Source organism: Aedes aegypti, chromosome 2 (assembly GCF_002204515.2).
Source record: "Aedes aegypti strain LVP_AGWG chromosome 2, AaegL5.0 Primary Assembly, whole genome shotgun sequence".
NCBI classification, from domain to species: domain Eukaryota; kingdom Metazoa; phylum Arthropoda; class Insecta; order Diptera; family Culicidae; genus Aedes; species Aedes aegypti.
In genome coordinates this window covers 337,782,141-337,852,436 of record NC_035108.1, presented here as the reverse complement: position 1 = coordinate 337,852,436, position 70,296 = coordinate 337,782,141, and the positions used below count along the sequence as shown (strand labels likewise).

The window sequence follows — 70,296 nt, the reverse complement described above, 5'->3', positions numbered from 1 at the left end:
CATCGATAATCTCGTTCGACGGTGCGCTCATTACGGTGGGCTTGAGTGTCGATTGGTACTCGACGGTACTCTCCTCCTGAATGTTTTCGGTAGGCTGTGCTGGTTCACCCCCGACAAACCTCGCATCTCGACTGATGTAGACCTTCCGCGTTGTCTTATGCAGGAACCTGTACGCCTTATGTTCATGCGAATACCCAACAAAGATCATCTTCTTGAGCTTTGAGCTTGAGGATTGAGCTTCTTCCTCTTCTGCTTCGGTATGTGCACCCATGCACGGGAACCGAACACTTGCAGGTGACTAACATCCGGTTTTCGGTTGTGCCACAACTCGTACGGCGTGACTGCAACCGATCTTGATAGCGAAATGTTTTGCAGGTAAACTGCCGTGTTCAATGCTTCCGCCCAGTAGCACTGTTCCAGCTCGGCGTCGAATAGGAGGCACCTACTCACCTCGGTGAGGTAGCGGTTTCGTCGTTCTGCAACACCGCTTTGTTGCGGACTGTATTCCGCCGTGTATTGTACCTTGATGCCTTCTCGTCGGTAGAACGAATGGAGTCGCTCGCTGCTGTATTCTCCTCCTTGATCGGAGCGTACCACCTTCGGTTTACGGCTAAATTGGGTCTTGGCCGCTTCCACGAATTCGATGATCTTGTCCACCACTTCTGACTTCTCCTTCAGCAAGTACAGCACGCAGAACCTCCAAAAATCGTCGATAATGCTCAAGAAATATCGTTTTCCACCTACCGACGGTACTTCCACCGGACCACACACATTTGTGTGCACGAGATCCAGGGGCGCCTTCGAACGGAATTTTGATTCCTTGGGGAAAGGCGTACGGGTGCTTTTACCCTTACAGCAGCACTCGCAGATTTCGGTTGCTTCACATTTGCGAATACGCAAACCGTCGACCAGGTGCTTCTTCTCCATTTGAACGATGGTATTGGGGTCACGATGCCCGAACTTTCTATGCCATTCGTGCATGCAGCCCTTCGGATGATTCCCGGTCGCCAGGAGGATGGTTGCTTCAAGTAGTACAAACCTTGCTTGAACGTTGCTATGGCAGCGGTTCGGTTGCCATGCATCACCCGGCAACCGTTGACGTCGAAAATAACAGTTGCGTTTTTCTGCGCCAACGACGGAACTGACAAAAGGTTCATCGCCAACGTGGGTGTGTGCAACGCTTTGGACAGCTTCATTTCGGTTTGCTTACCCTTGTCGTCGTAGCACTGGATAACGCCGGGACCTTCTCCTTCCATAATCGCTTTCTTCCCGTCGGCCAACGTAACGTGTTTGCAGCTCCACGAAAAATTCTCGGCTCGCAACGGTGTGGCTTGTCGCGCCCGAGTCCACGATCCAAGGCTTGACTCCGTTTTCAGTTTCGCTTCCGCAGGCAACGCAAACGACACGGTGCTATCCTGTCTCAATGTAGGCTTCACTGGTTTACCTGGCTTCCTTTCCCTCTCGGTGTCCCGTAGAGTCTGACGGCATTTCTTCTGAATGTGGCCCACTCTCTTGCAGTAGTGGCAGACCAGAAGCTTCTTCTTCTTACCTTGTCCAATTTTCATCGCAGAATCCGAACCACAACCGTCTTTCTTCGTTCAAAAGTTTCCGCTTGTCAAGCTCCAAGATGAGTTTGTCGTCCGAACGGTTCTCGAGGGCGGTAGTCAGGGTGTCGAACGTGCTTGGCAGGCTTCTCAGGATCATCGCGACCATGAGATTTTTTTCCAGCTGCTGTCCGGCATTCGCAAGGCTACTGAACAGTTCCTCCATGCCGAAAATGTACTCCGCCATATCCTCTCCCTCCGAATAGCGCTCGTCGTAGATTCGCTTCAACATCGAGACCTTCGACGTTAGACAGACCTTCTGGTGGTGGTTTTGAAGCGCCGTCCAAGCTTCCTTCGCGGTTCTCGACGACCGGATTAATGCGTGTTGGTTGTCCTCGATCAGCAACCCGATGGTAGCTCTGGCTTTGGCATCTCCAGCGGCCCAAACCGCTTCTGCTTCTACTTCCGGTTTCTCACCTGGTGTCACGTAACGCCAAAGTTCTTCCCGGACCAGCAGAAGTTCCACCTTGAAGCGCCAGCTTGAATAATTGGCATTGTTCAGCTTTTGCAGGCTGAATAATATTCGGCTTGTGGAAAAAAAATACTCGCTCAAATCGATCAGCACTGCTATTTTGATATTTTTCACTTCTGGCACACTACCATGCATACTCGAGCGACCATATCCAGATTGATGTGCAAGCAATACAGGCAGCTAATTAGACAAGATAGTAACTTTCCAGACTAAGCCTAAATTAATGGGTCAAAAATGTGTGCAAAATACGACACATTAAAGACATAGCTGTTTAACCTCACTTGTCACCTTCATAGCTTAACATGGCAATGCCCTATAAAAGAAGTGCGTTTACTTGCGTCACACCATATTATCGTAGGTAAGCACAACAAAAACTGTCGCTATCTGATGTCCAGCACATCGAATATACGCACGCTATACAAAGCATGATAGGTACAGTCACCCAGTGTTGTGAAAAACTCAATTTCTCACAACTCACGCTTGATATTTTTCATGCGTGAGTTGTCAATTATGCAACTCAGCAGTCAAAAAATCATGGATGAGTTGGCTCACCTTTTTGACTCATTGTCTCGTATTTCCACAGTTTACTCACACACGGCAATAATTTCTTGTTAGTCTGGTAAAATTATAGTAATCCTTTCTAACGTTAACAACAACATTCGGATTTCACGAGTTTTTGCCGGGTTTTGCGACTGAATCATTTTTTACGGTTTGAGTTGATTGAGTTGATTTTGCATCAAAATCTCAAGCGTGAGATTTGCGAAGCAGATCTCTAATGAGTTTGCTCTCACGGGAGAGCGTATTGATTGAGATTTTGAGTGTGAGCCTATCAACACTGCAGTCACCCCACAATTATGATACAATCAAGGGTCGGTTTTTGAGAACAAAATATGATTAAAAATCAATGGTGGCACTGTACAAAACAAAATTTCCTCCTCTTAGTTTTTATGAAGAACTGTGTATTTTGAGACAGCTTTCAAATGGCTCTCCATCCCACACTAATGTGGAGCAGTGTGAGAAGAGGATCCTTATTATGAATCAAAGAGCCTCATATTATAGATCAGAACAACTACAAAATCAAGTCATCTGCTAGATAAAAGAAAAAAAGGATATTGACGTTTTTTTTTTCCTTGAATAATATCCGATTATTCAAATATAAGCTGTTAAGATTATTATTTCACGCAGGATTATTAGTTTTTTTGCATAATTGCAAATCTACTTGGTAAGAAAACAAGTGTTTAATCCAACATTGACTCATATTTTTGGGTTATCCATAACAGTTGGGCGACTGTACTCACTTATCACGCAAAAAACACAACATTTGTGACCGTAATGTGTGTTGATATGCATGGCTGTGACGTCGACTATAAATATATGTAAATACCGAATCGATCGACGACGAGGCGATGTCAAGCACGTGCTCAGGGCGCTTAGCACGCTACTAACACTAATCAACCGCTATCTATGAATCAACCACTTTGTGCCAATTCATCCAACAGCTGATAAGTGTGGTAAAATTTCTCAACCAAAATCTCAACATTACTCACCAGCAACGATGCCCCATGGCATTGGGATTTCGATTTCTTCCGTGGCTCGCTGCATTATGCCGTTGGATACTAAAAAAAAGGAAACAGTGTTATTCAGAATGCAATCATTCGCTACACTAACGCAATAAATCGCTCGAATGCGTTTTCTTCAATGCACACTAGAGCGTCCCAAAATTTCACTTTGTCAGGAAACCTGGGGCTGAATTTCCAAATGTTACAATCAAACTTTTGTATGAGGGAACTCTAAGAAATAACGTTTAGAGTTTGCCAAGTTGAGATTTTTTTAAGAAAGTCCGATCTTCGTGTCGTGTCTTATCTACCATTTGGAGGTTGAGCCCTCGTTTTCTGATAAAGTAAACTGTAGGGACACCCTAATATACACGCACCTGCTACAGAAGTCGGCGGAATGCTGATGCAGCAACCATTTCTTGCTCCGGTGGATTTATCCTCGCTGCTCATGTCTGCTGCCGAAACTAGAATCGATTCTTTGCTCCGCAAAAACCGTGGTAACGTAACTGGAAACAATTACGCAATTTGTGCGATAAATTTGCATACAAATCGATAGCCGCAGTTGACCTTTCTTCAATGGGTCCCGTCCGCAAACAAACCGAAAACAAGTCTGTTTCGTAAGTGGCCGCCCAAAAAGAAAAATGCGACTTTCAAACACCGTAGGAAATTAACAGCTCCGAGGGTCCATAGTATTGTTACAACGCCAATTTCCAAAAGCAGAATTCCACTACAACGACAGGGCACCCGCGAGCGACAAAACGTCCACCAGCTTCACCAGAATCGCACTGATTGCCCTTCCGAATGAAGGAAGAATGGACCTATGCACGAGTTCACTAATTTGACACTTGAGCGGTGCCGAATTCACTTGTTGCCAATGGTCACGTAAATAACACGGCACCGCTAAAACGTCAACGAGTGAAACGCGTGCATTGATCCATCGCGAATGACAGTTCGTTCCGCATCGCATCGGCAACGCAAAAGCTCACCAGCTGCTTGCTGTAAGAATGTGTGCGTGAATTTATGTGATGATTACTACACGAGGGGTTTTATGAATGGGTGCGTAAAAGCCGTTACCAACACACAGGATACCGTTATGTGTTTCCATCATTGATGACCGCCCACGGGTAACCGTTTGCCTCCTTGCTTTTGCACTGGAATAAAAACCTCTTTTATTTTGAATTTTATAAAACAAAGTGCACAGAAACTTAAATCGATGAAAATTTGGAAAACAAATTTTCATTTGTGCGATATGGTAAAAATATAAGACAGTCATTTGTCAAATGGTGTTGCGCAACAAACTTACACATGAGCTTTTCACTATACTCCTTTAATTGAAACAGTTTGGTGAACCGTTATATTAAGCACGCTTGAGAAAATATACTGGTTCGCGTCGGAATATGGGATTTTTGACACACTTCGCCACGTCGCGACTCCGCCGTTTGCATTGTGGCTGCGCTCTTCTGCAAACTTTTAGAAAATGTAATTTGAACAACTTAAGTTAACAAATTTGTCGAAAACTATTTTTGATCTAACTCTTCATTTTGAGCTAAGTACATTGATTCTGAAAGTTTTAACTTTGGGTGGACCCGAAAAATCAGTTACAGTCGCCTCTCTACATCTCGATATCGAAGGGACCATCGAGATAGGGAGAGATCGAGACGAAGAACAAATTTTTTAATGAATACTAGATTGGAAAACACTCCGTTACCAAGAAAATAATAAACAATCAGACGTCATTGCACGTTCCTAATTTGTTTTGAATCCCAAAAATTGGGTCTAGTAACCTTTGATATTGGTCATATCGACATACAGAGACAAAATTGGGAACGAAAATTTAACAGCAACACATCGAGATACGGGGATATCGAGATAAGGAGGATATCGAGATTTAGAGAGAGAAATTGTATGCAGACAATAGATATATTAGTAGTAGAACGCTAATGGCGCTGTTGTCAAAAAATTGATTTAACTAATTATTACCTTTAATTGTTATTTTTTATTAATTGATCGATCCCACGCAACAGAGAATGTTTTGTTTTGGCCTTTGACACTTTGAGGCCCGGTACTCACGCTGTCACATCGCAGCAAACTAGATGTTGGCCACACGAACAACAGCGACATTAGCATTCTTAGGTTAATGCTTCTACTATGCAGACTGAAGGGACCTAAGAAATCATCGACATACGGAGAGATATCGAGTTATAGAACATCAAGATGTGGAGAGTCGACTGTATTTCGATCTAACTTTTTTGTTTTCAGTTTCACGTGAATGTGGTTTTCAGAAGAGTTGTGGAAATAGAAATTCTTGTAATTTTGAAATTCTCACTAAATCGATTTTCTGTATCTCGATATTTCCCCCAACTCGATGAAATGCGCAGTCCCTTCAATATAGCATACTTTGATCCCTCTGTAAGTCGATACCGTAATTCGGGGTGTAGTTAATAAGTGGGGAAAAGATGATCATTTCCTCATGGAAAAACAAGTTTTTATGGAAGTGTTTAGTGAACTGTTGAAGGGTTCTTTTCCAAACAATCGATTATTACTAAGGCCACATGAAGACACCATTTGAATAAACTGTAGTATTCATTCCAGATATGTTTCCTTAACCCATTTTCAAATTTGAGTTGAGGACAAAATTTCATTTGCAGAGAAAAAAATGCTCTTTTCGTGAACAGATTGCCAATTTCAATGGAAATTGCCTACATTTAAACGTTTGATGTGGTTTATTCTGTAAATCACAAAATTAAATTGTAAAATTTACCGATTTATCAGCAAGTTGTAAGATTTTTGAGACTTGATTCAGATTCAGTGATCCCATGTTTAGTGAATACCATATCTTTTTAGTTTTGAAAACCTATCCCAGTAATTGATCAACTTCGCCCCGGAATAGAAAATTTCACTTTTTGAATTCTAAAAATTATGTATAAAAATGTCATAGGATTTTATCAAAATTTCCTTTACATAATTCGATAAAAGTCCAATCAGTACAACGGGGATTCACTGATTGGAACACGACTGCCTTCTATCTAGCGCATCCGACTCGTTAGTTGGAACGACCGACAGCTGGTGAAAATTCTCCAGACTAACGCATCTGGAGAGCAAATCGTCACAAAACGCAAATACACATTCACATTTGTTCTATATATGGAAACTTCAATGCGACGATACTCAGACGTCAAAGTCAGTTTGACATCTCCCGAATGCATTTTAGTTGGAATATTTTCCAACCAGCGAACATCCAACCATCGAGTCGTTCCATGTAGCGGACCTCCAACGAGCGAATCCCCATTGTACTGGTTTAAAAAATATCTGGATGATAAAAATAGCATCTCACCAGATTTTATTGAACAAAATCCCTCAAAAGTGATCAACTTCACCCCATTTTACGGTACCTCTCTAACTCGATGCGATCTGTTTCACTTTCCTATACAAGTTTATCTCTCTAACTCGATATTTTCATGAAAAGTTGCAACAGTTGTTTTACACGAAAATAAAATGTTCACAAAAAAATGTAAGGTACAAAAACAATACAAAATAATACAGTGTTCTGTTACATAATATTTAATTGTATCTACGATTGTATAACATTTTGCGGTACCCAACTAACATTCACTCATTTAACAAACACCATTATGGCAGTTTTATCCAGCATCATGTTTTATAACATTTTAATAATTTCCATGGCCAACCTTTGTTAAAGCATTGTTCACACAAATTTGGAGAAACTTTAAAGCATGTCGTTGAATACCAACTTTATTTTTTAGCTTTAAAAATGTTTTACAAGCATTTAGTTCAGCTTTTATACGGCTGGTCTAAAAATAATCATAGACTAATAAAAACAAAAACATATTTTTCTACGCACTTTACTTTATAAATGTAGTGTGCACTATTATTATGATAGTATAACAATCCTATTTAAAAATCGCCTGTATACTGGATTCGAACTCGAGACCTTCCAATCGTCAGCGGTATGCCTTGCCATCTGCGCCATCCTAGAATTGATGATTATACCGTCCAGTGCAAAATATAAACTTGTCATAGCTGAATATTGACCATGTTCGAGCTTCTATTCGACAACATCTAATCAACACATGGTATGCTAATCTACAACTGAACAAGCATATTATTCAGCTGCTGTTTAGTGCTGATCCAAGCTGAGTTCAGTCGGCTATTTTTAGCGCACAGTGAGAAAATTTATGTCGATGTTGGTCAAAATAATGTTTATTTACACAAAGTAAAAACAGTCTGAAATGATTAATCTAATTTCATAATAAGTTTTAGTTTGTTCAAAACTGATTAATTAACTTAAATAATTTAATAAATTATAGTTTGATTATTTTTTATTTGTATTTTACATAAACCTATTACATATGCATTGAAGTAAAAGTTCTCTGTGTGAATATATTTGAATCATTTGAAGGGTTAGTCCTCAGAACCCACCTGAATAGAAAAATATTCGAATATCTTGATGCGATTTTCATTTTCGGAAATGGCCAAGTAAATCATTTTTCTTAGAGCGCAGTATTTATTCAGTTGTGAAGAAATGTAATTTCAAATGTAGCTGGCTATAGAAATTTATTTAATCAATAGGGTCCTAAAGCCATGTCTCAATTTTATTACCAAACGCTTAAGTTTAGGGCAGAAACACATGTTTACTCAATTTTTAAATGATTTTCATTGGTTTAAGTACAAAAAACATTTTTTTTATGATTTTTAAGATTTTGTTACACCCCTTGGTTTAAACTCGAATTTTGGGTATATTTTGTTTTCCGTGTCCCTTCCGAAATGTCAGATAGGAACAACCCCAGTGTTAAAACTATATGCCCTGTGGCATTTTTGTCGAAAAAGTGAATGTCAGCAATAGAAAGTATAATATGGATAGCCAAAAGTGATATTAACTTGATAGATATATGATAAAATATCTGGAAATTATATCTAAAATAAACTACTAGAACAAAATTGGCATATCATGTTTAGATTCTGCAAGATTTTACCAATAGCTGCGAGCTATTCATTAGATCTGCGTACATCAAATTTTTCATAGGTTTAGTAGTTCCAGGAACAAAATTTCGATATTGTCTTCAGATATTTTATCTCTTATGTCAATCAAGTCAATATCACGCTTTGTTTGTCAGTACTTTGCTCCTACTCGGAATACTTAGCTTAAATGTTTATTTTTGTTTTTAACAATAATTCTGCATTTCTGGAGACTGACCATGTTTATTTTCTGAACAGCTATTTTAAAAGTTTTAAGATAGCATAATTTATGAGCTTTGAAATGCATTCGGTACTCAACACGAATTTCGGATATTTTGTCCATTTTATGAAATTTAGCTATAGTGTGATCGCTTTTACAAGGTTTATTTATTGCTGAACAATGTGATTGTTAAACGTCATTTTGGCCTCTATTGGATCAACTGTTCTTATAATATACTGAAGCTGAATTACGATTTTATAAGATATTTATTCAGCTCTTATTTATGCTTATGTTAAACATGTGGGAATAGCTGAAGTGCGACGCAAGTAAAACGTTAGTTCGTCTTCTGAATATCCTTTTATACATATACATTTGTTTAGTGGAATATTGGCTTTTTAATTGGGGGAAACATGTCTTGTTCAGCTCATTTGTAGAACAATCTTGACTAGTCGAATGAGCATCTTTGGAAACGTTTAATAAGTGGCGATTCAACTTTTGTTCATTGTAATGCATAACGTTGAACATTGATCTAAGTTTGTGTTAAAAAAGCATCTTCTCAGCTCTTTATAGAGCAAATTTTTTATTCAGCTGCCATTACCATTATTGAACAATAATTAAACATGCATGCTTGTTTGTGGCTCTGAATTGTTAGTTGGGTAATCCACTTCGTGGTGTATCATTTCGCGGTTTGTCATTTCGCGGTACGACATTTCGCGATTAGTACCATTTGGCGGCATGTCATTTAGCGGTCTGTACCATTCCGCAGTGTACCGTTACGCGGTTTGTACCAGATGTTTAATCTGTCTTAACAGTGCAATTTGAAGCAATGCAATATTATTAGTGATAATGTTAACAATTTTCAGTGCAACTCGTAGGAAAAACCACACCGCGAAATGATATAGACCGCGAAATGACATACACCCGATTCTGTTTTTGCACGGATTTTTTTACACGGCCGTCCAAAAAAGTTTCCATACATTTTCCTTCCTCAAAACCTTATTTTTGCATGAAACTTCGAGAAGTGGTGTTACTTTTTTTGCACGGTTCTTGAAATTTTGAACTGAAAACTTTGTTTGCACGGTACGCATTCTCCGTGCAAAAACAAAATCGGGTGTATTTCGAAATGGCACTAAACGCAAAACGGTAAACCACAATATTATACGAACCACGAAATGCATTGGTATGGTACGCCGCGAAATGTCGGACAACCATATCTACACAAGAATTAGGTTTGCTTCGACATTCAATAACAATATGCTGTATTTTATCCAATACGTTGTATTGTATGTAAATAGGTTATTCCATTCACTAACTGGTACATTTTTATTCGGGCACTCCCGCTAATTTGAACGGTTACCTCATGCAAACCATCGGGGTTCATTTTTAGTGTTGAACATCTAGTCACCCTAGAACCCGTACTTCTGGTTACCCCTTTGGCTGTTTTGTTTTGATTCTGCATTCCGTTCCACAGCGTTGCATTTCACCTTTACTCCGTTCCATGAGCTAAATGACGTTTGAACCATTTTTAATCTGAGCGATGTGCAAATTAGCGGGATAAAGTGTTCAGATTAAAAGTAGTCAAACCAACGGGGGACCCGGTACATACACGCTTCTATGAATGGATATCTCTCAAGCTGGTCCAACCAAATTCATTTACCCTACCGCCTTTCGACTGCTAAGCGTTTGTCCATTCCTTTGCTCGTGTGGGTAGAAAAAGTGACATATCGCGCTTGATGTCTTTCATGCGTTTGTTTGCCCACTGTTCGCGAGAGTGCAAAACGGAGCTTGATTTCAAACAACGAAGCAAATTGCATTTTGTGTTGCTTCCCAACAACAAAAAAAACGAATTAAATTTATAGTGTCCAGCTACGATGCGTTGCTGTTAGTGTGTTCTGAATTAAGTTTTATTTTGTTATCAACTGTACGTTATTTATTTTTGTTATTTGTGCGGTGGTTTCGATGGACAAAAATCCTATCCAATTGCTTGCCAGTATCGAAAACAATCCACAGGCCACGAACGCTTTCAGGTGAGAACCGTAATTATTGTAAGATAATTTGAATATTTCATTGAAACCCTTACAATCTTATCAACAACAGTTACAACATCGAAAACGATTTGCCGTTTATAATGTCCGCACTCGAGCAAAACTTAAACCTGAAGGAAGACCAAAAGGAGCAACGGTTCGATACGGAGAACGATGACTCGGATGATGAGGACGACGAATCTCCGAGCTGCAGTTCAACGCCAACCAGTCGGGCCCAGAGGCGAAGATCGCCGCGCACCAAATCTCTCGACAGCAAACTGCACAAAATCAAGCGGCGAACGATCGCCAAACCGGTCAAATTCCAGATTAATCTCAATGCGTCGGAGAACGAAATCCGCAACTATTACATGGTCAACAGCAAGAAGATGGATCTCAAACCAACCAACCTGGAGACCATTTTCGAGGAAGGATCTCCGGCGGTAGCCAAGGCGAAATTCTTCGGCCAGCGCAAAGTTCGCCGAAGTTTGAACTGTTCCGATGGATTCAATGTGACGAAAACGACGACTAAGGCGCGCAAGAATCGAGTCCGGAAGCTGCTCGGAGGCGGCCCCAAGCTCGAACGAATGACGATGGATTCGTTTCTGGAACGGCTCAAAGCCATGCAGCATGAAAGCGGAGAGGACGACGAGATATCGCTCGTTGATCCTAAGCTAAACCAGACCGTGTGACGACTGCTTCCGCTGGTTAGAAGTGGATAAACTGTCGACTGATATGACTTTGTATTGGTTTTTTTAGATTAGGTTTACATTTATACGCGTATTGGTAAGAATCTTCAACACGTTTAATAAACTTGTCCTTAGTACAAACTGAATCTTCGGAACGTATAGCTTCGAACGTATATGAATCTTCGTATAGCTTTGATATTATAATATTTGTTGAAAATTAATTCTTAATATAACTGGTGGTAGTTGGTCCCTAGTGATTTATCCTACCTCCGTTCTGGTCACGATCTTCAGATTATCGTGATTCGTCAACATTCGTATTGATAAAGTGGGGGGACATAGTTGAAATGGGGTTTGAAAGAAACGAATGTCAGAACAGGTATCCACCGGCGACGCTAAACGGACCAACGTAATGTGGTGTAATTTGGGATTTGTGGATTGAATACTGATATTTTTTGCCAAGCATCAATATGGGTGACTTTCGAGGATAGCGAAACGTAAGAGGGATTAGGACAAGATTGTGGATTTACTGGGTAAATCCATCACTTTGGGGTTATGACTCTGTGTCTTGTCAGGAATAGGGTCTGATTGGTATGGTAGTAGGTATGCAATAGAGTTCGGAATTGATAGACAGACTTTGAGGAAAGAAGTTTTGAACGTAAGGCAGCAGCACCTTGGATCTTGGAGGGCGCAGGTCTGGAGAGTTGGGCAGCTGTTCATGCTAGGTTACATTACGTAGAAAGTGGAATCTGTTTTGCCGTGCACAAATTATGGGAAGTATTTGAAAATGTTTTCCTGTTCAGATTGGGTAACGCAAGAGAGGATTTTTAGCTCTGCGTTATATTAGGAGGATATTATAGTGCAGGGTCTACTGATGACTGTGTATTTTAAAGGTGATCGAATGAAAGCTTTGTTGAGTAAAGTTACCGTTGAATTTTTGCAGTTCGTAATTGTTTTGAAATGTTTGTCGGACAATAAGAAAATTTTCTAAGGTATTTGTTTGGATGCTAATGCATTATATTGTTAAATCTAATTGTTCGTATCACACGCGAAGCATAGCATAACCCAATGTATAATTAAATTAGGTTCGAAGAAAGGATTAATATTTGATCACTTAAACTAAGTGTTTACATGTGCGGAGGCGTTGGTAGAGGTGCGCGATTGCGTCGAGTCGGGTCGGTGTTTTCAGCGGACTCATTTTGTTTTTTTATTTACAAAATGATTGTTAAAATACTTGCTATTCCATTCTGTCATAACGGGATCGAAAGCTTGATTTTACCTCAATGGCTTTGCATGATGTTTTTCTCCAAAGGTAGGAAATTTCTGGAATATTTATGACTCAATCCTTAACAGATTCAATTAACTTCCTGGCAAAATCATGGGATAGTCTTAGATGTTCCTTAGCAAACTTTTGACGGGATTGAAAAAATAAAAAACCAAAATTGTTGACTGGCCTTCCTTAGTCGAATGGTTAGAGTCCGTGGCTACAAAGCAAATCCATGCTGAAGGTGTCTGGGTTCGATTCCCGGTCGATCTAGGATATTTTCGTAATGGAAATTTCCTTGACTTCCCTGGGCATAGAGTATCATCGTACCTGCCACACAATATACGAATGCGAAAATGGCAAAGTTAGCCAAAGAAAGCTCTCATTTAATAACTGTGGAAGTGCTCATAGGAACACTAAGCTGAGAAGCAGGCTCTGTCCCAGTGAGGACGTTAATGCCAAGAAGAAGAAGACTGTTCCCAATCAAACCTTTGGTGGAATCTTCTCTTAGCTATTTTTTAAAGCTTTTTTATTAGATTTTTGACTGATATCTCTAGTTGTGATCCTTGAAAGATGTCAACAAAGATTATTGATGGATATCTGACAAAGTTTATTGAAGAGTTCCGGTGAAAAATCCATCGCCGTTTTGTGGTTCCTAAGAAGCTCATCAGCAAATGTCTTAAATTATTCAAAACAGTTGGCAGTGGACGTCTAACCTATCTTTAAAAAAAAAATGCAAAAATTTCACGGATCATGGTGGAACTTTTGAGGATACCAAAGAAGAACTTGAACATTGTTTGGAAACTTTCTTCACCTTCCTGGTAATATATTTGAGATGTTATAAACAGAGCTGTTAAATGTCATGAATATCACGTGACTTTGGCAATTGAATATTGCTAATATCATCCTTCCCTGTGGAAAAAGTCATCGGAAATTGTTTTTCCCGATGACCTTTTCTATATTACTATCGGTTGGTAATATTTGCTGATGCTATATTTCGCATGGAAGCATGCTATAAGCATTGGATTTTTTTCAAAACTTTGACATTGAACAGCACTGGTTATAAACTTGTTTTTCTTACAATGAATCTCAAAACTGATCTTCTCTAGTCAGATTTGTGAGTAGAACAATTTTAACCGTTATTAAAACTCCAATCGATAGTGCTTGAAATCTAACTACAAAAAATATTTTTTGTATGTGAATTATCGACTGCAGTCTTCCCAAACGAACACCGAAAACTTTGGTACAGGCGGTTTCGTACTCTCCTATGCTCTGTTCTCGTGTGCAACCCTAAACGTGCGAACCTGAACCCAAACCCAAACATGTGTAATAGACCTGTTCATATTTAAAAAAATGTTTGGAAATCTACCGGTCAAGCAGTATTCGGAATTCTCATGCTAAGAGCAATGTCTGGTCAAATTTTCAGCTTATTTGATAAAGATTTCAGCATGCTTCAAGTTGAAAATGTGGTTTTGGGCTTATTTCAAGGTTTGAAAAAGCATGTGAAAAATCAAAACCACTTTCTATTACCTTTATTTGATAGCTAATTCTATTCTGTTAAAGTTTGTCGAACACGCTAACAAGATTAAATTGAGTTTTAACATTGTTTGATCCAAATTTGTACTCCGCAGTACCCAGAAATTACAGTTTTCTCAATATACATGGTATATAAAACATGAATTGGTATTATTTTTTCAGGCCCTAGTCAACGGGAATCAAACATAATACATTTATGAATTCATTGACCATCAACAGATTACATGTTGCTAAAGGCAATAAATTACAATAAATGTCCAAAGATCGAGCACCGCATCGCAACCTGATGATAGTTAAATCATGCATGACACATGTACCGGAAACGAATGAATTGAACAAGTTAGCATTGCTTTTTCTTTCCGAGTGATGATTGTTTTGATCGCATTTCACTGATAATTTAGAGCGATTTCACGGTAAAAAATAAGCACCATACTATCAATAGTTCTGCACTTGGTTTCGCACTACTGTTAAATCTTGACAAAATCAAGGTAACAGCACTTGAATTAAACGTTGCATGTTTTGATTTGAAATAAAAAAAAAAGTTAAAATAAACATTTCCGCCTGACCCAGATTTGAACCACTAATCTTCGGAGTGCAAGTCTAGTGTCTTACCTCGACACCAACTCGCATCTGTTGAAAGGGGTTGAGTTGATCTCAATCAGTTTCTACAACGAGCTGTCAATGATTGCTTTCATACAAAAGACATGATGTTCAAAATCAACGACTTTTCACTTCAGAGTCTAGTTCTAGAGACAGTAGAGCAAATCCAAAGTTGAAACCCTTCAAATCATGGTGATTGTTGTTTTGAATTGAGTCAAGTGATCAATCTATTCAATCGAACGTGCTGATTTTTTACCGTGATTGAAAACAATCATCATCATCGACTGAGAAAAGGCAGTGCTAACGTGTTCATTTAGTGGATTTACAAATGTGCTTCATAATTACTCATTTTTTACAATTTATTTTCGTAAGATAAATGGTTACTTTGAACGGGATTGACTTTTAGATATGCATTGTCATCATGTCTGGAAATTAAATATCCGAAATTTTCATGCAGGCATGCTGTCCAGTGAACACAATTCCCGAAAAAAGATATTTTCAAGAACCTCGAGATACAAACCTCAACCAAACTATGTTAAAACTTGCTCCAATCATAAATGTGTCGCAAATTCGTAGAATTGATAACTACTGTGTAGAAGTTTTCGAAAATTTGATGTTTCGTCGGTAGTATGATTTTTAAAGCTTGAAATAGCCAAAACACATAATGATTGAAGCAAACTAAATTACTCTAAATTGAGTGAATTTTGGCAAATCATTTCGCAAAAATCAAATATTGGTTGACTGGAGTTCCAACATTTTGAGAATAGTCTAATGTGTAAAGTAAACATCGGTTCGAAAACCGGTCAAATTGTACCTCGATTGCAACCGCGGTTCAAATTTTGGCGCAAATTTTCGGTTGCATCCGAGGTTCAAAACGATGGCACAAAATGGACGCTTATCAATCAAAATCAATAAAATCAAAATCCACGCTTATCAATTTGTAACTATCGTATAATGTTATATGATACAGTGAAATCCTTGTTTTTTTTTTTTCATAAGTTTAGCGCTAAATGTACCTAGAGTACTGATCTTAGTTGAACTGCTTAAATAAAACATTTATTCAAGCCTCAAGGGTCTTGCGATTTGTACCAAGATATTTCATATAAGATCGTAGAAATTGATCCGCGTGGATTTCAACCGTTCTCTGTCTGTCTGCTTTGTGTCATTACCCGTGTTGTCGTGGTACACTGGTACAGAGACGAAGCGCGTTTGCGATTCAACACAAGTTGCAAGGTTCAAACCAAAGTTTGACATCGGTTCTGTTCATGGGAAGACTGATTGATCGACTGTATAGTTTAATCTTATTTTTCCAGAATCACTGGGCTGATTCCATCCAACCTTTTTAAGTTTAACGATTCTTATTTTTTAGCATGAACCAAAAAAACCTACACCAGTCGCTTATAGTTAGACAAAACAAAGGACGAAAAACGAAAACTGTATTGTAAGTTACAACGACTACCTATATTTTATAACACAAATAGTACCAAAATTACATTACAGTACCCCCTGATGAAGATCCGTGTCGAAACGTCGGGCAAATAAGCACCTCATTTTATCTTAATAAAGACTGCGTTGCCGGAAAATTAAGACAAAACATAAAAAAATCGAATAATGATAAAGAATAATTTGATAAAATAATAGTTAGAGAAATTCGATTTAAATAATTAGCGAGTACAAATATTTGCTTGAATTGAACACTAAAACAGCCTTGCTATGTTCTAGCTTCAACTTGTGGAATACGGGTCTAATATGAGAAGAATCTCAAACCCTCCGCGAGCCAAACAAAATGAAGTACGTTGGCCAGACCTATTCTGAATCTTTGAAGATATCCTATAGAAATCGATGGAAAAATCAATAATCTCACTTAGGACTTTCTTGATAGGTTTGTGAAAAAGCTTTGAGAGGAATTCATGAATAAACTTCTGGTGGAATCTCTTGAGTAATTTCTGGGATTATCCTTCGAAAATATCTCAAACAAAATTTTAAGAGAAATTCTTCAAAAACTCTGTAAAAGAATAAATCAATATGCCTTGAAAAAAAAAACATTGGGTAAATACAGCATGGGATTCAGTTTCTGATTAATTTCTGAAACAAATAACTGCGGGGCAAGTGGGTAAATGGGGTAAGTGAAAATAACTTGTATATTTCTGTGAAAACGTGAATTTACGTTTCAAGCTCATTTGAGGCCATTCAGAACATTACGACAGACAAGAAAATGTTGATATTTTTGGTGAAAAAAATGTCTTTACTAAGCCGCTCACCCTATTAATTTTAAAGTCAAACAAAAAAGTTGTAAAATCTATTCGATTCATCTTTTATATGTTATTGTTCATCGGGACTCTTTAACAAATGTGAAAGTTGTTATAAAATTTGCATTGAACTGTTAGTTTTTTAATTTACTATTCAAAATGGCAGTATTTTCATTTGCCCCACCCACGCAGCAGAACATTACGGAAAGAATAGAAGCTCTAGATATATTCTTTGAGAATGGATTATTGAAGGTCAATCATTTGGCACTCACCGCATCAAAACAGCGACGCCACCGTATTGACGAATATATGTCAGATAGCCGTAGCGGTAAACGCGCAGCTATTCAGCAAGACCAAGCTGCGGGTCGTGGGTTCAAATCCCACCGATCGAGGATCTTTTTGGGTTGGAAATTTTCTCGACTTCCCAGGGCATAGAGTATTAAGTTCATTTAATAAAATTTGTTATTAACTACAACTGTGAATAGTATGTCCGACATCGATTTTGAAACGGAATATCGCCTACTGATGTCACCAGCAAATGCATCTTCAGCAAGCAAGGATACTGCTAAAAGGGCCGCTAACTCTCCAGCCTCTAGCGAGGCGAAAAAGTCGCATGTGGAGAATAGTAATCCTATAAAGGATCACTAGTGGAGAATACAGATTTGAAGTTAGCGTTTAAAAGAAAAAAATGCCGAGGTTGACCAACAATTCTTTGAGGCAGTTTGTTTAGCGCTTTGTTTGTTCCTTGTCCTGGATTTTATGGATCCGGTTTCAAGATCCGGTTTGGATGGTTTTATGCCAGGGATGAAGAATCGATGCTATGGCTAAGGTCAGCTTTGAAACGGATTGTGGAAAAACGGATCACCCCTGATCTGGAAGTGCTGCCGTACACTAAGATCTCTCCTCTTCGACGAGTTGTCTTCTCAGTCCCCACGATACCGCGTCTTGGCAAGGATGCCAAGTCGTCGGTTCTGCGTAATATTGCTAGGCTAAACCCAAATCTCTGCACAAACTATTGGAGAGTATTGATTCGATAATTATGGAAATCAACGAAGGCTCTGTTTCGGCTATAGAATCACAACGATGTAAAGTATTTTATGCCTTTTCTCAAGTGTTTTTATCAAACACAGCAAAAAATGACACCACATAATGAATTTTCTCCTAATAACATCAATTCAAACTTGTGAATTGTTTTTTTTTTTTTTTATTAAGTAAGTGCTTAAATTTGAATAAGGTGAATTTCGTCAAATTATAGCTCAGTGTTTGAATATATATTCTACTTGTTTACGCTATATGCAGTACAATATGTAAATCTTTCATGATAACGCTGATGTTTCCGCATTTTGGCACTATTTATTAGAAACAAATTTTAAATTCTGAATAAAACTTTTTAAGTGTTCGATTCTATAATAAATGGTGATTTTCAATTTTATGTAAAATTAACTTTTAAGTAACTCTTACTGATTAATTCGGATTTAATTTAATTGAACGTTCAAAAAATTTACAACTGTAATATCTTCAACTTATGATAAAGAGCTCATGCTCTTCTTCGCTTTCGCGTGTAATGAACCCTCTTTCCCTCAAACCTCTCCTTTTCTTCCTTTTCTTATGCTAATTTTCCTTTCCTCGTTCATCCTTTCCCCTCAGGTAAATGATGATACAGGCTATGAAATGCGATGGCACAAATCTCCCATTTGGAGGGGAACGTGCCGTTAGAGCGACAAACTGATACCTGATCTTCGTACCTGTCACACGATATACGCATGCAAAATGGTCATTGGCACAGTAAGCTCTCAGTTAATAACTGTGGAAGTGCTCATAAGAACACTAAGCTGAGAAGCAGGCTCTGTCCCAGTGAGGACGTAATGCCAGAAAGAAGAAGAATAACCCAGCTTTTATTCGTCAATATGAACATTGTGACAGCATTGCTGTTCTGTCAAACACATAATTCTACGGTGGCGCTATCTATGCATTTCATAGCGGCCGGTATGATTATTTTAACGATCCATTTTTCGGAGAATATCTGAAGGTGTGATAATGTGATATCGCATACCATAACCATCTTTGGTTGCTAATCAGCCTCCATCAGCCCAGCGTGAAAACTCTTGTTGATGGAATAGCTAACGAACGATTCAGCCGCTTTATTTTAATCAAAAGATCCGAACCAAATCAATAACTTGCCATGCCGAAAGATTATACCATTTTTAGAATTGTTTGCTTGAAAATCAGAAAACAATGCTTTTTAGGTTATTTCTTCTACTTTAGAGACCTTCTGTTGAAAATTAAGACTTTTTAGAAATTTGCACCAAAATAGAGACCAAGACTCTAAAAAGAGATCATTCCAGTTTTATACCGATTTTTTTTCAAAAGTTTAGTTACTCTAGTAGATCTTTCAAAGATTCTTAAAGGAGTTCTTCCAAGACAATTCCCAAGGGTTTACCCAGAGTTTTTGAAAACAAATCGTTAAGGGTGTTTCCATGAACCCCTGCAATAATTCCTCAAGGAGTTCCAAGCTTGTTTTTTTAATGTTATTTATCCAGCAATTTCCATATCAATTACTTCATGAATTCATCAAACTTTTATCTCAGGAATTGCTCCAAAATTCTTCCAGCGATAATTCCAGGGAATCTATTAAGAACTCTTCCATCACCATCAAATAAATATGATTAGAAATTTCTCCAACAAACGACAAACGAATCAATGTGTTGATGGAGTTGCCCACAGCGTTCTACGACAACTATCTGAACATGTGTCTGAATGTGTTCTTCAAAGTGTGTCGCGATCACAAGGAACTGCAGCTGATGTTGTTCGAATGTTTCCAGAAGTACTGCGAACCGGTGCTGGATCGTCCCGGATGACGTGAGAAAACTGTGGAGACACATCTTCAAAACGATGCAGCTGGCCCTGAGCACCATCTAAATGCGAATGGGAAGCGTGAATCAGGAGTTGTTTCGGCCCACTCAGCAGGAATCGTCCGAATCGCTGGAAAAGATGCATGCAAATCGCTGGAGAGTTTTTGTTGGAAGTTTGAGAACTACCGATTTTTGTTCGAGTTTGTCAAAACTTCTTTGAGAAGTTCGTTATCGGACTCTTGGAAAGTGCTTGGCAAGATAAAGAATTAGATAAAGGGGTTAGTGAACTTCAGAGATCGTAATAGAATTCTGTAGACAGATACAGCTATGGAAGATCGTAAATTACTCTGCATCTTTTTTCACTACTTTTCATTCCCCAGAATTTGCAAGGATGTGACCAGTCCCAAATCTTTGACTTTGGTAACAGACGGTAAGGAGGCAACTCTCATAGAGTAGCCTAGGACTGTACCACCAACGGTAAATCAACAATTTTGCTGAAGGTGGACAGCGTTTTCTCAGAATCTCCCACAGGGTCCCACATATTACTATCATGGGTTACTATCGAATACAGGACGTAAGGCTTACAAAATCATGAACAGGTTCTGCACATACTCCTACGTGAATTCCTGACAGAACTCTGAGCGGAATTTCTATAAAACTCTGGAGCTCTGGGAGCGAGTCGACAATTGTCACCTCATTCGACTCGTCTCACTTCACACGCCGCGCAGAATAAACACAAGTAACAAGCTTTCTAGGTCCAAAGAATTCATCATTAAATTATCAGCAATCATCATTAAAATGAAACAGTTTGGAATCATATTCTATGATTGTACTAAAACTTCAAAGGCACAAATTTTTCGAACAAAGCATCCTATAACAGTGTATACACTTATTTTTACTTACTTCTTATTTTGGATTTGTGCACTAGCAGAAAGCTTGAAATAAGAAGATAAGAAACTTTGGCCAACTATTTCTCCAGTTCAGTGCCTTTGAAAACGTAGTAGAGGCACAAGTCGGCTATCTTTGGATTCCAAAATGTTTCACCTTAATAAAAGAGTAGTTTTTTTTTTCTTAAAATTTGAAAAATCAAATGATCAAAAACATTTCATAGCAAGTATAGTGTAATGATAGATTTTCATGAACATTGCTTCAATTTTGAGCTGAAAAACTGGTTTTGAAAATCTGAAAAACAATGACGATTCTTTTTTCTCTTAGAAATGATCCTTAACGAGAATTTTACGGAACATTGAAAATGTTCACAAAATTCGACGACAAATTCTCATGTAATCCGGATCAATGTTAGTGATTGTTAGTCTGTGAAACCTTTGACTGAAGACGGTGTAAATTATCTTTTAGGATTCTTGAAAAATCTGTGCAGAATTTGCAACACTATACTCAAATAATCCAGAGCAGAAGTTTCTAAAGAATTATGACAAAATGTTGACGTAATTCTAAGCACAAATCTGACAAAATCATGGGCAAGATTATTACAACTTCTTGAGTAGGCAATTCTTCTTTTTGTCTTAAATAGGTTAGACAGGCCTGATCTAATAGGTTTAACACTCAAGGCAATCGATCTTTCAATTTGGATGACGAAAAAGAACAAAGAAAATTTCTTTCGAAATATAATAAACCAAGATTCACGCCATTTAGGTTGATACTCCACTTTATCTACGAAAATCCAGCGACATAGCTGCCAATATCGTCACACAGCTCTTTCAACTCATCGTTTGATTTGAACTCGACGGCCAAGATAGCGTTCCCAACGGCAATAGTTTCCTTCACCGTTTTCCCCTTGATCCATATCCGTCCGTTCATTCCGGCGGCCATCTCGAAGGCCATTTCCTTTGCCAACAGATCCAGAAAGACACATTTCGGATTCAGAATCTTCCTCACCAGATTGATGCTACAGTTAAACACGAAGCCATCCTGCAGCACTCCTAACTTTCCCTTCTTCCCGTGCGAATCCACACAAATCAGTTCCGGTTCCAGGTCCCTGTTGGCTATGAGCAATCGGGCACAAATGGCATCCCCCACGTTCACGTCCGGACGGTTCTTCTTGGTGGCGCCTTCGAACGCTAGATAGGACAGCGAAGCCGGTTCACTACCGCCGATATCCACCCGGAAGATATCTCCGGCCTTCTGCGTTACAATACCCACCACTATCTCGCTCCGATTCGGGACATATCGCTTCTGATAACAATCGACCCAGAATGTGTTGGGGGTTTTCTTTCGCAGGACACCACTTTTGCACACCAGCACAGCATCGTCCCTGTCCTGGCGGAGTCCCGGTCCGAGAACTACCTTCTTGTTTGATTTGGCCATCTCTATGGCTTCCTCCACGCGGAACCCGGGCAAAACAGGAGCGTCTACCAGAGCGATCATCCTAGTGCTGTTATTTTGTTTTATAACTTTAAACTGTTCTTGATTAATTAAGTTATTCGTTATAAATTCTAAGCTGTTATTATTCACGTTGGTCGTTTCGCGTGGTCCTTGTTTACATCGCAATGCGATTACCGCTATTTTGACATTTCTACTCTTGATGATCATCATCGACGCGACGAAGTCATCAAGGTCACCGTCGAAATCTTCAATCATCGGCAAACGCTTCAATCAGCTGATGTTGCACTCGTTGCACTATTTATTTACTAAACAAATTGTGTGTGGAACATACGCTACGCATTTCATTGATTAGTGTTGTACTTTCAATGGGTAAAAAATATTACTGTGATTATTGTAAGACGCACATTCAACGGGACCCAAATATTGTACGTAAACACAATGAAGGAATTCCGCATCTCCGGAACCGAGCCGATCATTATGAGAGGTGTAAAGGTAAGAACAAAATTATAATTTTAAAATTTATTTACGATTAGGGCGGTTCAAAAGATCGTTTTTGCTCCACACTGCTTATCGGATTCTAAATTCTGAGTGCCCTTCAAAAACTTGAAAACAGTTGACAGCCACCGCTCGTGTACATCGGTCGAGTTTCTTTTCATCGCTTCGTTCAATTTGATTTTGTTGTTTTCGCCATGAGTGTGACGCGAAAAAACACCGTGGTTATTGATTTTAGCATCCTACCTGTACGCCCAGATGCTACTAAAATTCAGCAGTTCCTTGAAAAGGAGATTAAACTCGAGCTGAAAGATGTGGAAAACCTTCAGCTGCATAGTATCCGCAACTGTGTATACATCGAGGTTAAAGATAGTGAGACTGCGGCTCGCTATCAAAGCTTACACAACAATAAGCATTTGATCTTCCATGAAGACAAAGGCTTCAAAATACCGGTGTATGTCGAAAGTGATGCTGTGCCGGTTCGCGTTCATGATCTGCCACCGGCAATGAAGCACACAACAGTGATTGATTTCTTGCTGCAATACGGTGATGTGGTATCGGTTACCAGAGAGCGATGGAAACACTTCTTCCCGGGCGTATACAATGGCGTAAGGATCTTGTATATGCGCATCAAACGTCCAATTCCCTCCTACGTCACCATTTCGGGGCACGAGACTCTGCTCACTTACCCAGGGCAGCGCAAGTCATGCAGGTGGTGCCACCAAACGGCCCATCCAGGGCAGAAATGCAACAGCGAAACCAACTCAACTTCCACCAACACCGTTGCAAGAACAGCTACATCGGCCACCGAAAATCGACCCGTACTTAACCTCGACGAATTCCCTCCATTGGATCCAAAGCGATCAACCCCGGCAGCAATACCACAGAAAGAAGGCATACCAAAATCTGTACCTACGACAGCAGCAACTGAAACAATCGAACTTCATACGGAGCAGAAAGTGCACAATGACAACGACGGCGACGATGACGGGAACAGCAGCTCATCAGATACCATTGAAACAAGGAGCAAGCGGCGGCTGAAAACCAAAAAGGCAAACGAGCGAAAAAAAATTTGCTCCACCCAGGCTTCTCTGAACGACGGTCAACCTAGCGTTGATTTTCGTTTAAAGAGTAATGATATTCCTCTGGACAAGGACAAGTCCAAATGTAATTAATTACGAACTCAATGTGAAAATTGAAATTGTAATTCAAAGAAAAGATCGACTCCGTAAAGCCTTCTGGGCGTTTGAGTCTTTAAAATGAAGAATTAATAAAAAAAAAAAAAAAACTTGAACACACTTAGATGAAAACTGAGACTGTGGAAAAAGCCACCAATAATTGCATTATTGAATTATTCATTCAATCGGTCATAGTGCTTGCTCATGTGTTCTTGAGGGAGAGTATTGTACTGATACTGTTAGATGCATTTATCAGCTACAAATTTATCAAAGACACGTTTTTAAACGGACGCCTCAGTAATTAGTTAAATATCCCCGTAACTCGGGTAGATCACCTTTTCAAAATGCGTTACGAGGTAAGATCTACCATATTGTACTTTTGTTGTATCTGTTCTTGTTAATACTGTTAAGTTATGGTCGGAAGAGTATAAGAGAATAACAAGTCACTAAAATCCACCTATTTGTCCTAGATGATGAGAAGGTCGAAGTGGAAAAAATTACCCAATCAGCAACTGAAGCTGATTTCAATTCAAGAGACAAGTTCTTTCCGAGTTCAAGTGCTTATCTTTGGATATCTGAAAGATTCCGAATCAGTGGAGTAGCGGATTTCCTACATTCTAAAATTAGCTTCTTTTTTCAAGGAATCTAAATGTCTAATGCGAGTAAGTCTGTTCACAGTTACAAAAAAACGACTTTGAACCTTATTAGTAGAACCAATAATTTGATACGCTAGAGTAACGATGCATGGTCAAAATCAGTATCATTCAACCAGGTTAGTGGTCGTACCTGAATGAGGGGCGAGCTTTTGAGAGTTTAATGGTGACAAACTGTTTTCTCCAAAAGGTATAAGGTATAAATATAAAAGAGGCTCTATGCAAAATGGTAAAGAGTGATAATTGTACAAAATAACGACTACTTCATTATTTCTCAATAGTAATGGGGTAGAACGACATGCACTAAACAAAGGACACGGTTATACCACAAAAGATCAAAGAAAACTGGTCGCAGTGGTTTATCCCGAACAGAAACAGAATTAGTTTAATATTGGTGGGACACAGAATCTGAATTAGAATCGGATAAGTTGGTTTAAGCGCCATTGCTCGCTTTCTGAAATGAGAAAACAAATTGACCCTACCCTCTAAAATAGCCCTAACTGAATTGAAAATAAGTGCTTTCATTGGTCAAACTCACCAAATCCGATTCGAGCAAATGATTCCTTTGTCACGTGATTGGTCATCGCCAAGAGCAGCGCGCTGATGCTGTGTATGAAAAACAAGAGGTTCGAAGAGGTTTTCCCACATGTGTTGTACGAACTACAATCAACAGCACGACCGTTGAAGTGTTACCCCTTCGAATTAAGGTACGGTTTGCACAATGATTTTCGACCACTTTGGACGGGAAGCGTAAAATTGGACAATTAATTCTGGATCATAGTTATCACTCCTACACATGACACAACGATCATAGACGGAGCGGTTTCCTCAATTCAAAACGTATTTTTTCAACAACAGAAAGCACTAAATGGCACTATTTATATGCGTTTTCCTTAGAATCGGATAAGCTGTGTGGAGAAAAACGATATTTTGAACTACCCAACGACCCTACTATCCATCCACCCGGGAAAAGCGTGGAAAACCCTAGGATTCCAGCTAATATTTCGGTAATTATCAATACCGAAACTCAATACCTACTTATTTTATCGAGATGTCGACAAAACGAACTCGGTAAACATTTAGCGAAATCTCGGTATACAATTTACCGAGATTAGACGAAAGAATTGTCGAAGAGCAGGTACATCACACACCCTGTAGTGGAGATGTCTATGGGTAAGAATTGTAGAGGTAGTATTTTAAGTGAATGAATTGTAGATATCTTTACCCAGACAATGAATAAAAGAGGGGTGATGACGTGGTAGCGATATCAGTCAGTAGCCTGCGGTATGGAGGAATAGCCTTGTTTGTAGTCGTTTATTTCAACAAGAATTACTGAGATTCTAGCTGTTGGATTCTCGAAATACCGTCTACCGAGATCGATTTCCGAATGTATAGGCGAAACTAGAAAATGTTGGCAAGAAGTGCACGTTTTTTTTTTTTTTTTTTAGGCACTCCGTGCACTTGGCCACTCATTTTGCCATGTTTCCGTGTCGTCGTGTGAGGCAACAGCCTACAAAGAGGGTCAGTTTGTCTCAGTCACCATCTGATACTGACGGAGGATGAATGTGTTTCCCCAATACACGGTCCTTCGTGTGGCTGGACGGAGTTTGTTGTGTGGGGGGATTGGGAATCGACCCCATGACCTTCCACTTACGAAGCGAAAGCGTAACCTCGAGGCTACGGGACCCCCCAACGACTGCCTGATGACAACTCGTATTTCGCATCATGACTTTTTTTTAGTTAGTAGAGTGATTGTGAATTGTTTCTGGTACTTTGAATTAGAATTTAGTGAAAAAAAATTTGGTTTCCTGGGGAGATTCGCAGATCTTTCTTATTTTTTATACTGATTTCTGGTGAGATGCGTTGTAGACTTCAGACAGCAAAGATATTGAGCAGATTCGAAAGAGATCTCATTGATCATCATTGAGATTCATGAAAAACTACTATGTTAGCTAGAGGGTCTTGTTTCCCGGACTCGAAAAATCCCGGGATTCGGGATTTTATTTAAAAAATCCCGGGACAAAAATCAAATGCTACCAAAATGAGTTTAGAATGGATGAAGCGGGTATTGAAGCAATGTTTTGTCTAATAGAGCAGTTTCATAATAACGGAACCTGTTCTTGAAGGTTAAGTTGAATTATAATAGACAAAAACAATGCTATCTAAGATTTCATTCAACCATATTCCATCTATATGCAGTTGAAGTCAATGGGCATTTATTAAAGTTAATTTGAAACGAAAATCAAACGTGATGCATGAGGTATAGGTGATACCGATCACTCTCAAATATTACCAAATATCTAAAAATCTACTATCATGAACTTATTTACATTCTTGTGCATATGGAATATTCACATGCTTTTAAATTATTGACATGACAGCTACAGGCATGTTAGCCCCGGAAAAATGTAAGGTACACCGAGCAAACTAAAACGGTTACAAGAAGATGAAATGGCATTGGTCAAATTAGAATATGATGAAAAATTCAACCACCAAAGCTTTGTTGACAAATGGAACAAAACGTAGGGAAATCTCCTAAAGTTTATTGAAAATTACGTTACTAACATTCCAGGAAAATGTATAAGCATAAGTGGCCTCAAATCTCAATAAAAACGCTTATTGAGTAAGCTGAATGCAATAACTAAAATTCAATCTTGTATCAACAGTCCAGAAAAACATGAAGCTTGTTTTGTGCCATTATTAGAAAATAATACAACAGTATTTCCTTGTTCAACATGCAATTTCGGGAAATCCCGGGATTTCCGAAAACATCCCGGGATTCAGAATTTTTAAGATCCCGGGACAAGACCCTCTAATGTTAGCGCACATATTAGCGTTCATGGAATGATCTACTATCGGTCGGGACTTGTTTTAAGGAACGATTACGGAACACACTGTGCCCAAGGATTCTGGTTGCTTCTTCTTCATAGTAATGATGACTAGAACTGTAGTTTCACACTCGATTTGTTCTTTAGCGAATGGACTGTATTTCTGACTTGGACGGATAACAGTAATGACACGTGAACTATAGAATATAACTTGGACTAACAACGGTTTATTCTAACATGGAAATGGATCTATCTGCGCGCGCGTACTTGGAGAAGTTACTACGAGTCACAAGGACTATTGTCTAAAACTCTCTTTTATGGCGGATTTATAGGCTTCTTCATGACATACATTATTAGATGAGCGAATATAGCAGTCTTCTGGTTCAATAGATGAAAGGTATAATAGATTGTCAGATAGGCACTCATACATAAATCTTTTTCTTAACAATTCTCGCATAACTTCTGATCTCGCCCTAAAAGCCATTGGTAACCATGTGTGTAGCTCGTTGTTTCTGAGCATTTGAATGGATTTTCATGTTATTTAACAACGCTATGGGGAAGAAAGGATCAATATCTACCAGCCCGTGATGTTGGTTTGGATGCTATTTCTTTCATTTGCTCAGAAACAACGAACTACGCTCGTGGTTACCAATGGCTTTTAGGGCGTTATCTCAGAGTATGCGAGAATTCTCGGTTATGCCGACAACTGGTTGTGAAGCTGCTACCAATGTAATACAGTGTGACATTCTTATCCCGGATCATGAATTTGCATAAACATACTAGAAGGATAGATTTTGGGATTCCTTGCACAGATAGCTTCAGTTTTCTAAATAGTTGGCAAAAAAACTAATTTCCAAACAAACGAGAATCGAGACGATAATTGGCATGTTCCTATTTCAAAGTTTTTTTTTTTTTTTAATAAATTGAAAATGTAATTTATGGCATGGTATTATTAAGATTTTTGTAGAATCTATAGTAGTTTCATATCTGATTTGAGACGCCTTAAGGTTAACGAAGCCACACCTCAAATTTTCAAGAGCACAAGACTTGAGAACCAAACAAAGCTTCGCGTTGTAAATTTATTCCACTGGTCACTAACAGCAAGCAAGCAATTTGATTGATTTTCAACGCGATTTCAGATTCTCCAATCTTGTGCACTGAAAAATTCTAAGTTTGGCTTCGTTTTATAATCACCTTAAGGGGGCAGGATCCGTCATTGATTTCGGAATTTTCAAAAGCAGTTTTTTCGTTCAAAATGAAGAAAATTTATAGGAAAATGTGTTCACTGTATTCTATTCTCCAATCGCAATACAGTGAACACTTTTTCGTCGAATAATTTTCAGTTTTGAACAGAAAAACTGCTTTTGAAGTTTCGATGATGACGATGATTACGATGACGGAGCGTTGAGCGTTAAGGGAGGATGAAAATATCTTCAGAGAAGGCAAGAATAACTCGCCTTCTGGAAGGCGTCTTGACTCTCTGTGTAAATATTTCTGATTAACGTTTGTTTTACTTTTCAAAATTCTTCTTTTTCTTTTTGGCATTACATCGTCACTGAGACAGAGCCTGCTTCTCAGCTTAATGTTCTCATGAGCACTTCCACAGTTATTAATTGAGAGCTTTCTTTGCCAAAGTTGCCTTTTTCGGCAGGTACGATGATACACTATGCCCAGGGTCAAGGAAATTTCCATTACGAAAAGATCCTGGACCGACCGGGATTCGAACCCATACACCTTCAGCATGGCTTTGCTTTGCGCGGACTCTAACCACCAGGCTAAGGAAGGCCTTTTCAACATGTTATAGTTTTGTTTTACTTTGTATTACTTGTAATATTTTATTTTTTTTATTAGTTACAAACATCATTGGGGCTTAATGTCTGTTGATGTATAATTATATAAATAAACTTCCATCAAATACATCGTGATGATATTTTATAAAATAATTCATAAAACGACGATATCCTATGTCAATTCTAATAGCCATTCTCACTGTCCATAATTGAACACATAATCTATTCCATTTTATATAACTTCTATGCAACTATCAATATTCCAGCCTAATTTAACCTGAAAGTCGTATTACGAACTTTTATATAGATATAGCTTTTATTAAACAAATTATTAATATTTAAATTTACGTTTTCCATGATTTTAGATATTACTGAAATAGTTACGGAAAACATCGGGAAGAAACCATGTCGGACGGTGCTCAACTCGGAACAGTGCATTTTTGGTGCACACTGCCGATTCAGCCACTACACACCGGAACAATTGAATCGACTTCAACGAAAAGGTAACGCCGGTCGGAATATTATAGAGAATCCTGAAACAGACTCTAAACCTTTTATTTTGTTCGCAGCACAACGACAACAGCTTCACAGAGCCAAACGCCTAGCAGGAATTATTGAGAAGCTGGAATCCGCCGACGAAATTACCCATAAGTTCCTCGAAAAGCGATCTCAAAAACAAGTCAAAACGTCTAACGAATGCACCCAGTTTTGGACATATACGGAAGAGCAACTAGAACGCACAGATCTGCCACCATCGCTGCAGGAAATCGATCCAACCCAAATAGACTCCAGTAGCTTCACGGAGTGGGGGTGATATGGAATGAAAAGGGACAGAGCAGATTTTCCTATTAAAATATATGTAGACATCTATATATTGATAGATCCGTTACTATCTGTTGCAATCGGTATACCATCTCAAATATATTAAATACGCTTTTGTTCGGAGAGTTCCGTCCTTCTGGAGTAGTACGCTGAAATGTAGAGTTCCACAAAATGTTTGCTTTCCGGTCATCACAACTAGAGAATGATATATATTTTATTGTACGTTAATACCACATGCGTTGCTAATCTTTTTGCAGCGGTGATAGGATCGCTTAGTAAGTGCTAAATACTGCGATTCTTCTTTTCTAATAATTATTACCTAGTATATGCCATCAGAGTTAATACCAATCAGACACTTATTAGTTTTAAACCATAATATGTGTAATAAATAATAAAAATGCACTAATACGTGATGAGTCTCATGTCTTTAGTAGTATGCTAATTGGGAAGAGTACGCTAATCCTAAGCATTCACACTATTCTCAGTGTCCCCTTTCTATAGTGGGAGAAGATTATTATACAGCCTGTTAAGGTGTGATGATTTACTCGAGAATAAACAATAATTTGAAATTTAAAAATACAGTTTTCATACGTATTTTCGACAAAAGAACGATTCGTTCATTTTGTGAACTGTACGGTAGAAACTGCATTTTTAACTTTTGTTTTCGAAAACTGTTAAAATCTTACGTTTAATACCATATGGACGTAACTGCTATGACTGATTTCTCCTTTGAACGTTTTGCGAAATTCGATACATCTAGCATGCCATATTATTGACGAAGAAGTAATCGTTAACTGCAGTTACGCCCTTATGATACTAAATGCGAGAATTTCTGAGCTTCAAGTGTTACTATTTGGGATCTCATGCTCAACATAAACAGATATCAAAACCAATGTAGATTGGGTGTGTCTTTTAAAACCTAATGGGAACGGAAAAAACTATGCTTAAATGTTCCTACGGGCCGATTGACGTGTGTAGTTAGCACCTTGCAAGCATCGGGGAAGAATGGTAGCTGTGGTGGTAGTAACAATCCGTTTACAGCGTAGTGGACATCACAGAGTTGATACCGTGGACCAATATCGTCGGTGGCAAGTCGTACGTCAGCTCGGTGAGGAGATCCAAATAGTGGTGGCATTTTTCCTTGTAGTCGATCGTCGACAGCTTTGGTGGCGCCGGCAGGTACATAAATGTCACGGCCGTAGCGTTCGATTTATCACGGATGATTTGGTTGACTCTGGAAGGAAATTTTTGGAAATTAATATGGGTTGGCTGCTAACATAAACAGAGGTGGTTATTTCTATAGCTGTTATTATACCCAGTAAATTTCTTTGGAAAATTCTTCTAGGAATTAAATTTTACTTGCTCAATAAGTTACAACTGCAATTTATTAGGGAATTTGTTCGAGTAGTACAATTATGTCAGAACGTTTTAGTGCAATTCTTTCGAAATTGCAGCAGTGATTACTCTAAAAAATCTATCAAGATTCCTCCAAAATATATTTTTTTCTCCAAAGCATTGTTAGAAAAAGATTTTTGCCATAAATTCCTCAAGGGATTCGAGGAAATCCTTTAGAAATTTAACTGTTCAATTTTTATAGAAATTCTAACAGAAATGACTCTAAGAATTTCTAGAAAGATTCGTACAGTAATTTCTCTTAGAAGTTCTTAGCCCTCTCTTTCACATGGTAGCTCCAAAGTTACCATAGATTTCCGACGAACATGTGAGACAAACCGAATCAGATCAATACTATGCAATGATCACTGGAACATAATTCATTAATACCCATAAGTTCAATCCAATAGTCAAATCACTACTTCAATACTGAAACTATTGATAAACAATCAATTTACTACTAAAAACAGCTAATGTTTTTTTAACTAATTTCTGTTAGCTTATTTGCAACATTGTTTGTTCAAGCACTATTCAAAAAGAAGAAATAGTCGATCGAGGTCGTGAGAAAGAAAGGGTTAAAGAATGTATTCTGAATTATTCGCATAACAGTCCCATGTTCTACGGGATTTCCTACGTACATGGGGCTGTTGTGCGTATATGGGCAGAATACTTCTTCAAGCTTCTCAAGAAATACCTCCAATAGATCCTTTCCAAGCATGTATCGAGAAATTGATCCTGGGACTTCACCACGATTCTTAAGACAAGTAAGAAAATTCTTGCGAATATTTGAACAGGAAACGTTTGGAAATTTCTACTTAGATTTCTTGGAGGGTTACCTGACAAAAAATTCTCGTTTAAAAATGCTCAATAGTTTTCTACAAAGACCCCAGAAATGAAAAACCCTTCCAGTCGTCGCACGGTTGATCACTACCAGAAGCACCGCGCTGATGCGAATTGTGCGAAAAGTGAGCTTTTAACGAAGGGACGATTCAATTGTGATGGCCATCGTTTTTCAGGATTTCTCGACCCCCTTCCCAGCTCTGTCACGCTTTTTCCAATGCCTTATATAGGTACTGTCACACTTTCGTAGACCTCGCCTCCTCCCTCAAATGATGGACGTCATTTTTGAATGATCCCGAATTTATTACACAATACGACAGCGCGACTACTGAAAAGTTAAGAGCGTTCTTCCAGGTAAAGAAATTCCTGGGATTTCTTCGAGGAAATTGTCCGGGAATTCTGTCTGGGATTCTTTTAGAGATTCCTGTATGAAATCTTCTGAAATTATTTTAGTGATTCCTTCTATAATTTCTCAGGAAATTATTCAAGAGATTTCTTCAAAATCTTGTGGCAAATTTCAGGTATTAAAGTTATTTTTATGAAAAAAAAAACAAACAAAGGTTTAGAATTTTAAAGCATCTACAATGATTCTTTTGGTTTTATTAGGTGAATACTAAATATCTTGAAAGAATTTCTCCAGAAATAGATTCAGGAGTTCCAGTTTTAGGGATATCTCCAAGGATTCTTGCAGGAAATTGTTTAGGACATCTTCCATGCATTTAACTAAGGTTTCATCAAAATATAGTGCGGATATTTTAACAGTATTTCAACATTTATAAAATTGCTCTGGAAGATTTTCCATGGATTCGTTCAGCAATTACTTCTACGAGAATTCGAATTAATTCAGGAATCTCGCTAAGAATTCGTTAACTGATCTCTTAGAAAATCCTTCTATCAATATTCAGGAAAATTCCTCCAGGAATCTCTCCAATTATTTCGCTACAAATATCTCCAATAATTTCTCTAAAAATATCTCCAACAATTTCTGTCTCTTGGACAATTCCTCCAGGAATCTCTCATGAAGGGTTCCTCCAGGAAGCCCTTTTGGGGATTTCTCCAGGAATCTCTCTTGGAGAATTCCTCCAGGAATCTCTCTTGGAGAATTCTTCAATCTCTCTTGGAGAATTCTTCAATCCTTTAGGGATCTCTTGGAGAATTCCTTCAGGAACCTCTCTTGAAGAATTCCTCCAGAAATTTCCAGAAATCTCTCTTGGAGACTTCCTCCGGTAATCTCTTGGAGATTTCTTCCAGGAATTGCATTCCTCCAGAAATCTCTTCGAGAATTCCTTCTGAAATCTCTTCGAGAATTCCTCCTGGAAACTCTTGGAAAATTTCTCTAGGAATCTTTTGGAGAATTCTTACAGGAATCTCCTGGGGAATTCTTCCAAGAACCTCTTGGAGAATTCCTCCAAAATATCTTGAAGATTTACTCCATAAATTTGAAGAATTCCTCCGGGATTCGCTTGGAGAATTGCTGCGTGAAACTCTAGGGGAATTCCTCCTTGAATCTATTGGAGAATTTCTCTGAAATCTCTCTTGGAGAATTTCTATGGGAAATGTGGGTCGCGACCTCCGTGATCCTGATCTCTGGTGTGTCGTAAAAAAGCACTAATTTGCATGCGTCTCTTCGAATTATGCCAGCCAATTTGAAGTTATGTATTACTCCGTCTTTAACTGATCTATTAGCTTTGTATCAGTTGCTACTAAGCGTCAAGAATCTTCTGTTCAAGGGGTTATTAAGTCGAAATATCGAATAAATGACAGTTGTTAATGATAGTTGTGAATTCACATTAAGAGCTGCTCATTTTTTAAGTAAGAAGGCTGAACAGGTAAACTGTTTACATGGGTTTATCTTGATAAATTATTACTTGTCCTGGCATTCTAGTTGTTATAATTCTACATTAATTTATTTCTCATAAAAATGATCAATCTGATTATGCAAGATTATTTATCGGCATTGAAGACTTTCAAATATGGTTAACATCGCCTTATTCGGCAGAAAGGATCGCCGTAGCTTCTGTAAAACCGTTTGATAAACCGTGAAAGCAAGCATAGTGGTAATATGCATGTTTCCCGAATGTAACACTGAGAATTTATATCTAGGTCTGATCTTTTTTGAATTTTACTTTATGATTTTGTTCAAAAGTCTTACAGATTCTCCGGTGATTCTTTATCGAACGTTCAACTGTTGAGATTTCGATGTAATTTCACCGGAAATCGAATGACCTACAAAATTCATTTATTCACAAATTTTCCCTGTTGGGTCGCGGATCAGACGCTTAAAGCCAAGTGGGTCGCGTACTCGCAAAGTTTGGGAACCTAACTGCTCCGGGGTTCTCTTCGAGAATTCCTCCGTGAAACTCTTGGGGAATTCGTCCGGGAATCTCTCTTGGAGGATTCTTTCGGAAATCTCTTGGGGAATCAGTCCGTGAATCTCTTGACGAATTCCTTCATGAATCTCTTGGAGGATTGCTTCGGGATTATCTTGCAGAATTCCTCCGTGAAACTGTTGGAGAATTCATAGGGGAATGTCTTGGAAAATTTCTCCGGGAATCTCTCTTGGAGAATTCCTCCAGGAATCCCTTGGGAAATTCGTTCGTGAATATCGAAGAGTTCTTCCGGGAATCGCTTGGAAGATTGGAGAATTCCTCCGTGAATCTAATGGAGAATTCTCCCGGGAACCTCGTGGAGAATTCGTCCGGAGATCTTTTGGAGAATTTGTACAACAAATCTCTGGAGAATTCCTGCAAGATTTTCCAGAAGATTTTCTTCAGGAATCGATTGAAGAATTTCTTCTAGAATCCCTTGAAGATTTTTCCGGAAATAGTTCTTAAAGAGTCTCTCCATAAACCTCTTGCAGAATTACTCTAGGAATCTCTTAAAGAATTCCTCCAGCAAACACTCTTGGAGAATTGCTTCAAAATCTCTTGGAGAACTTCTACAGGAATCTATCGAAGGATTTTTCTCCAGATATTCCAATTTTCTTTTATTTTTGCGTCAATTGGAGGTTTTTTTCTCGCGCTGTAATCCTACCGAAATGGAGTGAACACTGAAGTAACATATTGAATAACCTCTGCAAATACAGTTTCAATCTCTCATAGAATTCGTTGAAACTCTTGGGGCATTCGTCCGGGAATCTCTTGGAGAACTCCCCCGAAAATGTCTCTTGGAGAATTCCTTCATCAATTTTTTGGAGATTCCTGCAAGATTTTCCCGATTTTTTTTAGGAATCTTTTGTAGAATTTCTCCATGAATTACTGGAAATATCTCTTGATGAATTCCTCCATAAACCTCTTGGAGAATTACTTCAGGAATCTCTTGGATAATTCCTCCAACAATCACTTAATTTTTTTTTTCCAAAATTTCTTGCACAACTTCTACAGGAATCTATCGAAGGATTTTTCTCCAGAAACCTCTTCGAGTATCCTCCAGATTTTTTTTTCTGCGTTAATTAGAGGTTTTTTGAAACCTGAGTGGATGTGTTTTGTTTTTGCTGCCACGTTTTATCTCGGCTCCTTATTTTTTTCAATTTTTTTCTAATTTGGCCGATGAGAATATCAGCGTTTTTCCTTCCTGTTTTACAGGTGTTTGAATCGCTTTTAAATAAAATATTGTGGAAAGGTAAAACTGGCAAACATCAACTTCGATGCGGAAGTGTTTGGATCCCACTTTATGAATTGCGGCGAATTACAGAGGAGCTTAGAAAGAGGAATTTGGTGAGTTTGTTCTAATCAGCAGCGCATGATCGCAATGCGTAAATATTACATTTGTCGGTCAGAACGTCTACCAAACCTATCCCATAGCACTACCCTTTCCATCAACATTCACAACATCCCGTAACACCCATGAGAGGTCGTAGAGTTCTCTGCATCTTTTTTAAGGAGGTGTTCAATTGATCATCCTTTCCCATTCCCCAGCTTTCTCGAGGACGTGGTCAGGACAGCTCTCGACTGTTGGAGGATGCGTCAATCTTGCCTAAGAGTTAGAGGTTAGTCCCAAATTTCTGACTTTGGTAACGGACGGCAGAGAGGCAATCCTCATACAATGGTCTAGGACTGTACCACCTACGAATTTGTGTTTTTTAAGGAATCTCTTGGAGAATTCAATGAGGAATCTTTTGAAGAATTCATTCAGGAATCTTTTGTACAATTCGTCAAGGAATTTCTTAGAAAATTTTTCATGTAGAATTGCTCCCAAATCTCTTGGAGAATTCCTCCAGGAATTTATTGAAGAATTTCTCAGTATTCCTCCCATCTCTATTGGAGTGAACACTGAAGTAACATATTGACTCACCTCTGCATATACAGCTTCGAGCGATTGATATTTTCTTCCGTCATCACTTGGTTGCTATCGCTCTGGCTGGTGAACTGCTTCAGAATGTTGCGATGCCGTGGAACATCCATGTCCTTACCCCACTCCGGAATCTACAAATGGGGTTAGGAATGTTATTTTTTGTCCAAATAAGTGCCAGTACGGCCATTAACCGCAATTACCTGATGTATCGAAGCGGAGATCCTCAGCGATTTGAGCAGAAGACTCAATCGATGCTCGGCCGGTCGCTCGAATGGAGCGCTGTTCATTTGGAAAGTACTGTTAGTGGTTGCGAGAAATAAAAGTTCGCCGCGATCCAACACATTCGAGAGCGGTCCCATTTCGGAATGGTTGCGTGAAGATTGACATACAGTACACAGAGACCCGGATGGAAAAATTTGGCGTTTTGTGCAAACCGAAACATGGCGGATGGTGGATAGGGCGCGCACGTACAGAATGAAAAATAGAAGACACAGAAGAACAAAAGACACATCCAATCAACGTCACAGGACAGAACAATTTGGCGTAGAACGATGTTAGGAGTTGAAATGGCCGCAACACTTACCTGGGTTCCGGCTGGGGATCCGACTCACACAGAAAGACGCGCAACTCCAGGCGCTTCCACACTGGTAGCATATTGATGATACAGGCCAGCTGCATCATGAACTGGGACACCACGTCAAAGGGGTCATCGTTCTTCGGCTCAAAGATGTTCACCGGCCAAACGTCGATGTAGCGGATGTGGTTGCTGCGTGCGATCATTTGCTTGTCCAAGCGGTGGAAATGCCGGCACAGGCAGATGTTCTTCTTCATCCGCAGCACGTCGTCTATGATCTGGACGTAATCCGTAGGAAGGAGCGACTTCTGCTCGCCACTGCGCCGGAATGGGAACAGTTTGATACCGTTGTCGTCGAATTCGGACGTTTTGTACGGGGAGTTTTCACTGTAAGAAGTAGGAAAGAGAAATTAGTTACCGAATTGAACTGTCTGAAGGGCGAAGAACTCACTGTTCGAAAAAGTCTTTGGATTGCTCCTCGTCGTAGAATCCGAGAATGATGGTGTTCGGTTTCATCGCGCCTATGCCGGAAATTCGAATCAGATGTTGGATTCCTTCGCGAACGCTTTTGGATAGGGTCAATTCCACGAAGGCTTTAACCTTCATGTGATCGATGAGGGACAGCCACTGGGTGTATTCTTCGATGGTTGGATCGTTGGAGGAGTCGTTTTCGGAAAATTCTCCCACTTTTACGTGACCAATCACGTACAATCCGCCCTTCTTCATGTCGTTGACGAAATGAATCAGTGGGCAGCATGACCGTGGGCTCGAGACAAGGAGAAGCATTTGCGGGCGCCAAAATTTGACGTGATCTTTGCGGGAGTCCAGCATTAGGAGGTATTTCCGTACCTGATGGAACATGAGGGCTTGCGAAATCGAGCCCCACTGAGCTCCTTGGGATGCCGGGGAGAAGAAATGCAATGCAAAGACTAACAGTAAGCAGAGGGTCACACTGCAGGAAGCGTAGATGGGATTGATGACAAACATCATCACTCCGGTTCCGACCATGCCGATGAAAGCCGTGTGCCAGGTGAAATATTTGTACGTTGGCCGGAAGTTGGGCGCTCCAGTGATTTCAATTCCCAGGCAAGCAAGGTTGGTAGCCAAGTAGGACAGCATAAAAAGGACGGAGTTGATTTGAGCAATCGTATTCAAAGAACCGATCAGCAGGATTGCTTCTACTAAGGCCCAACTGGCAATTACGGCGGCAATCGGGTTGTTCTTCAGCGTTCCTTTAACAACGAAGTTCAGCAGTGATCCGAATACTTTGTCTTTGGCTAATGCTTCCAAAACCCGACTAGAACCGATTAAGTTGCTCAAGCCCGTCGAAAAGGTGGCCGTCAGGATTCCGATTGTTACGAATGTCGGCCATAAATTGACCGGTCCTAGGAATAGGAAGTTGTTCTGTAACAAGAAGGTGGATGTAGTTGCGGCCATCAACACGGATAGAGCTATGTAGCATAGGAATGTAAAGAGAACAGCCGACAGAGTTCCACTGGGAATGCTACGAGATGGATTCTTCAATTCGCCAGACATGTTGGCTCCAGCCATAATTCCTGTAACGCCGGAGAACAGCACACCGAAAACCACTGCAAAGTTGACTGCGTTACCACTAGATGTGTAATCTTGTCCGTAGTGGCTATAGAGATTCGAGGCTAATGTGGTCATGTTGAGTCCGGTGTAATTCCCTAATGCTTTATTGGTCGCGTTCTGGACCAAACTGTTTTCCACAGGAATCGCCACTTCCATCGGTCCCATCGATAAGAAGCTTACATACGTCGATAGCAAGCAAACGACCACCACTCCCAAAATCATCATCGATGTTTTGGCGAACATTTCCGCACCGATCAGCACAACCAGCAACATCACGGTATTGATGGAACTGCAGTACAAGAATCGCCACCAACGACCGTCCGGGATGGAGCCCACATCACCTCCATCCGTGGGACCGAAGTTCTGAATCAATCCTTCGGCGCATCCGGAAATCGCCAAACCACAGCCAACGATGTTAGCAAGGAAAAACAAGGTGCCGATCGATCCTCCGAATTCCGGGCCCAACGTACGACTTATCATAACTGCAAGGAAAAGTAAACTCATGTCAGAGATTCGATCTAATTTCATGCTTCTTCGAATTAAAATCACATAAAATGATATTTTTTATGATTAAAAGAATACAATTTCAACAATTTAACATCGCATCTTGGCCTTCAACTCTTAGTTCCTTATCTAAGTCCAGACTTCACATCAGCATCCAGGCAATACTCTCTCGTCGTTGTTCCGACTCCGACCTCGTCCACATTCTGCCTCCCAGGGAGGCTTCCGTCTCCCTGTCCACTTAGCCTTTTTTCCCACGATCTCTTTAAAAAAAAGCGTCTCAAACGGACATTTTTTTCGGAATCAGTTGAAATATTTGTGACCGTTTTTCAAAAGTAAATTGACTGTGATATTGATTATAGAAAATCAATAGAGTTCTGAATCGTGCATGAAAAGAATGGGTTAAACAAAAGTATGAACAGTGCTTTGGTTAACATCTTGAATTCCTAACCCGAAGCAAACTGGAATATGCTGTAGTTCACATTTTTTTTTCCTATATTCTGATAGTACCACTTGTGGAATTCCGTGGCGGGCAAAATTTTCTTTGCAGACAGCGACAACGGATTCTATGGTAAGTTTTCAAAATGTTGATCTCAAAAAAGATGGTCCACCAAAAACTTACGCTGCCAACCTTCAATGCGGTATCACAACGTCTAGTAAGCCGATAGGCTCAAAATTGGAACTGTATATAAAAATATATTGAAGTTTTATCGGCAAGCATATTATGAAAATCATTTCAAGAACTTTGAAGTTATGGAAAATATTACATTTCGAGAAAAAGAACAGAAGTTTAGAATTGAAATATTTTCGAAAATTGAATACCCACTTTGCATGTACAAAACGAATGTTTCTACAAATTTGCATAGTTATAAAATAAAAACATGGGAAATACATGGTTTATCCTGATATGTTTCTTTTACGTATTTGAATCCCCTGAATAGAATCTCAATAGAGTGATTCAAAAAAGTAAATTTGAGTATTGTTCATTTTAATACCGCCCTGAATGCTTATCTTTCAACTGATACGCTTATATCGAATACCACTTGTAGTCTCGTATAACCTATGATATCGCCCTAAAAGCTATTAGTAACCGCGTGTGTAGTTCGTTCTTTATAAGCAAATGAATTAACAAAGTTAAGAACTATCACCACTGGTAGATAGATGATCGTCTCTTCATCGTAACATTGTTAAATAACGTGTAAATCCATTCGTTTGCTCATTAACAACAAGCTACACACTTGGTTACCAATGGGTTTTTGGAACGGGATTATTCTAGTAGTTTTCTTCAGTGTCAGTTACTCGCACTCAGTAATTTGCGAGTAACTAGCACTGAAGAAGACTACAAGTGGTAATCGAAATACGCGTATCTGTCGAAAGATAAGCAATTCGAACGAAACTAAAAGGTACAATATTCAAATCTACTTTTTTGATTATTTTTAAAATATTCAAGAATAAAATTTTGTACGTTTTTGTTAAAATGGTCGGGTTTCGTTACTGTTCACGAAAATATAGCCGTTGCCTAGGTTTGGTACAAAAACTGAATTGTATCTATTTACGTATTTTTTTTTCAGTGGTCTGATGATCATTTTGGTACCGAAAAAGGACCAGAATATCCATTTATTGTTCATGTTCATCTTATTAGCACAAACATCCAAAGATTTTGACGTCTTTCCTTTGGTCTTACATACAGTCACTCTCTTCTTGTTTGAACACTGACAAAATAATATTTTTTCTCGATCAAATATCAAATAGTTTTATTAGGGTCACATATCTCCGAATTTTTTTGAACTATCCTTTGTTTTAATATGTACTAATAAAATTTTGTTATTTTTTCCTGTAATGCGAATTATTTCTTATTTTTGTTGATTTAAAATTCAAGAATCCATCATTCAATCATCAGCAGTCATCAAAAATGAAAAAAACAATTCTTTCGTTCAAATTAAAATAAAATCCTCATAAACATTTATCATCACAAACCATATAGCAAGTGTAATGCAATAATAGATTTGATTGAACATTGCTTAAATTTTGAGCAAAAAAAAAACTGGTTTTGAAAATTTGTAAAACGATGATGGTTATTTTCCTCTTAAGGGTTTATTCAAATATTACGTAACGCAAAATTTACCAATTTTAGACCCCCTCCCTCTCCCACGTAACAGCTTTTGTATGGGAAATTTTAATTTTTTTATGGACCGTAATACTATGCAAGACCCTCTCCCTCCCCCTGGTGCGTTACGTAATATTTGAATGATCCCTAAATATCTAGACGGTTACACGCAGCGAACTGGACTATCGAATTTCATACATTTTGCCTTATGAAAGGTGGAACGATTATTGCAATACGAACGCTTCATGTATCGTTTCAGCATCACTCCACATCAAGGCGTCGATAGGCGCGTGGTTTACGCTCGGACCTATCGATCGCAAGGTTCTTGATTGGATTCCAGGTTGCCGCGAAAACATTGTTTGTTTTCAAATTCTGGTTTCATAAGGCAAATTTATGAATTTCAATCCGATTTCTTGTGGCGAATTTTCATAAGGGGTTCCTATGTTTATCGATAGTCCATTTGCCTGAGTGTACAATGCTGCCCACCGATCAAGCACTATCTACCTGTCATGTTCGATTGGATCTGATAGTTCTATCCGCCAGACTGTGAATAGATTGACTGTACTCTTACATAACAGTTTCGAAAAATTGTGTCGAATTGCCCATATTGGTCACTTCTTATGAACCGATTCCGTGTGGATCGTAAGCGGCCCCTAGACTACATGTTTCACTTCGGCTGCTATCGGCTACCGAGGTCAAACTGAGCAGGATGATGTGGGAAAATATTGGAATACATGATCAAACTTTCCTGATTTCTCCTTAATATTTGCATCAATATCAACTTAATATTTACATCAATATAACACTCAGACGACAGCAATATACTGAGGAGTAACATCAATTCATCAATATATTGATGTCAGCTAGGGGTCGCTATACTTCACCGAAATGTTCAGAAAATGTTCTCCTTCAGAATTTTCTCTTTTTTAGAAACGTTTTATGTAAAAATATCGATCAATAGAATAGAACTGATGTGAATTACACGCACAAAACTAGAATGGAAACTTACTATTCCGATGTTCTGTTCCGGGTTTCCAGAATCGAGTCCGAATATGGACATGATATTAGTATGTCTATTCATAGTCCACGTGATACCTATTCAACCACATATGAACGGTTTAGATTACTTGCATAACATGTCGTCAAAGCCATAGAAATGAAGTTTACCCAAGGCAAATGTCCAGACTAAGGTTAAGGGATTAGCGTTAAAAGATTTGAAATTGATTTTGTAATAGAAAATGCATCTGCAAGTCGCTTGTGCCACCTTTATATTGGCTCAAACTTGAACAGAAAACCTTTTCATATGATTTAAATTCAGAAGAGCACACAAATTTTAGGTTTTGGATACACTCGGAATTTAAGCGGCACCCTACTGTTCCCGCATCAATAGTATTTAATACTCACAATAGACTCCACCGCCCTCAACAGCCCCATTCGTTGAGATAGCGCAGACAGACGAAACGGTAAACAACAAAATTACATAAGCTATCACGAACTGCAGCAGCGTAACATACAGACCGGCATTGCCAACGATGAACCCTACAAACGAAATATCAATTCATTATTCACAATTCAATCAAACATCTACACTCTTAATGGCACCTACCGACTCGAATGAACACCAATGCACTGAACATGGAGAGCGCCACCGGGCAGAACACCCCCGCGAATGTCCCCAGCGTCCGACCGGAGTGGACGTCCGCCTCGGAGATGCTTCCGAATTCGACATATCCGGCGGGGTCATTGCGCTGCGCCGCCGGCTGGAACAAACTGCCGAATTGGCGCATCAGCCGGGATGAGCCGTTCGCTGCCCCCGTAATCGGAGAAGATTCCGACGATTCCACCGGATCATTGTTGGTACTGCGAGTGTTGTTGGCCGCTATCATTCTTTACCAGAATAGCGGCGGGCGATTGACCTGCACCGCCCGGCGATGACGTGGATGGATGGAGGGGGTCTGCAGGCGGTTTGGAATGAGTGCTGGAAATAGAATGACGATTATTCAGACGTAGGCGTTTGATTTTGATGGTATTTTAGGCGATTGATGACACAATCTAGTTACTTAGCGAGAGACGCCCTCAGAACGCAAACAGACCAACCTGCGTGAAATGTCGAACAATTCAACCGAAGAATGGACTAATGATTCATCACTCTAGTGCAGTGGTTATCATATCGTGATCCCCGGAGCATTTTGTGGTTTTGTAAGATTTGGCTCTGCGACACCTTATGAAATTTCTACGGATGCGTTTTATGCACATCTATCTTTCACAGTAGACCAAAACTGCGCTTGATTTTACCATGTCTGTAGTCGAAATCAGATTGATGAATATGGTTTCTGTCAAATGTACCAGTAATATGAGGTACTATAAACATAGTAATTTGATCTGAAAAATCAGCTAAAATAGTAGTTTTTACTACAGAATTTTTCCCGTGTAGTTTTTCTATTTGCAAATCTATATGATTAACGCTTTCTTAGTGGAGGTGTGTTCAATAGTGGAGTTAGTGTGTTTTTACATGTGTCGCACTAATATATTTTTCTATGACGTACGATACGAAAATGATACAAGCAATCTAATAATATTCATGAAATATAATCATCTTCTTCTTCTTCTCGGCATTACGTCCTCACTGGGACAGAGCCAGCTTCTCAGCTTAGTGTTCTTATGAGCACTTCCACAGTTATTAACTGAGAGCTTTCTTTGCCAAACTTGCCATTTTCGCATTCGTATATCGTGTGGCAGGTACGATGATACTCTATGCCCAGCGAAGTCACAGTGCTCCGCAAGCCGAAAAGTATAAAAAACCCTATTCTAATGTAAAACTATCGAGTTCGATATGCGATCACTATGCACAGATGCTTTTTGCAGACGCAAAACCGCGGTCACCACTACCGCAATCGATGCAGGAGTAAAAAAATATAGCCGCAGCATTTACACACTAGCACGCATTACGGCATCGAAGAAAATTGATGTGAAACGGAAACTCAGAAGCATTAGATTGAAAGTTAATCCGTGAATGAAACATTATTGAGAGCATCAATCGCAGATTGATTGGAAAATGTATGTCAAGAATCTTACAAGTTACAACTAGTAATGAATGTGTTTTCGCCCCAAATTTGTCTACAAGTTCTTGACCTTCGACCTATTTAAGCCTATTAGCATCACCAAGAACACAAGCTGATAAAGTTGAAGAACAACCAGCTGTTTTGCAAAAACTACCCATAAAAAATGACGCGGACACTCTTTTTATGTGCTCGATCGCCCAAGTGCTGTTTATTCTTTATGATGATTCACATCAGAAGAAAAACGGAATACCTACTTCTACAAATACTGCAAAATACACTTCCCCATTAGCCCTTATCAGCAGCAATCGATTTTACAAACAAAATTCTGTTTCCCACAATGCCAAACGACTGCACGGGTTATTTACATACCTCTAGCGTTACGCCTCCTCACTTTTTCTTCTTTGTTGGCTCTTTTCGACGTTGCGATTGCTCATCGAAATTTAATTACCACCCCGCCGCAGTCTCGTCATTTGCGAGGCTCAGGCTTCATTTTCCGCATTAAAAACTCATCAAATACAGCACAGACACACAAAAATCACGCCGAATTAGCGAGCACAACACCAATGTTTTTCACGGATTCTCGATATTCATTGAATTTGCGAATTTCAATGATGGGACGACCCGCGGAACTTCCACTCGCGGTTCGGGAGGGAGGAAACCAAAGGCGAAAAACGCGCAGACAAAATAACCGTACTTTGCGATACAAAAGCCAGCGGACGAATGATGGGTGACAACAAAATTTTTACTTCTTTTTTTGCACTGCTTTTTCGTTCGTTGTTGACGTTGATGAGGTGAAGCACAGTGTGAAGGCGCCTAATCAGCTGATTCAAGCGTTCCCTGGCTCTGATGTTGGCAAACGCTTCCATTTCGCTACAAACACGTTTCTGAAAGCGTGCGAGCATCCTTTCTCGCGTCACAATACAAAGGGCCAATCCCCAGATTCCCCGTGTAGCAAAGATGCCCCGCATAGCTAAAAACGCGCTGATAGGTTGTTCAAACCAAGATTTCTAGATACCTTGGTCCAAACATTATGTAAAACATAAGGCATTTGATAACTGTTTATGTTGTTGTAGTCTATAGGCCTCTGCACTGTTTTGATTTTGTATGGGATTTTGACGTTTACTGGCCTTGTTGTTTACACAATTTATGGAAGAGTGAAAGAGAGAGGTTGCGTTTTGTGCAGAGCCCCATTTCTCGCGTGACAATTCAGAAGGGCCAATCCTCAGATCGTTGACTCTGAGAAAATTCGATTTGAATATTATTCACCACATTTTCAATTACTATTTCTCAGTACAGCGGGGATTCGCTGGTTGAAACATAACTGCCTTCCATCTAGCGAATCCGAACCATTAGTTGGAACGACTGACAGCTGGTGAAAATGCTCCAGACTCACGCAGCTTGAGAACAAATCGTCACGATTCGCACATTTACATGCACATTTGTTCTATATATGGAGACTTCAAAGCGACGGTGCTCAGACGTCAAAGTTAGTTTGACATCTACTCTTGACATTCGAGTGCTTTTCAGTTGAAACATTTTCCAACCAGCGAACATCCAACCATCGAGTCATTCCATGTAGCGGCGCTCCAACGAGCGAATCCCCACTTATTCAAATCAATCAATGTGATTTCTTGCTCGTTGAGTGACGATTTACTATTACTATACGCTTATAATCGATTTTATTCTGAAAACTGATAAAAATGTGGAAAAAAGGATGAGTTTGTTTAAATGCTTGACCCATTTTAGATTTTCAACAAGGCATGGGCCTTTTTCATTGACGAAATTGAATTTTATTAGACTGCTTGGCCCAAGACTAGGCCTTTTCGGTTTTCAATGAATGAGCAAGAGAGAGTTATTGGCCTCTCACCATGCTAAGGCCAATGACAGTTTGAGAAATTTTCCGATTGCAGGCTCTCTTGATTAAGCGAGAACCGATCATTGGCTTTTTCGAGCGGAGGCCAATGAATGATTTCTCGCATACTCTGAGATAACGCCCTAAAAGCCATTGGTAACCACGAGCGTAGCTCGTTGTTTCTGAGCAAATGAAGGAATAAGCATCCAAACCAACATCACGGGCAGGTAGATATTGACCCTTTCTTCCCCACAGTGTTATTAAATAACATGAAAATCCATTCAGATGCTCAGTAACAACGAGCTACACACATGGTTACCAATGGCTTTTAGGGCGAGATCAGAAGTTATGCGAGATTTGGAAAAAAGCGGTTATTTGCCGTTTTGAAAATCGAGTTTATAACGTTAAGTTTTATGATTATGTTTACAATGTGTGCATAGTTTGTGGTTGTTGGGAGATGCTATCGAATGGTATCAAAACGCGATTTGTTTACAATTTGGCCCTTTAGAATAGGGTCCTAATGCCCTGTTCCAATTTTAGTGCCAAACGCTGAAGTTTAGGTCAAAACCACATGTTTACTCAATTTTCTAATGTTTTCCATTGGAATAAGTCCAAAAAACATATTTTTATGTTTTTTAGATTTGTCACACCACTTGGCTTAAATTTTTGGTGAATTTTGTTTTCCATGTACCTTTCGAAATGTCAGATAGGAATAACCCCAGAGTTAAAACTAAAATCCCAGTGGTGTTTTTGTCGACTAAGCGAATGTCAAACATGATCAAAAGTGTCAAGGTTCATTTATGGACCCAATTTTTACCTCCCTAACTAGCCCAAGCAACCAATAGTTCGGATAAAAGAGCATGTTTTGGCTTAATCAGCTCACTTTTTAAGTAGTTAACCGAACTTTACAGTTTACATAAAGTTTGTTTAAGTTTGATTGTTACCTTCAAGTCCAAAAGAAGTTCAGTTCAAACTTGTTCTGAACTTTCAAGTTGTTGATAAGTTCATAAGTTACTCTTTTGAGAATGAAGTTCATTTAATATCCATGGTGATCTCTTAATCAGCGAAAAAGTTTCACTGAAACTAAATTTATATCAACAGTGAACTATGGAGTTCACTGCTTAAGTACAATCCGAACTATTGGTTGCTTGGGAGATGGCCCCTTCGAGTTTGGGAGAGTTCACTGTATCAATTAATTCAATATTAATCCAAATTTGAAAATTATGAACAACTCAATTGTATAAAAATATACGTGGCTTGTATCACAGATGGTTACATTTTGGGAAAACTTTCAAGCATGGTCACATACTGTTCACAAAATTGAAACAGTTGCCACACATACATTGAAAATTTAATGGTTTCAGTGCATCACAGATGCAAGGTAATTGAGGAATCAACTTTACACGGAAACGGAATTCAACTCAATTTTGGGTTGTTTCAACGCGATTCCGTAGTTGGGTCTAATTAGTAATCCTTTATAAGAGAGATTTGCGAAAGTTGACATTTCTGTCAAAGTGTGAGCCAATCGAGCAGCGAGAGCTGTCAAAGTGTGAGCCAAACGAACATGCGTAATGTTTGTTTTGAACTTTTCTTGAAGAGTAATGTAATCCGCTTGAAATTATTTCGGTAAAACTAATTTTGCATGAAGCAAAAAAATGAAATATTTTTCTTTTTTAAATTTTTGTCAATGCGATATTTAGTTGTTGATTTTTTCTGCTGTTCATTAGTTTGGATATGTAGCTCGAAGATCTATAACGAAACAAAATACACTTTTTAGCAATGAGGCAGTCATGTCCGTGTTACAATATTATTCTCGACGCCGAGCAAAATCAGCACTGCTGGTCTGTTGCCAAATCATTCCATTTTACTTCCGCTTATCTCTCTATAAAGGATCACTAGGTCAAATAACTCAATTTTGGCTAAATTTCTCCAAGGTCCCCACTAGGTAGTTTGGCTTTAATTCCATTAGAAAAGTATACTCAATTTTGGGTTGATTTAATGCAAAATTGAGTTCTTTCGACCCAAACATACGAAAAGTTGCATTTAGCCAAATTTGGCTTATTGGGCCAAAGTACTCCCATTGGGTAGATGCAGCTCTCTCTGTTTTTGACAACATTCGTGTGGGAGAAAGAGAAAACCGAGAGATTTTGGGTTGAAACTATAATCGATATACTTAATTTTGGGTAAAATAAACTAAAAAAAATAGGTAAAAATATTTATCTGTGTATATTCTAAAGCTAGGTATGCTGTTTAGCTCAATACTCAGGCAAATGGACTATCAAAATACATAAGAACCCTTTATAAAAATTCGCCACAAGGAATCGAATTGAAATTCATAAATTTGCCTTACACGGTTAAAAACGAAAATACTAATTAGCGTGGTAATTATTATATTTATAATATAATCCTATTTTATGTAATCTGAAGATTATGAAATAAGCATTTAGCTACTTCATTTTATACTTTGTCATGCATTTCCGCGACTTACATTTTGTCGGGCATATGGACTGTTAACCGGGTTGCAAGCTAAAATCAAGGCAGAAACCAAAATTGTAAGGAAGGTTCCAGGATCCCATATCGTCGGCTATTCAACTTTCCTCCGAAATCGCTTCCGGAAGGATTTGCTCCCAAGAAAAGTTTTCACCCGAAGCGATGATGAATATGACGGTAAGTCCAAAGACAAATTAAAAACTTTCATGTCCCTTGCAGTTGCCCAAAATTTTATGGCTCATAAGGTAATCTAGAATGCCGTGAAAAGTGTACTGCGATCTGTCAACCTTGGGTACCTTTTGCACTACCGAGGGACCAAATGCAGTACTAGAAGTGGTACGCAATCTGACCCCGAGTGTGACGGACCTGGTAAGTCGACTGATTCCAAAATTTATGGTGTTCAGTTATCATTATCCAGCTTTTTAAAAGCGCTAATGGCTGCCGCCAATAGGCTCGCTTTCTGATAGGGATCGGTCGATTTGACGTTTGGCTTGGGTCGTTTTATATTGAGCCAACCCAAGCCAAACGTCAAATCGACTAATCCCTACTAGAAAGTGAGCCTGTTGGCGGTAGTGATCCTTTATAGAGAGATAAGCGGAAGTAAAATGGAATGATTTGGCAACAGACCAGCAGTGCTGATTTTGCTCGGCGTCGAGAATAATATTGTAACACGGACATGACTGCCTCATTGCTAAAAAGTGTATTTTGTTTCGTTATAGATCTTCGAGCTACATATCCAAACTAATGAAAAGCAGAAAAAATCAACAACTAAATATCGCATTGACAAAAATTTAAAAAAGAAAAATATTTCATTTTTTTGCTTCATGCAAAATTAGTTTTACCGAAATAATTTCAAGCGGATTACATTACTCTTCAAGAAAAGTTCAAAACAAACATTACGCATGTTCGTTTGGCTCACACTTTGACAGCTCTCGCTGCTCGATTGGCTCACACTTTGACAGAAATGTCAACTTTCGCAAATCTCTCTTATAAAGGATTACTAGTTGGCGGCAGCCATTAGCGCTCGTAAAAAGCTGGATATCACTATTTCGCAGTGAATTTCGTTGAGGTGTTTGATTCCGGTGGTCGTAAGAAGCGAAGATTTACAACAGGAGCAGTTGCTAGCACGAAGAATCACAATTTCAACGTACAGCGGTGTACAAAACTGGAATGACGTTGTTTGCCTAGGCAAGCAGCAAAAAGTTTTATAAAAATGTTATTGCAATTTTAGAGATAACTTTCCGTTCTACGGTTGAACAGAAAGCTACCGCAGTTGTCACATTACTGATTTTCACAATGTATCATCGATTGGTTGCAATGATACCTTGGAAACCACGCTAATGACGATTGGTTTCTGCTGTTTTCCAAAGCTTTGGATGCTACAAGCATACTTTGATTGGTTGGTTTCGTTCAATGATACAATGATTTTCAAGCCTGCGGTAGAACTTTGACAGCTGCGGTAGAACTTGGTGGCTACCGCAGAACGGAATTTTTTTAACCGAACCGTAATAAATAAAGACAAAATGTTCATTATGTTTTGTTTTTCTCTTTTCATTTTTCAAAACAAACAAAAATGGCTAATTTTATTTATTTTATAGAATTATGCAGCTTTATGCATTACCAATAATTATTTTAGAAAATTCTTTCGCCGATATAAAACCAATTTATACTAGCAAAGATTTTTGCGCTTAAATGCATCCCAATGAGTGAATAGACTGAATGTAGTTTTAGTATGACATTTAATCTTTTTAGTATTTTCTTTTTTTCTGAGTTTATGAAACCAAAATTTGAAAACAAATAAAATTTACGCGGCAACCTGGAATCGTACCAAGAACCTTGCGATCGATAGGCCCGCGCGTATACCACGCGCCTATCGGCACCTTGATGTGAAGTGATGCTGGAACGGTACATAAAGTGCTCGCATTGCAATAATCGTTCCACTTTTCACTGCGTGAAGAAGAGTAAAAATTTCTGCGGATTTATTTTTTCTACAGTGAGCCCCATTTGAATTAAAATTTCTTTCCAACTGCGTACTGCGATCAAAGAAATAATGCTTTTCTTGCAAGAAATCTCCCATGCATCGAGATAGGCGATATTTTTTCTGTTAAAGTGCATAAATACTTCCCATAAATTATAAATAGTTTTGAAGGAAATGAGCACAATTAAAATTGCAATGCTTGCAAACAAGTATTCTTATATATTTGAGCATTTCATGGAGTCGTCCAACATCAAATCATCAAATACAAGTAGATACAAGTAGATTTTAAATAAAATGGTTCGGTGAAAAATGTTAAAACTTGTTGTATGATATCTAATTTGTAAACTACCAACACGCCTGTGCTACCAACAAAGTGCCCGGTTGCAATTCAGGCTTTCGCCAAAACGACCAATGAGAAGTGGTCTTATTTTGACAGGCAGTGGGTTTTAATTTCGACCTGGCAGGTCTTGTCTTAGACAGAGAATATGATTATACTAGAGAAACGTGGAGAGGATTTTGACTTTGTTTATAAACAATATTTGCAATGATTATCAACAATTCAGGTCATTCAAACAAAATTTTGGTGTGCGTGTCATCCTGTCAGTCGCCATAAGAAACCAAGCTCATCAATGACGTCACTTTCGTATCGCTTTTCACTAACACACATCCATCGTCTCTTTTGCATAACATCTCTTTGAGTCTCATTGAATTTGCTCGATAGGCCTATTCACATGACGTCTCAAATCAGCTGATCGGGAAGCACTTTGACAGTTCTTCTATGAAAATGACAGGCTCGTGTTAGCACCGGTCCTTCACCGATGTAAACAAATGCATAGACGGATCTGTCACATGAAAAGGCCTATTGGAACCACGTTTGACGGTTCAATTGGAACCTTTGGATTCAGAATCCGCGCTTCTCTATATAGGCCTATTCACATGACGTCTCAAATCAGCTGATCGGGAAGCACTATGACAGTTCTTCTATGAAAATGACTGGCCCGTGTTAGCACCGGTCCTCCACCGATGTAAACAAATGCATAGACGGATCTGTCACATGAAAAGGCCTATTCTCTGGTCTTAGCCCATCGCATTGTGCTTCGAACGTTTCTGAAAGCGTTCGATCATCGTTCATTGTTTTTGTTTTCAGCTGAACAGTTCGCCGGGTTTTTCAGTTTTCCTTCGAATTTCCTTAATTTCCTCCTATCAATAAGCTATTAAAATAACTAAATCGGTCTCAAATTTCGCCGTTTTTGCAAATTAATTATCCATAAGTATTCATCTGGAGGAGCAAATCATGCAATCTCCCATCAGCGCAGCCACGTGCTTGATGGATGGCTTCCGGTGCCGACTGTGCTTTAAATCCTCGGACGACCATCTGAATCTGAAGCCGCTTTTTCCACCCGGCGATGAATGTTTCGTCAACGATCTGCTCAGCCAAATCTACGATAGTTTGGCCATTCACGTGAGTACACAATGTCATCTTCTGCCTCAACCATATTCCAATAATAATCTACCGATTCTTGTAGGTATCCTTCCTGGAGGACTTCTGTTCCGTGATTTGCGAGGGATGTCGAGAAACGGTCATCTCGTTTTACACCTTCAAAAAGCAGTGCCAATCCAACGATCGCTATCTGCGCGAGAAACGAGCCAAGGAAATAAACGGAGTAGAGCTGGAAAGAAAGGTACAGGGAAGCCAAACCGATCCGGAATTGGAGGAGAATCGTGTAAAGATCAAGGAACCCCACCATGAAGAACTAATGGATCAAGCGGAAAGTATTTTCTTTCCACAAAAACCAACTGCCCTTAGTCCGAAACTGGTGGAGAAAGTGGACGTGGGTGTTCAATTCGACCAAGACGTGGAAGGGACGTGTTTGAAACAGGAAGAAGATTGTGTGGAGAAAGTGGACGTTGCTGTCCAGATTTGCGGATTCAGCTCTCAAGAATCGTTCCATGGATTTGCTGTAAGTTCGTCACGCTCGAGTACATGTTAGGGTGTACCAAAAAAAGCCAAGTTCGAAAAGTCAAGCTGTTCAACCTTAGATTATTTCTTCATGTTTCACTAACTTTTCGTGAAACACTTAAGTGTCCTTAATTAACGCATCAATTCTTCAGTGTTTCTAATTTAACATGAACATTATTTTTAGTGTACTTAAAATAATTTTCATAGGTTCAAAAAACTATTATAGTTTTGGCACGTTTTAGTATTCAATAAAGGGGTTCTGCAAAAATGTTATACCTACATAAGAATATCTTTCATCTTCACAGGACGAATTCTACGCCAGGCGATCGCCAAGGATTTTCATCAAAAACTCCGTTACCGAGGCGTTTGAGATGATAAGGACCCCTCCGATAGCCAACGACGACATGCAGGAATGCCACATCACCATCGAGAAGCTCAACATTAAACCCACCCTTCCGGGTGTAGATGAACTACAATCCCAAAATATTCCCATGGAAAAGAACAGGAAGAGGGTCAAAGCAAAAGCAGTCACTAAAGACTCCAACCAAACCCCGAGGCTGCTCCGCCAGAAGGCCGTACTATTCTACGATGGGTTTGAGTACCGAAAGAAGGGAACCTGTCATGACGGATCCACTGAATGGGTGTGCTGTAAGATATCCTGTCCGGCAACTCTCGAACAGAAAGCGGACGGCAAACTGAAACTAAACGCCAAGCACAAACTGCACACCCCGCAGGTGGTTCGCGATACGGTGGTGCTCGATCGCAAAAGCCGGAAGCTGGTGCCGTTTATGGTGACGCAAAACAACCACAAGCGGAAGGTGATATGCGACGATGCCTTCCGGTATCGGCTGTCGCAAAATTTGGCCAACGGACAAACGATTTGGAGCTGCGACGCCCAACAGGGGGGCTGCAAGGCCTTCCTGCGGGTTGTGGGCGACTTTCGAGCGGTGTCCAAAGTGTTCCAGCATAATCATACCGAAACGATAATGGTTCGGCGGCGCAAGGTGCCCCAGAAGGAGAAGGTCAAGCAAACTGGAGACCGAAAGCTGGTTAAACAAGCGTAGGTTACAGGTTTCCTTCCTTATGTTTTTTTTTTTATATCGTGATAATTAATTCCTCACGACGATTGTGGAAAGTAATTTCGATTTTACAATATTTCCAACTGCGAAAATTACGTGTTTTTAAACATATTTGCTTTTTCTATCATCTATCCTTGAACTAAAGTGAGCAGACATGTTTGGTTTTAATGCGGTACACAAATAGTGAATTATAAAAAAAATATTGTAAGAAATAGGTTGGTTGGTTGGTTTGACTTTATTAACGAGATTTTTAGCCCTGGGCTAGCTCATCTCGGGACCAACGGCTTTACTTCCCTTCCGAAGGAAGTCGTCACTATAACTTTTTACGTCATAAGTGACTATGTCGGGGATGGGATTCGATCCCAGGTCCTCGGCGTGAGAGGCGAGTGTTCTAACCACTACACCAGGTCCGTCCCCCTTGTAAGAAATATTAAAAAGTACACATTTTCTAATGATAAATTTTTAAAATAATAAAAATAAATTGTTGACGGAGATTATTACTTGTTTCACCTGCCCTTTTTCATGAAATTTAAATTCAACAGTCATTTGTGTTTATTCTTCGAGTGGCGTGAGGTGAGAATTATTGTAAGTCTTATTATAGCGAGGTGACAATTCTAGTCTCGAGTGGAGTGACACGCCGTTGTAAATCAAATGGAGAGTTACTTCACTCGGGACGAGTATTGGCACCTCGCTACGAGTGATGTTTCCATAACCTGTACTGAAAGATTTTTTAATCCTTCAACCGGCAGCTTCATTTTTATCGCAATAAAAATATTTAAACCTCGATAACTTTTTTGTTTCTGGATATTTTTGCCCCATATTTTCATAAGGAATTACATATTTCCTAGCATTTTCGAGACCAGTACTAAAATTCTGGTGAAATTGCTGCAGGATTTAGATATGCTCCCCGTGCGTTTTCTTAACAGTATGTTTAATTACGAAAATTCTAAGTATTTCTGTGATATTCCCTTTACCATTTAATTGGGTTTCCAGATGATATTATTTTAGAGTCCGCGGAAAATTCGATAAAACTGTTTCCGAGCGAATGCAAACAGCACTCAACTTAACCTTAGCATGGTGCAATAATGAAGGATTAAGTATAAATCCTGAAAAAACTACAATAGTACCGTTTACAAGAAGACGCAAAATCTGTATTTCCGTTTTAAAAATAGGATATATCTATATCTCTAAGTGCCAAATTTGTAGGTGTTATATTAGACAGTAAGCTCGTTTGGAACAAGCATATAGAACAACAGAAAGAAAAAGCAAGAAATGCGTTCTGGGGCTTCAAAAGAACCTTTGGTAGAAAATGGGGTCTGAAATCGAAGATGAGATATTGGATCTATTCGGCCATTGTTAAACCCATTATTACATACGCATCAATTTTTTGGTGAGAAAAAACAAAACAAGTCGCTACTCAAGTTAAACAAGCTACAAATAATTGCTATTATTTCAGTTACTGGGGCAATACGAAACTCCCCTTCAAATGCATTGGAGGCAATATTAAATCTTCTTCCACTTCATGACTATTCAAATGGATGCAGATAGAGTGCTATTAGAGTCAGAAGGTCCATAGATAGCGCTGATAGTGAACTGAAAGGATATTCTGTTCAACTCGTGTTCCACATGTAGCATTTACTACCGAGAATGTAGTAACCTTAAATTTACTACATTTCATACATATCGCCCAATATATCGAATCAAACTAAGATTTGGTAAGGACTGAAAACAACTGAGATTTTAGTTTATGATGAACCAACTTCATTCAGGTTAACTTCTGCGTTCATGAGTCCTCTCATGGCGTAGGGGTAACGCGCCCTAACTAGAGATCAGGGAGTCGTGAGTTCGATTCTCACTGAGAAGACGTGTAACTTTTTCGAAAAACTTCACATCAATTTGTCCGTTTAATCCAATTGCAAAGTATATGTAATGTTTAGCTTTTCGGTAGTTGTTAAATTTCCACTCGGCTGGTTAGCCGTAAACCACGATTCATAATTAAAAACAAGTATTCAAAAGTCTTCTGAAATTTTATTTTCAAACAATGTTAACTAAATTTTCGTTCGAAACAATAGTAAAAGGTTAGTTTCACACTTGTCTGTAGAAAGAATTTAAACAACGAACCAAAGACAAATTAAAGACCTCGATGTCCCTTGCAGTTGCCCGAAATTTTATGGCTCATAAGGTAATCTAGAATGCCGTGAAAAGTGTACTGCGATCTGTCAAACTTGGGTACCTTTTGTACTACCGAGGGACCAAATGCAGTACAGGTCGGACTCGATTATCCGGAGACTCGATTATCCGGGGACTCGATTATCCGGGATTCGATTATCCGGAATTTTAGACTCGATTATCCGGATTTGTTTTTTGATGTTCTTGTTTTTCAATTTTTATGCATAAATCTGATATAATTTGGTATTGCAATATACAATATGAATGGTTTTGCAGTTTTGAACGTATTTAAGATAAGGGGGTTTGAAAAAGTGATTTTTTGTGTATGCTGGTCAAAATTTTATTTTTTCTTGTAAAGACCCCTACTGTTCCTAGAAATAATTTTTGGCTACACCACCGCATTATATAAATAAAACAATAAAAAAAAGATAACATTTAAGTTCTTTTATCAAATATTTCTATTAATTTCTGAGTGATTCGATTATCCGGAGGATTCGATTATCAGGAGGATTCGATTATCCGGAGTGAAAAAAAAATCGATACTCCGGATAATCGAGTCCGACCTGTACTAGAAGTGGTACACAATCTAAGCCCGAGTGTGACGGACCTGAACGAACTCCATTTAACAACAAAGTACCCTACACTGTGTTGTACATACCTTAACATAAATGATGTTGTCTCAATATTCAACTATTTTTGAATTCATAACCAAATTATACCCGAAATATGACCCTATTCTGTGATAATTGATTTATAATAAAATTAAAAAATTAACTTGAGTGAACGGAGAGCATTGATATATTTTTTACTCGAATATATCCTGTTGTTTTCATCATTTCAAATACCGTATGTGTTGCGGCTACGACAATAATATTTATTCTATCAATCTCTATGATAATGTTTGGTAGTAAAATTTAAAGTAAAAATAATAATTCCGCATTTTTTGATAGGAACATTAACTATGGATTATGTATATTCATTTAAGAGCCAAACTAAAAATAATTGACTAAAATTTTGGGTCATAGATTTTTTTATGAAAATTGTATTAACCAAGATTCTAAAGTATGAGTTACCGTTATCCACTCGTAGGTACTCTAAAACTGATCATAAGTTTTTGAAAATAGTGCAGTATTCGTAGTAATTATTGTTAAGTAACTGAACTTGAAAAAAAAATACGTTATTGTTTGACTTACTGGATTTTTTAGCTAAAAACATTGAAAAAGTGTTTTTTTTTTTTAATTTTACTTAAGTTTTAAATATGTCCGCTTATAAATTTTCCAAATGTACTCTACTACATCTGAACAACGTAATGAAGATATTGAGCAATCATCTAGCATATTAAAAATAAGTTTTTAATGTTGTACCTTTGTTTTTTGTCAGGTGTACGAATATGAGATTGGCTCAATTTTAGACACAAATTCAATACTTTTTCATTATTCAAAAGATTTTAGCAAATAAATAAAGCTAATGATTGTCGAACAATAAAGGACACCTATGACCTTCGTAATTGATAAAGTATATAAAAGTCCGTAGTTCATTTAATAGTTTTAAATCTACTTGATGTGAAAACAGTGCCCCGTACGAAATTGAGTTTGAGTCACTCTTTTCGGTAAAGGCTGGTTTGCTACTGAGCTGGTTAGCTACAAGGACAAATACTCGTACTCTAAAATAGTTTTGATAAAAAAAAAATCGTAAATTTGTGGAACTACTGCAGTTTTTTGATGATGTTCTGTCCGTAAGGATCCCAAAACAAATAATATAACCTAAAAAGCGCACGCACCGAATTCATGAAAAACTCATCAAAATCGCCAGATTGCACTTACGCCTCTTATGCCACATCTTTACATTAATCAAAAGTATCATTTTTTCACGGGGTATTATTTTTCGATGCTTTACACTCAGTAAATTTTGACCACGGAAGAATTAAAAAAAAAAGACTTAAGTTCCATCCTATCATTTGGAAAACAATTTTTGGGTTTCTGTTCGATTTTGTGAACGCATTCGCATGTTTTTCACAACCACCCACTTTTGGCGCACCGCTACCAGTATTGTTGTTTTCGTATATTGTCTGACAGACAACAATTTTAATGTAGATTTTTAATGCATTGCATTTTTCGACAAATTTATGAGCGAGAATAAACGGAAAAAGCCCCGAAGACGGCAACGGTCCGGTGTGGCTCGTTGCCGACTTTGTCGCGAGGTGTGTGAACCGAATAAACTGTTGTGGAATCGGGATTTTCGTGAAAAACTGCAGGACATTGCCTGCTTCTGGGCAAGTATATTTAACGCATCCTAAAGTGCGATGTATTATGTCTCAATTGTTTTATCAATCGTTTCAGATCAAGATTAACCCCGGCTGCCGGAAATACAATGTTTGCCGCTCATGCCAGACCGAGGTTGAAGAGTATTACTCTTTCAAGAAACAATGCCGACATTACCTGCGCGAAGGGGTTCTATCCACCCTGGAGGATGATGACCAACCGGACTCGATGCTGAATTCGTTATTGGAAAACTGTTCAGAAGAAGTAACACTTCCACCGGATACTCTAGAAAGTTTAGCAGGCACATCCTTTGATTTACCGCTAAACGATCACAACTATTCAGAAGGTGCTACCGAATCTACTAACGACTACATCCAGGAACAACCGAAGCCAAAGAATCAACAAAAATCGACACTAAACCCAAAAGATGTATCCAACGATGTACAAGCAGCAGAAGACCCCGAACACCAGGAGTCAACTAAAAAACTGCGTCCATATCGGCGCAAATTCCGACAAACTGAGGAGGAAAAATCTATGACGCCAGAAGAGTACAAACGATACTACAGGAAGATACAACTGGAAGGCTACAAAAGAGTTTGCGACATATGCGGAAAATCGATCGACCCCCAAAGAATGGAAAGCCACATAAACCGCCACAAAGGCGTGGAACCGTATAGCTGCGAGGAGTGCGGTTTGCCGTTCCACTGTAGGGCTAATTTGCGGAAGCACATTACGCGAAGTCATGCCAAGGGCCAGGAGATCGCCTGTGAGCTGTGCGACAAAGTCAGCGTCAGTGAAATTGCGCACAAGCAGCACCTGCGAGCGGTACACTCGGAGAAAAAGTTCCAGTGTACCCTATGCCACGTGAAAACGGTGACTCAGTATGAACTTCTTGAAATCAACTTCAAATACATGTCTAGTAAAGATCGGAATGCCTCTTTCTAGGTACGCTTTGGATAGTCACATGGACATTCACAACCAAAGGCGGGACTACGTTTGTCCGCACTGTGGGAAGGCGTTCTATCGGAGGTATGTGCTTAATATCCACCTGCGGACGCATTCCGGTGAAACGCCGTACAAGTGCCATGTCTGCGCCGAGGCATTCGTCCATCGGCGGATTTATGTGATGCACATGAAGAAGTTGCACCCAGAGGAACCGATGATGCGGGTGGACGGATTGAAAGCGTTGAAGGAGGCACTCAAGCAGAAGGGTGATTAGATTCGGGTTGAATAAAGCTGGAATAGAAGAATTTATGATGGCAAATTGTATTTTCATGAAGAAAATTGAATTCCCGGTTCTTGAATTTGTTGCATGTGTACATCAGAAACCGTTGCGCAAATTTTCAATAGAATCTTCGAAGTTCATTCAAGTTTCGATTCCCGCCAATAGATTTTGAAGTTAAATCGAATGTCTGAGGATTCTCTTGATCAATTCCTCCAACGAGAACAGAACAGAAAGGTGTACATAGAGGAATATATATTTATTGCGAATCTTTACTTTAATCCGCAGTCTGTCCAACAAGTTGCGCGCCGGTGGCCCATGCGCCGAGTTGTGCGCCAGCCAAAAAGTAAATAAAGAAATGTCAAAATATCTCGCCGAGGAAGTGAATCACTTTTAGGGCTTCAGTCCTAAACTGGACAATGAGCATAATTGTTTACTCGTTAAAAAACATATGGAACAAAAATGTTCGTACCATCTTGTTTTCAAGTTGCAAGTGTTTTAAATGGTTTAGATTGATCACAACTCGGCGCATGATCGATCGGCGCGCAACCTTTTCGAGGGTCTGCGATTTTCAGAAAAGATTCGCAAAGTGCCCAACTAGTACCAGACCCTGGCGCGCAACATAAAAAGAAAAGAGAAAGTGATCGAAATGCTAAAAATTCTCGAGAAGCATAATACGCTGTAATTAATAAACTTGAAGGGTTAAGCAGACTGAATCACTTGAAGGTTCCGTTTAGTTTACAATGATAGTCAGAGCTCTCACAAACGATATAAAAATGAGTCTTCATATCAAATATAATCAAGGCTTTGTATCAAATACAATTCAGTTGACAAAAACTTAAGCTTTGAAATTGTTCCACCTTTAAATAGCTTCGACATGCATTAAAAAATTTGGAAGCTTAAAACGAATTGAAGCAAATTTTTTTTTTTTTTTTATTTTGTTGATGATATTGCTGTAAAATAGCTTAATATTTTCATGAAAATTGATTAATAATATTTAGCACATTCACTAAGGAATGATAAAAATGACGCACTTGTCGGATGCATTTTCAAATAATTTTTATTTTTTGGCTATTATTAATCAAAAATAAACTTTTTTTGATTGAAATCTTTCAATAACATGTAATTGAAGATTAAGGAATAAATTTTCGAATGCTAGTTTGAACTTGAATTAATTTATAATAAAATTAATTAGAAAATGCGTCAAGTTTGGACCCGCGTCAAATATGGTACGTTCACGGTAACAAGAATTGTATTCGTGTTCCTTCAAGCGTTGGATGCCAATAGGCCAGGAGAAGTGGATGAACTTGTCATTCATTTTTCTGTCAAATCTCATACAAAATCTACTTTTTCTTTGATAGAAATTCACTCTAGGTGAACCACTTCCCCTGGCCTATTTCATAGGCAAGAATATCGCGGCTTGGTAGAGAATTAGAATAAGTTTTTCGTCGACTACTAAATGCTTTAAACTATTTTAAATAGTGGTGAACTGAAACAGGATTTCCAATATTGGATATCTTGAATACATTTCGAGATAGATCAATTTTTCCAATTTTTAATTGTCTATCTCGTTCAAATTAAACGTTCTTTTTAAAGTACAGAGCACTCTCATCGATTCTCGGCTGCAGACCGAATTCAATACTTTGTAATTAAAAACTATGCTTATTTTAAATAAGAAACTTTTAATGAGTTAAAAAAGGAGAGTCCATATTTTTTCATTTTCATATACCTACTATAATCATTTTTTCAATAAACATTTTAGTAGCGAGTCATTTATTTAAACCTATTATAAATATACAGATTTATGTTTCATTAAGGCTGCTTTACTGATGAACAGAAAAGTAATCGTTTATCTCGATGCGGGTGAAATATCTATTCAGAACTGTTCAATGATTTAATTTTTCTTTGATCGCAGTACCCAGTTGAGAAGAAATATAATTTGACATGGAGCTCTTTGTTTACAATATCATGATCCTTTCGGTCGAGAGGAGTGCTTTGCGAAGACCCAAGCAGTCCGATTCATTTTCGCGCGTTCGGAGTGTTTTTCGTTGGCTTCGTTCGTTTACTTAGTGCTTTGCGAAGACCCAAGCAGTCCAATTCATTTTCGCGCGTCCGGAGTGTTTTTCGCTGGCTTCGTTCGTTTGTCCAGTGCTTTGCGAAGACCCAAGCTGTCTGAATCATTTTTTGCGCGCTCGAAATGTTTTTGTTTTTCAGTTAGCACTTCATTCGCGCGCCATCGGTGTTATTTTACATTCCTGCTTATACGTGTTGACGCTGCGATTGTAACTGTTCAGTCGAGGATGGATTACCAATTGGTGAGCTCGTTTCATGCTTGTAATAACACATTTGTATCATAACATGTATATTTTATGAATTTGTTGAACAAACTATGAATAGTTCGTCACTTTAAGTGTTGACATACGCGCTTATTTATGTTTTATAAAATTTCGAGATTCCAACCTTTGAATAGTTCGATGTTTAAGATGTCGACGCATTGATAGATAATTTTTTGAACAGAGGTTACATGAATCGCATCACTTACCAAGGTGAATCCTGATCATGTAGCTTTGAAGCCCTCCCACTAACAAATCTCCTTCCCGTGACAACCATGAAGATGTAGAGGTATACTCGGTCTTTAGTAACAATGGATGTCACACTAACATTCCTTCCCTTCCCCGATGACCGTAAGGACGTGGCCGGCGCCGTTATTGACATTACTAATTTCAGAGTCCTCGAAAATGTACATTGAAGATGGTATGCTACTCCCAAGCTACATCTGTTGGTTCCCTGTACAATTTCGATGATTCTTGTCAATCACGGAGTAGCAACTACGAATTGTACGGTCATCAATGCTCATGCTCATGCTCATCAATATCATGATCCTTTCGGTCGAAAAATTCATTACTTTTCTTTAACGAATTTAAAGAAACATCATACTTAGCTTTGGACTGCTTTGAAGTTAACAACGAAACAATTTATGTTTTTGAGCCTCCTCCAGTAGCTCCAACTATGTACTTATTATTCCGCTACATTTTTTACATGTGTCGGCCGATATCTATTGCCTAATCTGCAATTAAATAAATGTTCATGAGATTTCTATCAATAGGCAGAAATTCTCTAAAGCGACTCCCATTTGAATTGACCTTTTTTCCTTTGCGTACAGCGTACAAAAAAATGTTGCCCCACTTTACCACAAAAATAAAAGCCAGTAAATTACTTTTTAACAGCAAACCGGGCCTTAATATAGTGTTCTGTTTCATAGAATAACAAAAACATAAATTTTGATAAACAAAAAAGGAGAAAAAATGCTGTTTCAAACTTATTTTCTTTTACGTGACAACTCTTCACCTACCCGAACGGCGGTGAAAAGTTTCCTTCCACTTCAACTGATTGCTTTTGTCGATCATCGCCCGGGGTAGCGTGCCATTCGTAATAGCTCGTGTTCATGCGATCTACCACTTGTGATGAACTTCACCACATTTTCCCACTTAGGTGATATGCGTAATAGGAAAGTGATCACTTCACCTTTTTGTCACCGTGAGTGAAATCCGTAATGGGCCCTATTTTTTGTGTTTGAACGAAGGGGGTTTAGGACGATTTTTGGCGGAGTGCAAGAGAACGGTGTGTGGCGGCGGAGAATGAACCACGAGCTCGCTAGGCTCTACGGCGAACCCAGTATCCAGAAGGTTACGAAAGCCGGAAGGGTGCGCTGGGCAGGGCATGTTGCAAGACTACCGGACAACTATCCTGCAAAGATGGTGTTCGCGTCGAATCCGGTTGGCACAAGAAGGCGGGGAGCACAGCGAGCGAGATGGCTTGATCAGGTGCAACAAGATCTGGAGAACGTGGGCCAAAATCGAAGTTAGAGAGACACAGCCATGAACCGAGTAAATTGGCGTAACATCGTTAACGAGGTTTTTGTGCTTATTCTGCGCGGCGTGTGAGTCGAGAAAAGTCGCTCTCACCTCGGGTGACGTGAAACGACTAATGCTAATCAAATGGGAGCGAGTCGACAATTGTCACCTCATTCGACTCGTGTCACCTCACACGCCGCGCAGAATAAGCACATTTATCAAATTAAATGATGTAACACCAACTAAATAAATAAATCTAATCACAACATTTAATTGTGATGTTCGACAACAAAATACATCTTTGGATGTTCGTGTCTATATACTGTATTTCGTTTTCTGAAAGTTTAAAGCATGTTTAAATAATTTAGCCGATATGGGGTAGGTCTCGTGACTCTTGCATTTGATTTACACGGCGAATGGGATTCGAATCCACGACCCTCAGCTTTGTAGAATAACCTAAAGGTTCTAATTTGAATTCACGTAAATCATCTGAGATGAACAACTCATTTGTATGTATTTGAATTGAAGGAAATTCAATTTGACTAATGTGATGAGATTCAATTGAACGCTCACTTAGTTTAGTGATGATGTATTCTGCCATTTATTGTAGCAAAGCCTCTGCCTATAGCACTGGAATAATCTGAAAAGCGATTTGATCAAGATTGTACTGTTGTTTGTGAGCAGGCAGTCTCCTGTATGAAGGGGGGCCAAAAATGAATGTGCGGATCCGCAAGCAGAGACACTTGCACGAAACCCGTGGCAGGGGAAAAGAATCTCCTTCCAGAAGAAAGTTTTTTAGAAAAACTGTACAAACAAGCCCTCGTTTGACAGAATACTCCCAATATATGGGGTCGAAGAACCCGCCTTCAAACCACGAAAACAACAGGGAGGAGGCAGTCCCAAGCTCTCTGTCCAAATCGCTTCTCGGTTGAAACAAGAGTTTACATTGATAAATCCGGATTAGTATGCAGTCAAGTGAGTTGCATTATTCTTTTCATTTGGCAGTTGGCTTGAACTCAACTCAGACAACAGTTTGACTGAGATTTAGCGAGTACATTGAATCGCGTCGAATTGAACGATCAAGCTAAACACGTTCAACTTTCTTTCAATTTAACCGAGTTGTTTATGTGAATTGAATGGAAGCAAGCGTTTACACGTTCAATTCTTAAACATTCTACTGAGTTGCTCGTCTCACTTTCTCTACGTAAATCCTGTATTAGAGTTTCCTCCAAATCGATTGATGATTGAAGTGCATTGATTCTCCATAACTTTAACTGCAGTGAAACGATTGATAGAGCTCGATCGAAAGCCGTTTCGCTTATTATCAGCAGCAGACAACACACCAAAACAGTAGCACCTGCTTTGAAAGTATCTTCTCAGATCCTTACGGCTTGTTATCTTCCCCCACTGCAATACGGATCATTTCCAAACCATCGAAGCACTATCTCAGGATCCTGTCATCGTATCACACTGAAAACACCTTCGTTTTTAACGTATCCTTTTCTCACTGTCGTTTCCATCATGTTTTATTCCTCTCCATGTTCTTCCTGCTCGGTAAATTTATGGAATCTTACTCCAGAAAAAAACAAACGCTTCCTTATCCAATCCAATCCGTCTCTTAAGCTATCGATCCAGCATTGGACGCGATACGGGGCCACAGATCAGCACATTCCTTCGCAACAGGGCCAGTGATAGCCGAACCCTTCATTTCGCCCTTGTTGTTTACTATGACGCCCGCATTGTCCTCAAAATAGAGGAAAACGCCATCCCGCCTGCGGAAGGGTTTTCGCTGCCGGATGACGACCGCTGGCATGACCTTCTTACGGAGTTCCGGTTTACCCTTCTTGACGGTGGCGACGAACATGTCACCAACTCCGGCGGCGGGCAATCGATTCAGACGACCACGGATTCCATGGACGGCGATCACGTACAGGTTCTTAGCACCTGGAAAGATGAATCAGAAAGAATTTCGGTTACGATCTTCCGCTTGATCGAGATGGTGTTTACCTCTTTCCGAAAGAACAGAGAACCGTTCCGTTGAGGTTAACCAAAACAATGCATCCGTGGACGCAGATTTCAAAGTACTCACCGGTGTTATCAGCGCAATTGATGACGGCGCCAACTGGCAGACCAAGCGAGATGCGGAATTTGCCTCCCGCGGAACCTCCACGTCCTATAAGCCGGAAAAAATGACAAAACAGCATTAGTTTCGGACTTCACTACCAAAACGTTCACTTCCAACATTCAACTCGGTCGTATTTGACTCAAACATTCATCGATTTCACACGGATTTCCCGGCGATTCCGGCAACTTTTACATTGCACAACATTCCATCACTTCCGCTTCTTCCATTCCGCACTCAAACGATCGGAAAATCACCGAAATTTACCTCTCTTCGACATTGTTTAGCTCGCAGCAAAATTCGATGTGTGCTCGACACTAGTAAAGATGCCGGAAAAAGAACGAAAGACAGCGCCGTTTGACAGGGACTGGACTTCCGCTTTGCGATCGAGTTGTGGTCGCTGACAACGGGTGTCAGAAAATTTCTCGCGAGCCGAACGATTTCAAGCGAATGCATGCCCAGTGGGCGTCACGATCGATGTTTGATACGTAACGAAATATTTCAGGCTGAGAACCATTTCAATACAGAGTCACACTCAGAAATAAAAATAGTCACAGAATTACTAAAGTTTATGCTTCATGCTATTATAACTATTTTCTATCTGCCTCTCTTTCATTCTGCTGTGAATTTCTACACTAAATGTCATTTCGCCTGGGTTGAAGCTTAGCGATGTTTCAACCCAGGCGAATTGGCAAACAGGAATAAAATTCCCTGCAGAATGAAAGAGAGGCAGATAGAAAATAGTCATAAATTCCTAAAATTTAGTAATTCTGTGACTACCCGTGTTTATGAGTGCAGAATTTGTCCGAATGTGAAAACACAGATAACAGATGTTTATTCTAGAATAAAGTGACCAGACGTCCCGGATTATCCGGGACAGAGCAATTTTTAACTTGACAGTACAGTGTTAATACTTTTTACTTAAATTAACTTAGTATGTAGTGCATGTCTTAGACTGAATATGAATGTAAAGCGCACATTAAACATAGGCAGCGCCTCGTTGGGGATGTGATCTGACAAGCGTCCCGGATTTTTTCCGGGACACATCTGGTCACATTATTCTAGAACAAAATAATTCTGAAAACCTATGTAAATATTCAAATTTGAAGTCCTTGCAATAACTAGCGCCACCACACAGTGAATTGCGTCAATCGGAGGTGAATATCAGTATATTGAAATCTCGCATAACTAATGATCTCGCCCTAAAAGCCATTGGTAACCACGTGTATAACTCGTTGTTTCTGAGCAAATGAATGAATAAGCATCCAAACCAACACCACTGGAGGAAGAGAATGATCCTTACTTCACCATAGAGTTGTTAAATAACATGTAAATCCATTCAAATGCTCAGAAACAACGAGCTACACACATGGTTACCAATGGAATTTAGGGCGAGATCATAAGATATGCGAAACATAGTTCATACATGCAAACAAATTTTCTTGTATAATCTACCGAATCCATATTAGAATTAAGAACTGCACCAACGATTTTCAACCGACTACAAAAATCTGTTAAATATACTATATTATGGTAAAAATCACTGAGCTGCGCACACTGCAAAAATTCTGCGAAAATCATTATTCTATATGTGTATCTACACATTAATATTAGAAGGTATCTCACACATTAAATTTATTTAAATGAGATTGCATGAACCTTGGTATTGTATACCAAACATATGTGTGAAACTGTGGGAGAGTATGATTTACCGCACAGGGGAATCTGCATATGTTTCGGATTACCGGAAAAAGGAACGACCACGAGTTTTAGGAAAACTGAATAAAGGAAACTTTTACTCTACGTGTTTCTCGTCGAATGTACAAAGTTGAACTGAACACTGTCTCTTTCTCTACACACTGCTCTGCCGTCGCCGTTGGGGTGCGGCAGTCGCCCCAGTGGAAAAGTAATGCACAGGATGTGGTTGACGAGGGGCAAGACACTGCTTATTCTCTTCACTCCTCCTCAATGTTTGACGCTCGGCACACCGCCAACCAATCCAAGCTCGCTCGCGAAGTGATGATGCTTGACTCTTCCCAACGGTTTCGTTAGAACGTCCGCCTTCATGTCCTCCGTGGGGCAATACTCCAACGCAACCTCGCCTCGTTCACATAGGTTCTTCACGAAGTGGCGCTTTGTTTCTATGTGCTTTGACCGCTTGCTAGAACGCTCGGACTGAGCAAAGCTGAGGCATCCCTGATTGTCCTCGTGAACAATCGTCGCTGTAGTTTGCTCCTCTCCAAGATCACGAAGCAGTCGTCGCATCCAGACCACCTCTTGGCACGTCTCCGTTAGGGCAACGTACTCCGCTTCTAAAGTCGACAGCGTGACACAGTCTTGCCGGCGACTTGCCCACGAAACGGCTCCTCCTGAATAAAATAGCACGAAGCCGGTAGTTGACTTTCGTGTCCCGGTATCTCCTGCCCAATCGCTGTCCGAAAATGCCACAAGATCTTCGTTATCACCGCCGAGAATCAGCCTCCAATCGCGTGTTCCTTTGAGGTAACGGATTACGCGTTTGGCTGCCGTCCAGTCACTCCCCGAAGGTGCACTGAACTTCCGGCCAAGTATTGCAGCACTGTTCATGATGTCGGGGCGAGCGCACACGGCAATATACATAAGTGCACCCACCGCGCTTCTGTATTTCGTAACGTCTTCTAACGGTTTATCGTTCACTTCATCACCAAGTAAACCCTTGTCCATCGGCGTTTTTGAAACCTTTGCTTCACTGAGTCCCACTCTCGCTACCAACTGGTCTATATAGTTTGTCAGACTCACACTATACACATTGTCTTTCTTCTGTACTTCGAGACCCAGGAAACATTTCACATCGCCGAGGCATTGAATGTCAAAACTCTTCTTCAATTGTTCGAAAACACTGGTGATCACTTGTTCGCTCTCGCATGCCACGAGAAAATCGTCTACATAAACAATCAAGTACACTTTCTTCCCGTTCACAATGCCCACGAACAAACACGCATCAGCATCGCTTGCCTCGAACCCCATCTTCTTCAGCACTTCCGTCAGCCTCTCGTTCCAGCAGCGGGCCGATTGTCGCAGTCCGTATATGCTCCTACGCAGCCGGCATACAAGCTCCTCCTTGCCTTGAGCGACATATCCCGGGGGCTGCTTCATGTAGATTTCCTCGCTTATGTTGCCGTACAGATAAGCGGTTCGGACGTCTAGGTGCTTCACTACGAGATTCTTCTTTCCAGCCAATGCCAAAAGAGTTCGCAGAGTGGCATGGCGAGTCACCGGAGCAAAAACGTCGCCAAAGTCCACACCAGGAGTCTGGGTAAACCCCTGCGCCACAATCCGTGCCTTATAGCGCACGATCTCGTTGCATTCATTCCGCTTGAGTTTGAATACCCATCGGCTTCCAACTAGTTTCTTGCCTTTCGGGAGAGGAACTAGCTCCCACGTACCATTCTTTTTGTGGGACGCCATCTCACTGTCCATAGCCGATTTCCAAGCATCTCGTTCCGGGAAAGACATCGCCTCCTCGAAACTTACCGGTTCCAACTCCGAATGTGCTGCTACACCAACAACGTAATCTGATAGGTGGTTGGGTAGCACACCACGCGTCCGGCGGCCTGATTGCCGAACGCCTGCTCCTTGATTCGATCGCGCTGCTTCTTCACGGTCTTCTTCCTCCGAGTCCTCCTCCTCCTGCTTCACAGCCAGGGGGTCAGCTTCGGCATCCTGATCTTCCAGGTCGAAAAACATACTATCCTCGTCTTGATCTTCAGGCAGTTCCGCAGGAACATCCTCTTCTTCAGCTTGCTGGTCCGAGTTTTCCTTGAGCGGCCATACCACTTCAGTGTTCACGGGCTCCTGACTCGGATCCTTCGCCAGGCTGTGAGAAGATCCATCATCCAACTCCAGGAATCGCGCATCCCGGCTTATGGTGATCTTGTCGGTAGAAGTGTCGACAAACCTGTACCCCTTATGTTCTTCGGAATATCCAATGAAGCGAAGTTTTCGCGCTTTCCCGTCAAACTTACCGCGTTTAACATCTGGGACGTGTACGAACGCATGGCACCCATAGACGCGGAGGTATCCTAACTCTGGTTTGCGTCCGTGCCATTTTTCGAAGGGAGTAGTATCCACAGCACGCGAGGGAAGCCTGTTCTGCAAGAACGCCGCTGCCACCACTGCCTCTCCCCAATAACGCGTGGGAAGACTAGCATCCAGTAACATGGTTCGAGCCATCTCCTGAAGCGACCTATTTTTTCTCTCCGCAACGCCATTTTGTTGCGGAGTATACGCCGTAGAATATTGGGCCTTGATTCCCTCTTCCGCAAAGTATGTGCGCAATTCCAGGTTACAGTATTCGCCGCCGCCATCAGATCGGATGATCTTGGGTTTGCGGCCGAACAAATTTTGGACAAAACGAACATATTCTTTGATCTTACCTGGTGCTTCCGATTTCTTGGCGAGTAGATAGACCACGGTATAACGACTAAAGTCGTCAATCATCGTCATGATGAATCTCTTACCACCGGGGGTTGTCGTTTTCATTGGCCCACAGAGATCTGTGTGGACCAAATCCAACGGCAGCGTTGATTTGCGTTCCGCCACTTTCGGGATCGGATTCCGAGCCAGTTTGCCCTCGATGCACGGCTCGCAGGTAAGCCGAATGCCGCAGTCTACGACCTTCATCCCGTTACCTAGCTTCTCATCACTAATCCTGTTTATCACTCCCGGATGCCTGTGGCCAAAACGTCGGTGCCACTGGTGCTGGCACAGCGGATTATGCACCTTTTCTTCCACCTTCCTCGACACTTCACCAAGCTTCAACCGA

The 70,296-nt window shown here is 39.6% G+C and overlaps 8 protein-coding genes across 12 annotated transcripts in view; 4 read left to right on the top strand and 4 right to left on the bottom strand.

The window, feature by feature from the left end:
• The window catches only part of LOC5577205 (probable serine hydrolase), a 7,795-nt gene extending 3,300 nt beyond the window's left edge, over window positions 1–4,495 (bottom strand). Inside the window, exons 1-2 of one of the 2 annotated variants that reach the window (XM_001663251.2) lie at window positions 4,010–4,495; window positions 3,624–3,692 (exon numbers count right to left, since the gene is read on the bottom strand). In XM_001663251.2, coding sequence (XP_001663301.2) covers window positions 3,624–3,692; window positions 4,010–4,082 — 142 coding nt within the window. In that variant the 5' untranslated portion in view covers window positions 4,083–4,495. Of the gene's footprint in view, window positions 1–2,364; window positions 2,396–3,623; window positions 3,693–4,009 lie in introns of those variants that run through there. The other variant, XM_021846067.1, reaches the window with a different exon arrangement.
• A 6,072-nt stretch (window positions 4,496–10,567) lies between these two features.
• Window positions 10,568–11,694, top strand: LOC5577204 (protein tantalus). The gene is made up of 2 exons (XM_001663252.2): window positions 10,568–10,856; window positions 10,927–11,694. Exons 1-2 carry the CDS (start codon window positions 10,789–10,791, stop codon window positions 11,540–11,542), a joined length of 684 nt encoding a protein of 227 aa, XP_001663302.1. The 5' UTR covers window positions 10,568–10,788; the 3' UTR covers window positions 11,543–11,694.
• A 9,991-nt stretch (window positions 11,695–21,685) lies between these two features.
• On the bottom strand, window positions 21,686–22,658 carry LOC5577209 (exosome complex component RRP40). Its single transcript, XM_001663253.2, has one exon. The coding sequence runs from the start codon at window positions 22,633–22,635 to the stop codon at window positions 21,709–21,711; it is 927 nt and encodes a 308-aa protein (XP_001663303.2). The 5' UTR covers window positions 22,636–22,658; the 3' UTR covers window positions 21,686–21,708.
• Window positions 22,659–22,713: 55 nt separating this feature from the next.
• LOC5577210 (zinc finger matrin-type protein 5) lies at window positions 22,714–31,007 on the top strand. Its single transcript, XM_001663254.2, has 3 exons — window positions 22,714–22,872; window positions 29,687–29,824; window positions 29,891–31,007. Exons 1-3 carry the CDS (start codon window positions 22,746–22,748, stop codon window positions 30,133–30,135), a joined length of 510 nt encoding a protein of 169 aa, XP_001663304.1. The 5' UTR covers window positions 22,714–22,745; the 3' UTR covers window positions 30,136–31,007.
• Window positions 30,162–45,257, bottom strand: LOC5564530 (solute carrier family 12 member 9). Of its 4 annotated transcripts, none has more exons than XM_021846062.1 (8): window positions 44,875–45,257; window positions 43,050–43,421; window positions 42,848–42,982; window positions 37,694–39,317; window positions 37,252–37,629; window positions 36,869–36,965; window positions 36,669–36,799; window positions 30,162–31,377 (listed from the first exon to the last, which is right to left on the bottom strand). In XM_021846062.1, the coding sequence occupies exons 2-8, from the start codon at window positions 43,327–43,329 to the stop codon at window positions 31,179–31,181; spliced, it is 2,844 nt and encodes a 947-aa protein (XP_021701754.1). In that variant the 5' UTR covers window positions 43,330–43,421; window positions 44,875–45,257; the 3' UTR covers window positions 30,162–31,178. The 4 variants fall into 4 exon arrangements, with proteins under 4 accessions (XP_021701754.1, XP_021701756.1, XP_021701755.1 ...); XM_021846064.1 differs by lacking the exon at window positions 44,875–45,257 and adding an exon at window positions 43,541–43,561; XM_021846063.1 differs by lacking the exon at window positions 44,875–45,257 and adding an exon at window positions 43,504–43,522.
• Window positions 45,258–51,926: 6,669 nt separating this feature from the next.
• LOC5565868 lies at window positions 51,927–54,078 on the top strand. Its single transcript, XM_001650184.2, has 3 exons — window positions 51,927–52,287; window positions 52,352–52,786; window positions 53,091–54,078. Exons 1-3 carry the CDS (start codon window positions 52,120–52,122, stop codon window positions 53,847–53,849), a joined length of 1,362 nt encoding a protein of 453 aa, XP_001650234.1. The 5' UTR covers window positions 51,927–52,119; the 3' UTR covers window positions 53,850–54,078.
• A 3,977-nt stretch (window positions 54,079–58,055) lies between these two features.
• Window positions 58,056–59,548, top strand: LOC5578242 (zinc finger protein 250). Its single transcript, XM_021846061.1, has 3 exons — window positions 58,056–58,305; window positions 58,373–59,175; window positions 59,240–59,548. Exons 1-3 carry the CDS (start codon window positions 58,159–58,161, stop codon window positions 59,511–59,513), a joined length of 1,224 nt encoding a protein of 407 aa, XP_021701753.1. The 5' UTR covers window positions 58,056–58,158; the 3' UTR covers window positions 59,514–59,548.
• Window positions 59,549–64,855: 5,307 nt separating this feature from the next.
• LOC5578243 (60S ribosomal protein L23) lies at window positions 64,856–65,914 on the bottom strand. The gene is made up of 3 exons (XM_001663715.2): window positions 65,760–65,914; window positions 65,460–65,543; window positions 64,856–65,314 (listed from the first exon to the last, which is right to left on the bottom strand). The coding sequence occupies exons 1-3, from the start codon at window positions 65,770–65,772 to the stop codon at window positions 64,989–64,991; spliced, it is 423 nt and encodes a 140-aa protein (XP_001663765.1). The 5' UTR covers window positions 65,773–65,914; the 3' UTR covers window positions 64,856–64,988.
• Window positions 65,915–70,296: the final 4,382 nt, after the last annotated feature.

What these genes read in the sequence shown, in the direction of transcription:
- LOC5577209 (XM_001663253.2), bottom strand. Translation starts at nt 22,635, where the DNA reads ATGATTGAAGATTTCGACGGTGACCTTGATGACTTCGTCGCGTCGATG.
- LOC5565868 (XM_001650184.2), top strand. Translation starts at nt 52,120, where the DNA reads ATGCAATCTCCCATCAGCGCAGCCACGTGCTTGATGGATGGCTTCCGG. An exon ending in ACGATAGTTTGGCCATTCAC is followed by an intron (nt 52,288 to 52,351) that starts GTGAGTACACAA and finishes CGATTCTTGTAG; the next exon opens with GTATCCTTCCTGGAGGACTT. An exon ending in AATCGTTCCATGGATTTGCT is followed by an intron (nt 52,787 to 53,090) that starts GTAAGTTCGTCA and finishes TCATCTTCACAG; the next exon opens with GACGAATTCTACGCCAGGCG.
- LOC5578242 (XM_021846061.1), top strand. Translation starts at nt 58,159, where the DNA reads ATGAGCGAGAATAAACGGAAAAAGCCCCGAAGACGGCAACGGTCCGGT. An exon ending in AGGACATTGCCTGCTTCTGG is followed by an intron (nt 58,306 to 58,372) that starts GCAAGTATATTT and finishes CAATCGTTTCAG; the next exon opens with ATCAAGATTAACCCCGGCTG. An exon ending in CACGTGAAAACGGTGACTCA is followed by an intron (nt 59,176 to 59,239) that starts GTATGAACTTCT and finishes GCCTCTTTCTAG; the next exon opens with GTACGCTTTGGATAGTCACA.
- LOC5578243 (XM_001663715.2), bottom strand. An exon ending in CAATTGCGCTGATAACACCG is followed by an intron (nt 65,315 to 65,459) that starts GTGAGTACTTTG and finishes TCATCTTTCCAG; the next exon opens with GTGCTAAGAACCTGTACGTG.
- LOC5577210 (XM_001663254.2), top strand. Translation starts at nt 22,746, where the DNA reads ATGGGTAAAAAATATTACTGTGATTATTGTAAGACGCACATTCAACGG. An exon ending in TCATTATGAGAGGTGTAAAG is followed by an intron (nt 22,873 to 29,686) that starts GTAAGAACAAAA and finishes CCATGATTTTAG; the next exon opens with ATATTACTGAAATAGTTACG. An exon ending in GAATCGACTTCAACGAAAAG is followed by an intron (nt 29,825 to 29,890) that starts GTAACGCCGGTC and finishes TTTTGTTCGCAG; the next exon opens with CACAACGACAACAGCTTCAC.
- LOC5577204 (XM_001663252.2), top strand. Translation starts at nt 10,789, where the DNA reads ATGGACAAAAATCCTATCCAATTGCTTGCCAGTATCGAAAACAATCCA. An exon ending in CAGGCCACGAACGCTTTCAG is followed by an intron (nt 10,857 to 10,926) that starts GTGAGAACCGTA and finishes TATCAACAACAG; the next exon opens with TTACAACATCGAAAACGATT.
- LOC5564530 (XM_021846062.1), bottom strand. Translation starts at nt 43,329, where the DNA reads ATGATAGCGGCCAACAACACTCGCAGTACCAACAATGATCCGGTGGAA. An exon ending in ATTGGTGTTCATTCGAGTCG is followed by an intron (nt 42,983 to 43,049) that starts GTAGGTGCCATT and finishes TTTCGTTTGTAG; the next exon opens with GGTTCATCGTTGGCAATGCC. An exon ending in TGAGGGCGGTGGAGTCTATT is followed by an intron (nt 39,318 to 42,847) that starts GTGAGTATTAAA and finishes TTTTCCTTGCAG; the next exon opens with TTATGATAAGTCGTACGTTG.